The 72,089-nt window shown below is 44.3% G+C and overlaps 1 protein-coding gene across 1 annotated transcript; it reads right to left on the reverse strand.

Moving 5' to 3' along the window:
* Positions 1-4,153: 4,153 nt before the first annotated feature.
* On the reverse strand, positions 4,154-53,513 carry MCM3 (minichromosome maintenance complex component 3). The gene is made up of 17 exons (XM_068130483.2): positions 53,366-53,513; positions 53,087-53,199; positions 49,998-50,206; positions 46,841-46,971; positions 45,464-45,702; positions 40,077-40,185; positions 33,590-33,743; positions 33,357-33,488; positions 31,772-31,980; positions 31,437-31,611; positions 31,149-31,275; positions 27,465-27,615; positions 15,891-16,031; positions 13,503-13,615; positions 12,969-13,054; positions 12,439-12,529; positions 4,154-4,707 (listed from the first exon to the last, which is right to left on the reverse strand). Exons 1-17 carry the CDS (start codon positions 53,432-53,434, stop codon positions 4,509-4,511), a joined length of 2,448 nt encoding a protein of 815 aa, XP_067986584.1. The 5' UTR covers positions 53,435-53,513; the 3' UTR covers positions 4,154-4,508.
* Between the last annotated feature and the right edge of the window lie 18,576 nt (positions 53,514-72,089).

Here is a 72,089-nt window from a genome sequence, read left to right on the forward strand (position 1 = left end):
CTTAGTTTGTCGCTCAGACTAAACATGGCGCAGGAGGCGCGCTAAGTGCACCCGACGGGTGTTTTGACAAGGACAAGCCTCGGCCTTTGTGGACACGGACCCGGGGATGCTCTGATGCCACCACCTTCGTGGAATCTCAAAAAGGCGAGTACACGGGTCATGGCGGAGGGAAAAGGGGATGAAAAACACCTCGAACAGCCCAATAATCCACACACGTCGTGCATGCATCACGTTTGAGGTGGAATGAGGGGTTTGTGGGGTCACATAATGACCGGGAGGGGCACAAAGGTCACACGAGCTGGTGGGAATCACAAGCAGGACACCTGGGGTGGGAATGCACCGTGGACTTGTACATTATGAGTATCATAGCTGGGCTGGCACGATGGCCTGGAATGCTGAAACTATCTAACCTGGGCTGGCACGATGGCCTGGAATGCTGAAACCATCTAGCCTGGGATGGCACGATGGCCTGGAATGCTGGATCATCTAGCGTGCGCTGGCACGATGGCCTGGAATGCTGAAATTATCTAGCCTGGGCTGGCACGATGGCCTGGAATGCTGAACCATCTAGCATGGGCTGGCACGATGGCCTGGAATGCTGAAACCATCTAGCCTGGGCTGGCACGATGGCCTGGAATGCTGAAACCATCAAGCCTGGGCTGGCACGATGGCCTGGAATGCTGAAACCATCTAGCCTGGGCTGGCACGATAGCCTGGAATGCTGAAACCATCTAGCCTGGGCTGGCACGATGGTCTGGAATGCTGAAACCATCTTGCCTGGGGTGGCACGATGGTCTGGAATGCTGAAACCATCTAGCCTGGGCTGGCACGATGGCCTGGAATGACGAAACCATCTAGCCTGGGTTGGCACGATTGCCTGGAATGCTGAACCATCTAGCCTGGGCTGGCACGGTGGCCTGGAATGCTGAAACCATCTTGCCTGGGGTGGCACGATGGTCTGGAATGCTGAAACCATCTAGCCTGGGCTGGCACGATGGCCTGGAATGACGAAACCATCTAGCCTGGGTTGGCACGATTGCCTGGAATGCTGAACCATCTAGCCTGGGCTGGCACGGTGGCCTGGAATGACGAAACCATCTAGCCTGGGCTGGCACGATGGCCTTGAATGCTGAAACCATATAGCCTGGGCTGGCACGGTGGCCTGGAATGCTGAAACCATATAGCCTGGGCTGGCACGGTGGCCTGGAATGCTGAAACCATATAGCCTGGGCTGGCACGGTGGCCTGGAATGCTGAAACCATATAGCCTGGGCTGGCACGGTGGCCTGGAATGCTGAAACCATGTAGCCTGGGCTGGCACGATGGCCTGGAATGCTGAAACCATCTAGCCTGAGCTGGCACGATGGCCTGGAATGCTGAAACCATCTAGCCTGGGCTGGCATGATGGCCTGGAATGCTGAAACCATCGTCTGGGCTGGCATGATGGCCTGGAATGCTGAAACCATCGTCTGGGCTGGCACGATGGCCTGGAATGCGGAAACCATCTAGCCTGGGCTGGCACGGTGGCCTGGAATGCTGAAACCATCTAGCCTGGGCTGGCACGGTGGCCTGGAATGCTGAAACCATCTAGCCTGGGCTGGCACGATGGCCTGGAATGCGGAAACCATCTCGCCTGGGCTGGCACGGTGGCCTGGAATGCTGAAACCATATAGCCTGGGCTGGCACGATGGCCTGGAATGCGGAAACCATCTAGCCTGGGCTGGCACGGTGGCCTGGAATGCTGAAACCATCTAGCCTGGGCTGGCACGGTGGCCTGGAATGCTGAAACCATCTAGCCTGGGCTGGCACGATGGCCTGGAATGCGGAAACCATCTCGCCTGGGCTGGCACGGTGGCCTGGAATGCTGAAACCATCTAGCCTGGGCTGGCACGATGGCCTGGAATGCGGAAACCATCTAGCCTGGGCTGGCACGGTGGCCTGGAATGCTGAAACCATCTAGCCTGGGCTGGCACGGTGGCCTGGAATGCTGAAACCATCTAGCCTGGGCTGGCACGATGGCCTGGAATGCGGAAACCATCTCGCCTGGGCTGGCACGGTGGCCTGGAATGCTGAAACCATCTAGCCTGGGCTGGCATGATGGCCTGGAATGCTGAAACCATCGTCTGGGCTGGCACGATGGCCTGGAATGCGGAAACCATCTAGCCTGGGCTGGCACGGTGGCCTGGAATGCTGAAACCATCTAGCCTGGGCTGGCACGGTGGCCTGGAATGCTGAAACCATCTAGCCTGGGCTGGCACGATGGCCTGGAATGCGGAAACCATCTCGCCTGGGCTGGCACGGTGGCCTGGAATGCTGAACCATCTAGCCTGGGTTCAAATCGCGACCCAGCTATAAACTGTTTCACAGGTGGGGTGTGCCGTCCCTCGAATGGACGTTAAACTGCCTTTGGGTGGCAGACATGAAAGTTCCCACTGTGTTCTTAATTCCCAAAGTGTCGGCGAGCCATCGCCGGCATTCTGAACAAATTATAGATTCTTGCCCAAACCTGCATCCACGGCACAGCTGCAAACTCAGCCAATGATGGTACTGATAATAATAGTCTAACACAAAATGTACTCTTCTTGTCCGTAGGTCAGCTGGGATCCAAGTCTTTCAGAAGCCGGATGGCATGGCAGGCCGTTTGACTGAAGAAGCTTTGGGAAGGAATTTGTAATTTGTTTAGGGAGCCGGCGATAACTCCCCTGCACTTCGTGAAAGACACATATACAGGTCAAATGTCGAGGTGTCGAACATGGAGTCAAACCTACACATGACAGCTCAGCTCGGAGGTAAGTGATCCTCTGCATCATCCCGTCCAATTCAGAACACCAGGGAGAACACGATGCTTCCCTCACCTTTGGGATGGCACCCTTGCCTCAGACCTTCATAATCATTGGAGCTTCCTACGATGAACCTGAATCTCTCAGCCTGTTACTTCCCCAATACAGAGGTCAGTGGCACCTGTCTTATATTGCTTTCACCCTCTGCAGTTTCCTAGCTGTCCCCCTAGGTTTCTGCAGGGTCCACATGGTCTGACAATGACCCACTTGTGGTGAACCTCCCAAAATCCACTGTTAACATCAACTCAATTTTTCATCTTTTCTCACCTGTGGAACCAACTTCCTCAATCCGTTCAATCCCAATCTTCTCCCCAGAGCTTCAAGTTGCATGTTCACCTCCTCAGGTCATTTCCCATCGTTACTCGTGATATTTTCCATCTTCATTAACCCTCCCCAAGCCCATCCCTTCACCTTTCTAAGTTATCATATTTTCTCCCCTTTCTCTCTCTCACCCCTCCCAATGAGGGTCGGAATTCATGACATCGACAGCGACACCACTTTCGGGACAGGTATGAGGCCTGTCAGAAAAGAGAACAACCAGGGTGAGAAACAAAGGAATCGGGGATATCCCATGAGAGCGCAACGTTTCTGTTAAACATGCAGTCTCCAGCAGTGATGTTAATGGAGAAATCAGAGACATTCGAATAAATTATGGTCCTCACTCGTTAGGTGGTGGGAGGAGGAGCAGGAGCAAGGAGGATGAGTGCGGGTGGCCAGGGTTGTGGCTCCGATCCAATACGGGAAGCTTAGCTCTGAGAGCATCTCAAAGAACTGATAAAACCATGACGTGCACTTTTTTTTTCCCTTTTTTTTTATACAAGATCGAGGCTCATGTAAGAGCTAACAATCACAAAAATGGGTGGGGGGTGGGGGTGGGGGAGAGGTATAAAACACATGGACACTGCTAGGGCTTCCAGGAAAGAAGTTGGAATTTCAAAAAAGTGGATTTGGGGTGAAATTAGCGGGGGTAGGAAAGATCAAGGTTTTGGATGGGGTAAGATAAGAGATGGTGGTGAACAGCTGTTTTAAAGACCTGGAGGGAGGAGTGGGAATGAAGAGAGTGAGGGAGTTTGTTCCAGAGGCGGGAGAAAAGAGGAATGAAAGAGTGAAGGTGAGCAGAGAGTCTTGATTTTGGCAGTTTAACCATCAGAGGGTTGGCTGGCAGATCTTGTGCGACCTGTAGGAATATTTGGGGGACAGAGCCCAGAGAGAGCTGGGGGAGCAAGGCCGGAGAGGAGTCGGTAGAAGACAGAAAGACCACCAACCTGCCTGCGGTGAGCGAGTGAAAGGGGACTGAAACTTACAAACAATAAATAAAATTTAAAAGATTTTTATTGCAATGTAGTTTATGACAAATACGTGACATGGAAAACCAATCTTTCAAAAAGATAATCGAAACATTTGAAAAAATATGAAGAATAAGTAATAAATACAGAATTCCCGTGCAACAGTAAAAGAGGTGATCAGAAAACTCCCCAGGAGAACTGTTGGCATTTTTATCTGTATTACGAACGTTTACTCTTGCTGGTGATAAAAAAAAGGAACAAAACATTGCAATGCAGAGATAATACGAGGGAAACGAAAAATAACTGGCGCGGTGGCTGAACGACCAGCAGGCTCAATGGCAGAATGACAACTCTTTAAGAGTAATTTCACAAACGAAGCACACTTAAATGAGTAATACGATGTTGTCGGACACCATGATTTGGTTCGCCTCTTGCATCGTGGCGAGTGCCGAGCTGACTTCTGTTCTGGAGAAGGCCTCTGGAGAGGTGCTGTTGATCGCTTCCCGTAGTGCGGGTACGGGCATAGACTGTGTATGCGAGGCACGGAAAGTCTGCACCACGGCCGCCTTGAATGCCTTCAACCTGTGCATAAAGAAATCGATAAATTTTCAGCTTAAGAGAACCGGTGTGAATATTCCCTACGATCCCTGTAACCGAAGCAAGGAGCGCCGTTGCTCAAATGTAAACAGAAACCAAACTTGATATATCTTTGATCCCAAGACAAACACAGAGTAAGAAACGTGGATGCAGATAAATAGACAAACTTTTATGGGTAGGGTGCTACTGACCCAAGGAATATAAAGTATACAAGAGCATGGGAGCATCAGTTCGGAGATAACACATGTACAAACTAGATGGTATTCATAGAATACTTACCCTGCGCAGTCAACTTGGTGTGAGCCAACTCATGTTTTTGAACGTTTTTTTAGACATAGCCCAAAGGGCAAATCAGTCTAGAACAGTGTTTGCCCGTCCGTATGTACAGTCACCTGAAAAAGTAAGTACACCCCATGTAAAGTTTTGACTTTTTCAACATATTTCAACATACAGCGATTTGATCTTCATTTCAACAATATTGATAGATAAAGGTGATATAATATAACAAATATGATGAAACATTTACATTTTGTAGTCCATTGTATAATTTAAATAAACATAAATGCAAATTTCGCATGTGGAAAAAGTAAGTACACCCCTACATTTATCACTACTTCAAATACCTAAAATTAGAACCAGGTGCACCAGCTCAGGTGAAAATGATGAGAACATCGTTAGAGAGGATCTTGGAGGAACCTGTCTAATTTAAACCTCAGACATTTAGTTTGGTTTGCTCTTTGTTGTTGAAGTGTGTGGCGTCACCATGCCTAGATCAAAATAGCTCTCTGAGGCCTTCAGAAAGAAGGTTATAGATGCCTTCGAGTCTGGGAAGGGATTTAAAAAGATCTCCAAACAATTTGAAATCAATCATTCGACTGTCCGGAAGATCATCTACAAGTGGAGAAGATTCCAAACAACTGCCAACTTGTTCATGCCAGGCCGCCCCAGCAAGTTCAGCCAGAGAGCAGACCGCAAGATGCTGAAAGAAGTCTCTAAGAACCCCAGAATGTCATCACGGGACCTACAGGTAGCTCTTGCCACTGTTGATGTCAAAGTGCACGAGTCTACCATTAGAAAGAGGCTGCACAAATTTGATCTACATGGGAGGTGTGCCAGGAGGAAACCTTTGCTGTCCAGAAAGAACATCAGGGCAAGACTAAAGTTTGCCAATGAACACCGAGGCAAAGACCAGCACTTATGGAACAATGTGCTCTGGACAGATGAGTCAAAGGTAGAGCTATTTGGCCACAGTACCAGAAGACATGTTTGGGGAAAACCAAAGACAGCATTTGACCACAAGAACCTGATACCAACTGTAAAGCATGGTGGTGGAAATATTATGGTTTGGGGCAGCTTTGCTGCATCAGGGCCTGGGCAGCTCACCATCATAGAATCCACTATGAATTCTTCATTGTACCAGAGGGTGCTTGCGGATAATGTGAGGCCATCTGTCGGAAAGTTGAAGCTCAACCCAAGGTGGACCTTGCAACATGACAATGACCCTAAACATACCAGTAAATCCACCAAGGAATGGCTGAAAAGAAAGAAATGGAGGGTTCTGGAATGGCCAAGTCAAAGCCCGGATCTAAATCCCATCGAGATGTTGTGGGGGGATTTGAAACGAGCTGTGCATTTTTTTTTTTTTTTTTTTTTTTCATCGTTCTGTTTGGATATTGTTGGAATATGTTTAAACCGCAGCCGTGATGCTGACGCCTCCCCCCCCCCCCCCCCACCCCCAGAATTTACATGTTTTAAACGTTTCCCAGTGTGTACCCTGGTCAGAATAGGTACACCGTATCCCTGCGTGTCGTAAGAGACGACTAAGAGAGTTGGCGTCAGGAAGGGCATCCGGCCATAAAAACATTGCCTCAAAAAGAGAACCATGACAATCACAAGTACATATGGGCAGGGTGCAGCCCGAAGTGGAGATCGGTTTCTGAGGTTTGGGACATGGAATGTGGGGACAATGACAGGGAGATCAGGAGAAGTGGTGGAAGTATTGGTCAGAAGAAGAGTGGACATATGTTGTGTGCAAGAGACGAGATGGAAGGGAAGTGGTGTGAGAATGGTGAAGGGTAGGCAGGGACAGAAATACAAGTTTATGTGGCAAGGGTGCCCGGAGGGCGTGAATGGTGTTGGTGTCCTGTTTTCTGAGGAGTTTGTAGACAGTGTGGTGAGTGTGACTAGAGTGAGTGATAGGTTGATGATGGTGAAAATGATGATTGGAAAGCTCTTGGTGAACGTCATCTCGGGATATGCTCCGCAGGTTGGTCGAAGCGATGAAGAGAAGGACAAGTTCTGGTGTGCGATAGAGAAGCTGATGGAAAACGTGAAAGATGAGGAAGTTGTTGTGGTGGGAGGAGACCTGAATGGACATGTGGGAAGGAGTATGGATGGTTTTGAGGGAGTTCATGGGGGTTACGGATATGGTGTGAGAAATGGAGAAGGTGAAAGGATTTTGGAGTTTGCTGATGGAGCTGATTTGTTGATTTGTAATACTCAGTTCCAGAAAGAGGACAATAAGCTTGTTACATACACGTCAGGTGGGTCGACGACAACTGTTGACTACCTGATGGTGCGTCGGCGAGATAGGGGGCACCTCCGGGACACAAAGGTGATCCCGGGGGAGGAGGCTGTTTCACAGCACCACTTGGTTGTCTGCGACATAAGGGTGAAAGGTGCGAGGAGAGCTCGGCGGGTGAAGTACCAACCGAGAATGAAGGTGTGGAGGTTGAAAGAGGTGACAGTAAGGGAGGCATTAAAAGAGAGGCTGAGTAGGGTAGAAGATGATGTGGTTGAGCTTGAAAGTGGTTGGATGTCAATGAAAGCTAGTCTGTTGGGAGCCGTTGGTGAGGTATGTGGATGGACAAAAGGACCACCGAGGCACTCGGAAACATGGTGGTGGGATGTTGAGGTTGGAAAGAGGATTGACGAGAAGAGGAAGAAGTTCAAAGAGTGGCAGAAGGCGAAGGGTACGGGAGCAGAAACAGCAGAGCATGAAAGTTATAAGGCAGCCAGGAAGGCTGCAAAGAAAGAGGTAGCAAAGGCGCAGGAGGCATGGAGGAAAATGTTCGGAGAACGCTTGGATTCGGAAGAGGGTCAGAAAGCAGTATTCAGGATTGCAAAGCAGATAACGAAAGAGAGGTGTGATGTGATGGGGGTGAGTTGCTTGAAGGATGAAGTGGGACAAATCGTTGTCGACCCAGATGGAATTAAAGGAAGATGGAAAAGATATATGGAAATGCTGTTGAATACAGAGAATGAATGGGATGGCAACATAGAGAGTAACCCAGTTTTAGGACCGGCAGAGAAGATAACTGAGAAGGAAGTTGAGGAAGCGATAAAAGCAATGAAGAGTGGAAAAGCGGGAGGGCCGACGGGAGTGGTGGGAGATATGTTGAAGGCAGCAGGAAGTTGGGGTGTGAAGAGAATGACAGAGATCTGTAATTTGGTGGTGAAAGAAGGCCGCATTCCAGTGGCTTGGGAACTGAGTACCCTTGTCCCTCTATACAAGGGGAAAGGTGACCCTCTGGAGTGTGGCTCGTACTGAGCGATAAAGTTATTGGAGCATGGAATGAAGGTATTGGAAAGGGTGTTGGAGAGGAGGATAAGGAAGAAAGTGAAGATCGACGAAATGCAGTTTGGATTTATGCCAGGAAGAGGAATGACAGATGCGCTTTTCATTGTGAGGCAGTTGCAGGAGAAGTACATGGATAAGAGGAAGAAGTTGTTTTTTGGGTTTGTTGATCTGGAGAAAGCATTCGATAGGGTTCCACGCAAAGTATTGACATGGGCATTGAGGAAGTTAGGAGTGGAGGAATGGTTGATCAGAGTAGTGATGGCAATGTACAAAAGAGCACGCACAGCTGTAAGGACGAAGGACGGGAACAGTGGTGAGTTTGAGGTGAAGGTGGGAGTGCATCAGGGGTCGGTACTAAGTCCACTACTATTTGTAGCTGTGATGGAGGTGCTGGCTCAGACCGTAAAGGAGGGTTTACCGTGGGAGTTGTTGTATGCAGATGATCTGGTGTTGATTGCGGAAAGTATGGATGGACTGAAGGAAAAGATGAACAAGTGGAAGGAATGTATGGAGACAAAAGGTCTGAAGGTGAATATCAGAAAGACAAAGGTGATGGCAAGTGGTAAAGCATGTGGTGAGGTGGAAAGAACTGGGAAGTGGCCGTGTGCTGTGTGTAGGAAGGGTGTCGGAGTGAACTCCATTCAATGTACAATGTGTGCTGAGTGGGTTCATCAAAAATGTAGTGGTCTGAGAGGGTCATTAACCAGTGTGGCAGCTACATTCAAATGTAAGGTGTGCACAGAGGGAGCTGCAGATGGAGGAAATGTTGAGTTGGATCTTGGAGACGGCGTGAAGCTGGAAGGTGTGAAAACATTTTGCTACCTCGGAGACATGCTGAATGGAGAAGGTGGATCAGACTCGGCAACGGTTGCTCGAGTGAGATGTGCATGGAAGAAGTTTCGGGAACTGAGTGGCGTGCTGATGAGGAGGAGAGTGTCGCTGAAGCTGAAGGGAAAGGTGTATGCTGCATGTGTGAGAAGTGTTATGATTTATGGGAGCGAGACATGGGTAATGAACGTAGAGCAGCAACGAAGGCTGGAAAGGGTGGAAATGCGAATGGTTCGATGGATGTGCGGAGTATCGTTGAGAGAGAGGAAGACAAATGATGAATTGCGAAAGATGATGGGAATATTGCCTGTGATTGATGCTGTGAAGAGGAACAGGTTGAGATGGTTTGGTCATGTATTGAGGAAGGATGAAAGTGACTGGTTGAGAAGAGTGATGGAAGTTAATGTAGAAGGAAGTAGAGGATGGGGAAGACCGAGAAAGACTTGGCTAAAGATGGTGGAAGAAGAAATGCGGGCAAGGGGGTTAACAAGGAGAGATGCAGAAAATAGGGCAAAATGGAGAAGATTGTCATGGGGACCGCAAGGCTAACCGCCGCTCTAGCAGGGAACATGGCCTTAAAATGCATGTTGTTGTTGTTGTGCATGCAAGAAACCCCTCAAACATCGCACAGCTGAAATAATTCTGCATGGAGGAGTGGGCAAAAATTTCTCCCAGTCGATGTCAGAGACTGGTAGAGTGGTAGACAGTTATAAGAAACGCCTACTTGAGGTTGTTTCTGCCAAAGGGGGCAATACCACCTATTAGAGCCAAGGGTGTACTTACTTTTTCCACATGCGAAATTTGCATTTATGTTTATTTAAATTATACAATGGACTACAAAATGTAAATGTTTCATGATATTTGTTATATTATATCACCTTTATCTATCAATATTGTTGAAATGAAGATCAAATAGCTGTATGTTGAAATATGTTGAAAAAGTCAAAACTTTACATGGGGTGTACTTACTTTTTCACATGACTGTATATATGTACAGGGTGTCTCAAAATAGATGGAACCCATTAACATGATAATAATGTATGTATGTCCCCTCAAACGTATACCAATCAGAGCTGAGGATCTGGTCACATGACAGGGTGATGCGATTACGTCTGATGTCATTACGGCGTACAATGGCTGACTCTCCACATTCCGGCATTTTGATTCCAATGTCGTTCAGACCGAACATATCGTCAAACGTGTCATAAATCACAATCACCGAGCTCTACCTTTACGTATTTCATTTAGTGTGAAACACAAACAAACCGAATGTTAAAATGATAATCAAATATCGAAAGCATAGTCATCTTCAATATATTAAAGTCGCGGCAGTTTTGTGAACGGCCGTCACGCTACATCATTACGTCTATGATGTAATTACAACGGCTGACTCCACCGACCGACATTTTAAATTACAAGTACACCCGCTCACCATGGGAGCGGCAAGAAGGGTCATTCCTCTTTGGGGTATATCGATTACAGTCGATCTATGGTCGGGTCTCAAGAACACTGGGTGTGTGTTCATTTACCAAGTTTCTTGTGGAGAGATCGCCAAGTGGTTTAAGCATTCAAGCAAGCATTCCATTCAAAACTGTCAAGGAACGGCTGGCTTGGCAAGCACAAGCTAGCTGCTTGCTAAATGAGCACACCCTGGTCTTCCTCCCTTTCAGTTTCGTGTTAAACAGCAGGAAAAGTGGGTTTCATTGGTGGTTTTCAAAACAAAACCTTAATTGGTGGGGTTCAAAAGGCCGCTACAAAAAACGCCACTTTTGCGGCAGGAAGGGTCATGGTATTTACCCGCCCCTTGTGAGGTATATAGATTACAGCAGATCTTCACAGTTCTGTAAGTAAAGCTTACCTCACGGATGTCTGGATTCCTCCAAATGTCTTTGTTCAATGTTATAAACAGCATTAGCGACTGTTTAAAAAGCTAATCATGTGTGTTTGTGGTTTATAACATTTTACAAGCCCAGCTAGGCGGCTGTTGGACTTCCGGTCTTGTTTTTCTTTGATCCAATATGGCTGCCAAACCACGTGAGTGATGACATCATAAATTTATATTCTTCAATATAATTGTTGCATAGATCATGCTCAATAAATTTAAAACTGATCAGACTAAGCGTTGTCCCTGTCGAATTACAACGTCATAATTATGGCACCAACGACGTCATCGTTAACAACACCTATTCCTCATATGGAGTTCTTTACAATAAGGCACGTTAAATTTGTTTTGTTTTTTCCCTATAGAGTGGTTTCGGAGATATAAAAAAAATTCGACAGGCGGAGGCACTCCTATGGTGTGCAACTGAAGAAAATAAAAAAAAAGAATTTTAAAAATATGTATGCGCGCACGTGCAGACCTGAATGCTTAACCGTGTTTTCGCTTCACAGTGAATTACAATTGGCAGCTTTCGTTTATTAAGTCACGATAAAATAACTTCTGGTTGCCGTGCGACTTTGTCTTCATCATATTGGAAGAGGATGTTTTCAAAGGGTCTTTCAGCAGATAATAATTTGCTAAACAAGATTTGCTCGTCACGACTTTCCTTGCAAAGTACTACGATGAACATTTACATGTGCATGGGTGAGGAGGGAAGGGGATCTTGACATTACAACAAAATGGCTGAAGGAGAAAGCAACAGCAGGCTAAGTTGCACAAAAATCTGATGCTTTTTTATATGGAACTAAATTCCAATCTAAATCTATTTTCTCCTGTGTGCTGTTTGAATGATCAATTTGGACGACTGCTCAATTTTCCTCGTCTTGAACTCGTTTCTTTCATTGGACAGGTGCAGGAAGGAAACGCTTAACCAACTGCTTCACACTGTTGCTGGCGATTATTGGCTTATTAAATTATTTCCCTGAAAGAATATCTAAGAGGACAATTATCCTGCCCAATAGGACAGTTCCGAAATTCCTGCACTGACGAGTTGTACAATGGTGGTGATTTGTGCCAAATCCAGGGCCATTGAAAGAAAGGAAAAGCTTTCGGCATTTCATTTGCAGACAAAAGATGGCAATGACCTTTTTATTTTATTTTATTTTAATTTTTTTTTTCCCGGCCAGGGCTGAGCGAAGTGGGCGCGAGGCAACTTATTCCTGATACGTGAAACACCCTGCAACCCACACCAACAGAAAACAGACTTTTGGGAAAGCTCACTGCTATATATGGAATATATGGCAAACAATGCAGACAGAAATGTATCACAGCTTGATCTTTGAAAAAGCAAACACTGTAAACAATACGCTGGAAATTAGCCATGGTGATAGAACCCCATACAAGTGGTCATGAGGTCATCGCATCTCACCTTTCTTCACTAAGAGTCACAGTTCTGGCAGGCGCCGAGTCGACGTCCATGCTGTCCTGTTCTGTTTCTTGACTCGTCACAGAAAATCTAACTGTAAACGTACAAACAGTAAGATAGCTGCTCATATTTACAAACAGAACAAGTTCTTAAAGTCGCCTTAGAATGTCACCATCTCTCAGATTGCCTCATACACAACCATTCCAAATGTTAATCCCATTGTCCATTTGATCACTTTGGGAAAAGTTCCATTCATCCATAAAATAACCATTATTTTTGTCTTGAAGTGATCTCAGGCTCAAGAAGTTTCGACATACGTACATCACAATGCACGACTAACTTTACGAGACATCAGTGTACCTTTACGCAAATTAGGACATGAGCGTACTACGAACAAAATGACACAGTATACAAGATCTGAACATGGGATACAAATATCATGAGCCATGTGCTCATCTTGGACCACCAAACAGGCCTCTGTGCATGGCTTTAAAATAATACACAAGTATTGGAATGAGAAGAGATGAAATTACCGTCTGGAATTTTATCACCAGCACTAAAATCGTAGGGATCTCCACTTGAGCTTGCCTGGCTCTCGGCAGCGGCTGAAGATAGTTTCCTACAAACATGGGGTAATACATCAGGGCTACGGGACAACACGAGACGGCCACAGGGACCACAATCAGTCGTAATATCAAACTGTTGCATACCAGTGTGATTTGTTTGCATCAGCAGATTTTACACATCAGTTGACTTGCGTGGTGAATACTCCCATTACCGGGCGTAAAAAAAGAAGAAAAAAGCAGTTGCATATTTGTTCATGTATGTCTGAGATTTGTCCACTAAACAGCACAGGAGGATGAGTTGGAACACAGGAGGAGTCTTGAGTTGATAAACATTATTTATCAAAATGCATTTTCCCTGATCCACTAAAAATCCTTTTACAAAACAGAGTTAATTTCACTTTAAACAATACACTTTTATACGAGAAAATCAAGAAGGTTTTCGCACAATCGGAATGGTGAAAAAAACCTTAATTACCATTTTAATAATTACACTTTTATTACCTTTGCTTCCGCGTCTTTTGTTCCTGTGACGGCCCCACTTCGTCATTAGTATAATCATCCATATCATCTTCATCGACATCATTTCTTCGCCGTTTCTTCTCCTTGTCCAAGACCTTCAAAAATATGTATATATGCACCAAAACACACAATAAATTTTTTTTTCTTCAAAAACAAAAATGTAAGAAATTCTGCGAGGGACATCCAAAGTTGATTTTGGGGTTTCAAACAGTTTTTAGGAAAGAAAAAAAAAAGTAAAAAAGGCTTGGGTGGGTCGGTAGCAATGGGTAGTTCAGGAAATAGACAGATGCCTGAATTATATCAATAAAATAATATTCAGCAAAAGAAAACATTCATTTTTAAAGAGCACAAAAACCAAAATGCAATCTAAATTACAATTCACAGAAGTTGCAAGGAAACCTCCACAAGGGAGAGGCCAATAAACATCATTAATGCCTGTGCCACATCCACCAACAACAGCCCCCCCCCCCCCCCAAACTCCAACCCACAATCACAATCACAATCATCCTGCAACACTACATACTCAATCCAACCTGATATTCACTCACTGGGAAAAGGGAAGGCAAACAGCAGGGAGAAGTGGGACAAGGGGTGAGGCCAGGGGTAAAGACCACAAACAGGATATCAATAATCACAGCAAAGAGGGATTTTTGCTTTCTTTGAGGCTGAAGGGGGGTTGCAGGGTGGAGAAGGGGGAGGAAGCAGTAAGGTGAGAGTTACATGATGGTGACATGTCACTTGACATAAACCCACAAGAAAAAAAATTAACTAGAGTTCTTCGAAAACCTTGAGGAAAAAGGACATGGGCAGGATCTACGAGCAAAAAATTTGATTGGTCATGATGATGTAAAATGCTGTAATATGTTGACAAAGTACTGTTAACGGAAAGGGTCTGAAATTGGCAAAAAGGCAATTTGTGTTCTTCAGTGTTCAAGTATAATTGTAATTCAATTTAAATAAAATAAAGATTTTAAAGGTCGTAGCAAAAACCTTTCTCGGAAGTATAACACTTTAAATTAGTTATTCGTGCCTGGTGTTTATGTCCTTTTACAACATTAAAAAAACAAAGTTTCCCATTTGGAATGATTTTCAATTTTGTTTCCCTGCCAAACAGGCAAACTAAAACAATTACTGTACTCCTCTGATCGGGATAAGATTCCGTATAATTTGCCAAATTCAGAGCCAAAGTACTGTTAAGCTGCAGGTTTGTATTCCGATTAGTGTTCAAAATGTAACATTCAATTGAAATGAAGTTGTTCTTCGATCATAAACTGACATTTGTAGACACACAGAGTGAATCAATTGCTTAACCCCGCTTTTCACTTCACGCTCGCGTACACCCTCCTGACTGAAGAAGCTAAAATAAACCTTGGATGGCCCCAAACAATATTTAAAAAAAATAGCCCCATGGTGGACTGACGGATATTTCCCCACGGTTTCTGACAAGACCTTCAAATAAAGTACCTGAATTTGAGGCGAAACACCCTTTTCAGCCTCTTATCGAGGACGGATCCAGATGTGGAGCACAACCCCATGAGACCTTAATGTACTGATGTAACGTATCAAATTTGGTCCAGAATCGGTAATGTAGTTTGTGAGGAAAATAAATTTTAGTGAATACGAGTGATTAGGGGAGGGAACCTGTGGTCCCCTTTCCAGGGGAGATGGTGCCATGGGGAGCACAACTTAAGGTTAGCGTATGGTCACAATGCCGCATGGCCAGTTTGGTCTGGATCCGGTTGGTGGTTTCTGAGAAGACGATTTTTGAATGAAATACCAATATTTGGGGAAAAACTCCTTTAAATGGGCTCCTTTAAATGGGCGGATCCGGATGGGGAGCACAGCCCCATGAGACCTTACTGTCCTCATGCATTGTGCCAAATTTGGTTTGTATCGCTCAGGTAGTTGTGGAGAAGATGTTTCAGTGAAAAAGAGGGATTCAGGGAGGGGGCCCGCAGACCCCTTTCCAGGGGAGATACGACCATGAGGAGCACAACTTAAGGCAAGGGATGGCCCCGATGCCTCTTGGCGAGTTTGGTTTGGATCTGTCTGGCGGTTCCAGAGAAGAAGATTTTTGAATGAAATACCAATATTTGGGGCAGAACCCCCCTTTCACCTCCCTTACAGGGAGCGCATTCGGATGGGGAGCACAACCCCACGAGACCTTCCAGTCCTGAGAAATCGTACCAAATTTGGTACGTATCAGTCAGATATTTTGAGAGGATGTTTTAGTCTTATGTTAACGGACGTACAGAAGGCCGGACACTGGGACTCACTCTATGAGGTTATTTCGGAGAAATAACCTAAGAAAACGTCTCCATTGTCCCATAAGGGTACTATAACCTAGTGAATGCACAAGGATGAACAAACCTTCTTGAAGTATGCATACTGCACAAGCTCCACCGCCAACTCAGCATCCTGCAGCTCAACCACTTTGCTCATACGTGATTTGGCATGTGCGGTTGACAAACGAATCATAGTCTCAAGCGCACGAGCTGTCACGGGCATCGTCTGTTGAAGGAAGATGTGGTGAGATTTAAACCAACTTTCCAATCGTCTATGTTTTTGTGCTCATTTAATTGCCCATCACAAGCTATCCAATGTTATCAAATCCACCACAAGGTATGGATTGTCATTAGAAATTGGCCATGGCAGGGAAAGAGGCACATTAACCACTTCTTGAAGGTCAGTCAGCTAATTGGGTTTCTGTCAACAACCGAGCTGAGATATGGTAATTCTGACAAGGTGATCATTCAAATCAATACTACTTCCTTCAGCTGGGATTCCAGAAGTTTAGAATCCAAATCAATACTACTTCCTTCAGATAGATGAGCATCGACAACATTTGGGATGGATTTCCCTTATCTTTACCATGAATGATATACCTTACCAAACAAATCCACACTATAAAAACCACCTTTAGAGGCCATTTTTCCCCGCAAAGCGGGGGTTGGCCTTTTTCGGGGACCGTGGTTGTTGTTGTTTTTCGGTCCCCTTTTTTGAAGCAATGTTTTACGGCCGGATGCCCTTCCTGACGCCAACCCTTTTTGCCGCCTTTAACGACAAACAGGGAATTACCAGTGTACTGGTACTCAATTAGCCGATCTCGGAAGGATGACAGGCTGAGTCAACCCCCCTGGCGTTAATTCAGCGATCGACTGGGATTCGAACCCAGGATCCTCGGATCCTAAGCCGGCACCCTAGCCGCTAGCCCAACACCACACTGACACTGCGTATCTGCAATCTCCTCAACAAAAATAAATGCAGACAAAACTAGCTTGGCACTCGGTAGAGCGCATACCAACCAACTCATTCACCAAGTTTATTCATAACTCATCCATAACTTTTTTAAATATCGTGTTATATAATCGCTTTTCATCCGATCTCTCAATGGTGAAGAATCACAAAAAATTAAATAATTCTCACATCCAAATCCCTATTCAGATCTTCACCAAAATTGAATCGATTTGTCCGTGTCAAACACCCAACCTGTCCACCAAGTTTTGTCCAATTCCGTCAATATTTTGTTGAGATGCTGTGCTATGTATCAGTTTTAGTCCTGTCACTCAATGGTGAAAAATAACTAAGAAATTCTACTAGTCGGATCTTCACCAAAATCTAATAATTTCGTCCGTGTCACATACACGACCTCTCTGCCAAATTTCGTCGGAATCCATCCACAACTTTTTGAGATATCTTGTTCACAGACAGACAAACAAACAGACAGGGGTGAAAAGATCACCTCCATCCACCTTTGGTGGCGGAGGTAAAGATACCCTTTCCTTTGTGAAACTATACCATCAAAGGTTTTCCCAGAAATTGCATTCCAATAAGTAAACAATACACTCTACTTTGAAAGGATTTTTTTATGAGGTAAGAAGGACCAAACATAAAGAGCACACAAACTCACCGTTATTAAAATACCGAACATCGCAAGTTATATCAGAAAATCTAGAGAAAATTCCCAGCAGTCACCAAAGTTGACAGTAACAGATAGGCAGAAATAAGTTAAGTAGATAAATAAGATAGATAAATAAAATAAATGTTTTAACTAACTCTGCAATGCCGAGCGGACGAGTTCCCTGCAGGATCCTTGCAAGTTATTAATACCGATTCAGATTGCATTTACTTCATTTTGGTTTATTGGAGGTCATTTATGACAAGACAAGAATTAGATATCCGGTTGCATCGTCCTGCAAGACTGAATGAATGACACCACGTTTGTGTGAACATTTGGAAAAACATAAAAATATAAATCTCTTGTTAAGATAGCAACTCAGGCTCTATTACTCGACAATGTAGCCATATTGAGTAACTAATATGTTTAGAACTTTGGCGCACTATCTCGGTGGTGGTGCAACCCGGAGCGTTCGCTGCAAATCTGGGAGGACAGTGGTTTGAACCAGACTTTAAAAATGGTACGTGTCGGTTCCTTGCTTGACACTAACCATTTAAAGGATAGAGCACGGACAACAATAATAATAAAAAAAACATGGTATCCATGGGGAGAAGAAAATTCCTCCTTCAGTGCCGAGCTGAGTGCAGACAGAAAAGCGACGTCAAAGTGATACCCAGTGTGCTACGGGAATTGACGAGGCTTCATCCACTCTGTCAAAGCGCCTTTGGGCTTCTTGAAAAGCGCTATACAAAATAAATGAATTATTATTATTATTATTACTAGGGCATGCCCGTACGTGGGTGCCCGTTCCTTGCCAAAAAAAAAAAAAAACGCTACCCGTACGCTCTACCCCGCCCGTACGCCCGTACGCCCGTAAACAAAAAAAACAACGCTCTTCGCTTCCGCCCTTCGCTCTGGGAGAAATAATGCGCATAAGAAATCGAGAAATTATTATTTTCTCCGGAAGAAATCGAATTACGAACCGTAATGGCGCACGCGCTCGGCTCGGCTCGCAACAACGCGTTCTGTGATTGGCTGCCGGAAGTGAAGTCTTCACTGTCCGGAAGGTCGCAAATCGCAGTTACGATGAATCGCAAATTAGTTTTAATTAGTTTTAAAACATAGTTTAACGGCAACATAGTTTGCAAACGTGAAATAAATGAATACGCTCTCAAATGTGCCGTCCGAGGCAGAGTCTGTTCGCCACGTTCGGCACACGTGATAGCTCGCTGCTCTCTGATTGGTTGAATCGTTTTTTGGACATAGCTCGGTAACTACTTGTCCGATTAATTTCAAACCTTGAAAAGGCACATCCTCGGGTCCCCAGCAATATACCTGGCAAGTTTAAAGTATATCGGACCCGTGGTTGTCGAGAAACAGCGGTCACAGACAAACAAACACACACACAGACACACAGACACACACACACACACAGAGATTGCTGGAATTATAGATAGACTAGGGCATGCCCGTACGTGGGTGCCCGTTCCTTGCCAAAAAAAAAAAAAAACGCTACCCGTACGCTCTACCCCGCCCGTACGCCCGTACGCCCGTAAACAAAAAAAACAACGCTCTTCGCTTCCGCCCTTCACTCTGGGAGAAATAATGCGCATAAGAAATCGAGAAATTATTATTTTCTCCGGAAGAAATCGAATTACGAACCGTAATGGCGCACGCGCTCGGCTCGGCTCGCAACAACGCGTTCTGTGATTGGCTGCCGGAAGTGAAGTCTTCACTGTCCGGAAGGTCGCAAATCGCAGTTACGATGAATCGCAAATTAGTTTTATTTAGTTTTAAAACATAGTTTAACGGCAACATAGTTTTCCAACGTGAAATAAATGAATACGCTCTCAAATGTGCCGTCCGAGGCAGAGTCTGTTCGCCACGTTCGGCACACGTGATAGCTCGCTGCTCTCTGATTGGTTGAATCGTTTTTTGGACATAGCTCGGTAACTACTTGTCCGATTAATATGAAACCTTGAAAAGGCACATCCTCGGGTCCCCAGCAATATACCTGGCAAGTTTAAAGTATATCGGACCCGTGGTTGTCGAGAAACAGCGGTCACAGACATACATACATACATACATACATACATACATACATACATACACACAGAGATTACTGGAATTATAGATAGATTATTCATCCAATCTCAGCAGCTGTGTTTGTGTGAAAGTCAAGTCTGGTGTTGTCTCATGTATCTGTCTGCGTGTGTACGATTTGTGTCACAGCTCTTCCCTGAGCATTAGAACCTGTTTAAAAAAAAAGTCAAATTTCACGTTTTAAGGAGGCTGTTGCAGCAGTTGAATAGATCTGAACAAAAATGGAACAAGTACACATACATTCAAAGTACACCGCCCCCATGCCAAATAATTAAATATCCTACAGCGCGGCATTGCCGGGGCGCCCTTAGCGTCCGACAATACCGCAGTGCAGCTCATAGAGGCTGCATTGGGAGGGAGAGGTGTACACTAATTGATTGATTAATTGTATAATTAAAATCAATAAAAGATTATCACAAAATATTTTCTTAATCAATTGGCTAATGGCATAACTAAACCACTAGTGCTTCATCCGAAGATGTATCTTCTAGAAATTTAATTAAATAAGTCATTAATAAAAAATTAAATATTTAATTGATTAATCAATAAATAATTAATCGATTAACCAATCAATCAATAAATCAAAAATATCCTTGATAGCCACATCACTTGGTCACTGTCATGTCCAAATATTAGCTTCCCAGCTCAAAAGGTTCCTGAGATATTGGCCAAATGAGAAAGAAAATAAATAAATGATTAATAATGAAAATAAATAAATAATAATCATTAAAAAATTAAATTATTAATCAATTCGGTCACAGAACACATAAACCACCACCATTTCATCAGAATCTGTAACTGAAAAAAAATATTTTTTTTTTTAGTAATTAATCGAATAATTAAATAATTAATCGATTAATTGATTAATTGATTGATCAATAAATCAAAAATTTCCTTGATAGCCACATCACTTGGTCACTCATGTCCAAATATTAGCTTCCGAGCTCAAAAGGTGCTTGAGATATTGGCCAAATGAGAAAGAAAATAAATAAATGATTAATAATGAAAATAAATAAATAATAATCATAAAAAAATGAAATTATTAATCAATTCGGTCAGAGAACACATAAACCACCATTTCATCAGAATCTGTAACTTCAAAAAAAAAAAAATTTTAGTCATTAATCGAATAATTAAACAATTAATGGATTAATTGATTAATTGATTAATTAATAAATCAAAAATAGCCTTTGCAGCCAAATCACCTGGTCATTGTCATGTCCAAATATCAGCTTCCTAACAAAAGTTGCCTGAGTTAATGGTCAGAAGAGAAAGGAAATTTGATTAATTAAATAAGTACTTAATTAATCGCTAATAATTAAATAACTCCTTAATTAATTGATTATTCAAAAAACAAAAAATACCGTTTTTGACAAAGGACTTGCTCACTACTGTGCCGAAATTTCAGCTTCCTAGCTCAAAGGATGGCTGAGATATCGTCCGGACAAGCAAACAAGAAAACAAACAAGAAAACAAGAAAGAAAACAAACAAGTACAGATACATTCAAAGTACACCGCCCCATGCCAAATAATTAAATATGCTGCAGCGCGGCATTGCCGGGGCGCCTCCGGCGCCCGGCAATACCGCAGTGCAGCTCATTGAGGCTGCATTGGGAGGGAGAGGTGTACACTAATTGATTGATTAATTGTATAATTAAAATCAATAAAAGATTATCACAAAATATTTTCATAATCAATTGGCTAATCGCATAACTAAACCAGTAGTGCTTCATCCGAAGATGTATCTTTTAGAAATTTAATTAAATAAGTCATTTATAAAAAAATTAATAATTAATTGATTACTCAATAAATAATTAATCGATTAATCAATAAATACTTAATAGATGAAATGATTAATCAATAAATCAAAAATATCCTTGATAGCCACATCACTTGGTCACTCATGTCCAAATATTAGCTTCCCAGCTCAAAAGGTGCCTGAGATATTAGCCAAATGAGAAAGAAAATAAATAAATGATTAATAATGAAAATAAATAAATAATAATCATAAAAAAATTAAATTATTAATCAATTTGGTCAGAGAACACATAAACTACCACTATTTCATCAGAATCTGTAACTTAAAAAAAAAAAATTTTTTTGTCATTAATCGAATAATTAAATAATTAATCGATTAATTGATTAATTAATAAATCAAAAATATCCTTTGCAGCCAAATCACCTGGTCATTGGCATGTCCAAATATCAGCTTCCTAACTGAAAAGGTGCCTGAGTTAATAATGGTCAGAAGAGAAATGAAATTTAATTAATTAAATAAGTACTTAATTAAACGCTAATAATTAAATAACTCCTCAATTAATTGATTATTCAAAAAACAAAAAATACCGTATTTGACAAAGGACTTGCTCACTACTGTGCCGAAATTTCAGCTTCCTAGCTCAAAGGATGGCTGAGATATCGTCCGGACAACCAAGAAAGAAAACAAACAAGTACAAATACATTCAAAGTACACCGCCCCATGCCAAATAATTAAATATGCTGCAGCGCGGCATTGCCGGGGCGCCTCAGGCGCCCGGCAATACCGCAGTGCAGCTCATTGAGGCTGCATTGGGAGGGAGAGGTGTACACTAATTGATTGATTAATTGTATAATTAAAATCAATAAAAGATTATCACAAAATATTTTCATAATCAATTGGCTAATCGCATAACTAAACCACTAGTGCTTCATCCGAAGATGTATCTTTTAGAAATGTAATTAAATAAGTCATTTATAAAAAATTAAATAATTAATTGATTACTCAATAAATAATTAATCGATTAATAAATAAATAATTAATAGATGAAATGATTAATCAATAAATCAAAAATATCCTTGATAGCCACATCACTTGGTCACTCATGTCCAAATATTAGCTTCCCAGCTCAAAAGGTGCCTGAGATATTGGCCAAATGAGAAAGAAAATAAATAAATGATTAATAATGAAAATAAATAAATAATAATCATAAAAAAATTAAATTATTAATCAATTTGGTCAGAGAACACATAAACTACCACTATTTCATCAGAATCTGTAACTTTAAAAAAAAAAAATTTTTTGTCATTAATCGAATAATTAAATAATTAATCGATTAATTGATTAATTAATAAATCAAAAATATCCTTTGCAGCCAAATCACCTGGTCATTGGCATGTCCAAATATCAGCTTCCTAACTCAAAAGGTGCCTGAGTTAATAATGGTCAGAAGAGAAATGAAATTTAATTAATTAAATAAGTACTTAATTAAACGCTAATAATTAAATAACTCCTCAATTAATTGATTAATCAAAAAACAAAAAATACCGTTTTTGACAAAGGACTTGCTCACTATTGTGCCGAAATTTCAGCTTCCTAGCTCAAAGGATGGCTGAGATATCGTCCGGACAACCAAGGAAACAAGAAAACAAACAAACAAGAAACCAGAGTGAAAACTGAGTACTCTCTTTCAGCGTGCGTCACTGCCAAGCCCCCTTCGGTGCCCGGCAATGACGATTTGCAATGCCTGGAGGTGGCATAGGAAAGGAGCGGTGTACAACAAGAAACCAGAGTGAAAACTGAGTACTCTCTTTCAGCGTGCGTCACTGCCGAGCCCCCTTTGGTGCCCGGCAATGACGATTTGCAATGCCTGGAGATGGCATAGGAAAGGAGCGGTGTACAACAAGTACACATACATTCAAAGTACACCGCCCCATGCCAAATAATTAAATATGCTGCAGCGCGGCATTGCCGGGGCGCCTCCGGCGCCCGGCAATACCGCAGTGCAGCTCATTGAGGCTGCATTGGGAGGGAGAGGTGTACACTAATTGATTGATTAATTGTATAATTAAAATCAATAAAAGATTATCACAAAATATTTTCATAATCAATTGGCTAATCGCATAACTAAACCACTGGTGCTTCATCCGAAGATGTATCTTTTAGAAATTTAATTAAATAAGTCATTTATAAAAAATTCATTGATTACTCAATAAATAATTAATCGATTAATCAATAAATAATTAATAGATGAAATGATTAATCAATAAATCAAAAATATCCTTGATAGCCACATCACTTGGTCACTCATGTCCAAATATTAGCTTCCCAGCTCAAAAGGTGCCTGAGATATTGGCCAAATGAGAAAGAAAATAAATAAATGATTAATAATGAATATAAATAAATAATAATCATAAAAAAATTAAATTATTAATCAATTTGGTCAGAGAACACATAAACTACCACTATTTCATCAGAATCTGTAACTTTAAAAAAAAAAAAATTTTTTGTCATTAATCGAATAATTAAATAATTAATCGATTAATTGATTAATTAATAAATCAAAAATATCATTTGCAGCCAAATCACCTGGTCATTGGCATGTCCAAATATCAGCTTCCTAACTCAAAAGGTGCCTGAGTTAATGGTCAGAAGAGAAAGGAAATTTAATTAATTAAATAAGAACTTAATTAATCGCTAATAATTAAATAACTCCTTAATTTATTGATTAATCAAAAAAAAATAAATACCGTATTTGACAAAGGACTTGCTCACTACTGTGCCGAAATTTCAGCTTCCTAGCTCAAAGGATGGCTGAGATATCGTCCGGACAACCAAGAAAGAAAACAAACAAACAAGAAAGAAAGCAAGAAAACAAACAAGAAACCAGAGTGAAAACTGAGTACTCTCTTTCAGCGTGCGTCACTGCCGAGCCCCCTTCGGTGCCCAGCAATGACGATTTGCAATGCCTGGAGATGGCATAGGAAAGGAGCGGTGTACAACAAGTACACATACATTCAAAGTACACCGCCCCATGCCAAATAATTAAATATGCTGCAGCGCGGCATTGCCGGGGCGCCTCCGGCGCCCGGCAATACCGCAGTGCAGCTCATTGAGGCTGCATTGGGAGGGAGAGGTGTACACTAATTGATTGATTAATTGTACAATTAAAATCAATAAAAGATTATCACAAAATATTTTCATAATCAATTGGCTAATCGCATAACTAAACCACTAGTGCTTCATCCGAAGATGTATCTTTCAGAAATTTAATTAAATAAGTCATTTATAAAAAATTAAATAATTAATTGATTACTCAATAAATAATTAATCGATTAATCAATAAATAATTAATAGATGAAATGATTAATCAATAAATCAAAAATATCCTTGATAGCCACATCACTTGGTCACTCATGTCCAAATATTAGCTTCCCAGCTCAAAAGGTGCCTGAGATATTGGCCAAATGAGAAAGAAAATAAATAAATGATTAATAATGAAAATAAATAAATAATAATCATAAAAAATTAAATTATTAATCAATTCGTTCAGAGAACACATAAACCACCACCATTTCATCAGAATCTGTAACTGAAATATTTTTAAATTTTTTTTTAGTAATTAATCGAATAATTAAATAATTAATCCATTAATTGATTGATCAATAAATCAAAAATATCCTTGATAGCCACATCACTTGGTCACTCATGTCCAAATATTAGCTTCCGAGCTCAAAAGGTGCCTGAGATATTGGCCAAATGAGAAAGAAAATAAATAAATGATTAATAATGAAAATAAATAAATAATCATAAAAAAATTAAATTATTAATCAATTCGGTCAGAGAACACATAAGCCACCACTATTTCATCAGAATCTGTAACTAAAAAAAAAAAAATTTTTTTAGTCATTAATCGAATAATTAAATAATTAATCGATTAATTGATTGATTAATTAATTAATCAAAAATAGCCTTTGCAGCCAAATCACCTGGTCATTGGCATGTCCAAATATCAGCTTCCTACCTCAAAGGGTGCCTGCGTTAATGGTCAGAAGAGAAAGGAAATTTGATTATTAATTAAATAAGTACTTAATTAATCGCTCATAATTAAATAACTCCTCAATTAATTGATTATTCAAAAAACAAAAAATAAAGTTTTTGACAAAGGACTTGCTCACTACTGTGCCGAAATTTCAGCTTCCTCACTCAAAGGATGGCTGAGATATTGGCCAAATGAGAAAGAAAATAAATAAATGATTAATAATGAAAATAAATAAATAATAATCATAAAAAAATTAAATTATTAATCATTTCGGTCACAGAACACATGCACCACCACCATTTCATCAGAATCTGTAACTGTTTTTTTTAGTTTTTTTTTAGTAATTAATTGAATAATTAAATAATTAATCGATTAATTTATTAATTGATTAATTAATAAATCAAAAATAGCCTTTGCAGCCAAATCACCTGGTCACTCATGTCCAAATATTAGCTTCCGAGCTCAAAAGGTGCCTGAGTTAATGGTCAGAAGAGAAAGCAAATTTGATTAATTAAATAAGTACTTAATTAATCGCTCATAATTAAATAACTCCTCAATTAATTGATTATTCAAAAAACAAAAAATATCGTTTTTGACAAAGGACTTGCTCACTACTGTGCCGAAATTTCAGCTTCCTAGCTCAAAGGATGGCTGAGATATCGCCCGGACAACCAAGAAAACAAACAACCAGAGTGAAAACTGAGTACTCCCTTTCAGCATGCGTCACTGCCGAGCACCCTTCGGTGCCCGGCAATGACGATTTGCAATGCCTGGAGATGGCATAGGAAAGGTGCGGTGTACAATAAATAAAAAGAGACAAATCCACATAGGAGCTGCAAATAATGGCCAACTTGCCTCAAAAAGTATCCCGTGTACGATAGACATTTCATAAATTGCCTGAATAAAATTTTTTTTTTTTAAACGAGTAATGAAAACTTAATGCAACACCACACCAAGCACATCTACCTCAACGCTTTCCACCGGTCTCTTAAGGCGTCAAAGTGCTGGACGCTGGGTGAGTGGAGTAAAAGTCCTGAAGGCTCTGTGAGACATCGGGCCGGAGACCGGAAGACTGCTTGGATATGGTCCAAACTGTGGCATATGAGCTTTGACAATGGAATCAGTGGGTTGGTTGTGTTGACTCACAGTGGGATTGAGCGATTGACTACCTGTATGATCTGCCCAAGGATACGTACAACAAGTAGAATTAGATCCTGGTCTGAATGGACAGCATGAGAAAGAAAGACTTTCACATCTATCTAGAGGCACATGTCAGTGGTCCACAGCGAATCTAATTTATTGATAATTTGTTGCATCACTTGGCATGATGCTTCCATGGTAAGTAAAGTGATTAAAGTCCTTCACCTAGATTCCATCTGCAAAGATACATGCAGATGGTGGCGATGTCAAAGTGCAGACTGCTGATTAATTGAAAGAGCTTGGTTGCACAAGAAGAGTGATCCACGATGATTTTCAAAACGAGTTTGGTTTTTTTCAAAAAAACTAGTTTCAAAACTAGTCAAAATTCAGTCGTGAAAACTAATTTCCCAACAGTCATATTATAAACACCTCAATGCCTCTTTGCTGTAAGGTGTTCGACAATCAAATCCTGCCGCTTGTCCTCATCAAGTACACTTTCTTCATGGTCTTTTGTGACATGCTGAAAAACCACGTGCAAAACAGGCCAAACTAGAACGGCACTTTGTAGAGTGCATACCTCTGCCAGGCTGAATAGTTTACGTTTTGTATCTATCTGTAGGTGGTGTTTGTACACCTCGGGAGCTTTGACAATGAAATCAATGGGGTGGTTGTGTTTCACAAAAATTGAGTTGCTGACAGTTGATGAGATGGTGAGGAGGGTGGTATGGGGAGATGAAAATGAGGTCAAAAGACACGTTATCAAATGTATGTGTGTGCGCACAAGCATTTAACTGTTACAAATTAAATATGAAGGGGGATTTGGGCAATCCACGTTGCTTGACGCAATGGGGACTGTAGCTACTGTGGTTCACCATGCGATATAGTGTTGCTATTTGATGCAAGGCAGATCCTGGCTTAGAATTCCACTTTTCTGTAGGGTTGAATTGATTCAAATAGTGAAAGAATTCAAACCAACGTATCAAAACAGCAGGTACGAGCACATACCCGTGCTATGTCTGCGCCCATCTCCTCCTGGTTACGGAGCTTTGCATACTCCTCTGCAACGAACTCCGCAGCTTGGGATGACAATACAGGCTTCAGGGCCTTGGCCACATGGATGTATTTTCGCATGAACTCCAAACTCACCATCTTCCCTCTGCTCTCGTCACAGATGTGGGCATTTTAGTTATCAATCAGGGAGTTACGGACTTTCTATACATTATATATATCCTTCGACGTGTTGTTTCCCCCACTTACAAAAAAGATACGTCACATTATTCTGGACAATCTCAATCCTGTTCAATGTACTCCATTCCAATAGTCAAAAGACATTTTCCTACCCGTACTGAAACCTTCCTTCTGAAGCATCCTTAACAAAGCAGACATGGTTGTGTTGGGCCACCTCAAAGGATGCAAAAAACATCCACCCCAAACCACAAAGCTGGATTTTCTTTGTTTGTGATTTTGCATTTTTTCAAAACTGCAGCGCATCGATTCTTTTTACTAATACGTCAGAAGCTCAATCAAAAATCACATTACTGTGAAACAGTCAGTCGTTGCTCGAATGTTTACATTATACAACAAATAAACTTTTAAAATTTTCTTATGCATGAGGGTGACATGACTTTTCATGATAAAGACAGCAATTAATGCTCAGGCTCCTAGGATAGTTGTGTACTCAATTTTGTACTATATTGGCTGGGTTTGATTCGTAACCTTCACCATAAGCAGTCCAATTGATGCTTTGCATGCAGGATGTTGCATCAGTGAGTGTGCTGTCCATAACATGGATGGTACGTGTCCACTCTTGAGTCTGGGAAGTCAGCGGTTTGTTTGTCTAACTTTTTATTTAAAAATGATTTTAAATCATTGTTATTTTAAAATTAAACAAGCATTACGCCTAGGTCCCCCGTCGGGGAAGTGATGTGAGTTGACAAAGAGGAAGACGCAGAAAACATGCTATGATATGATATTTCGCTCACAAGGTTCAGACATACATGGAGGCGGCCATCTTGGAGTTTGACGTGGTGATCCAATTTTCAATAGCGTTCTTCCTTATGCCTAGATACACCCACAAACCAGATTAGAAGTTGGTACTTTGCTTATTTTTCAAGATATTTCATTCACAGGGTTCAGACATATATATGGTGGCGGCCATCTTGTATTTTGACGTGGCGACCCAATTTTCAATAGCGTTCGTCCTTATGCCTGGATACACCCACACACCAGATTAGAAGTTGGTACTTCGCTTATTTTTCAAGATATTCCGCTCACAAGGTTCAGACATACATGGCATCAGACATACATGGTGGCGGCCATCTTGGATTTTGACGTGGGTTGCACCCACACACCAAATTCAAATGCGGTCCTTTGCTTACGCACGCACGCACGGACGCACGGACGGAGGGGAAAACCATAGTCCCCCTTTCACTCCGCGGTGCGACGGGGGACAAAAATATATATTTTAAAAAGATTTTAAAATGGATTGCATAGTTCCTTGCTTAAACCTCAGCATTTGAAGCAAAGAGCACAGACAAACCGCATACGGAGGAATAAATTTCGTCAATTTTTCTGCTGAGGGGTGAGTGCGGAGAGAAAAAAGTGACGTCATAAAGATGGCATTGCCAGTACCCAAAGTGCCCAGATGGCATTGCATCACGACCCTCAAGTTTTGTATATATGTTTGTCTGAAGTCAAGTCGGTGCTCTCTCATGTGTTTGTATGCATGTACATTGTACATGCATGATTTGTATTGCAGTTAAGCTACTCTATGAACCTTGAACCCTGTTAAAATAATAATAACAAGCGTTACGCCCCGGTCCCCCATCGGTGAAGTGATGCGAGTTGACAAAAGTGGGAGACGCAAGGCGGCCATCTTGGATTTTGACGTGGCGACACAATTTTCAATAGCGTTCTTCCTTATGCCTAGATACACCCACACACCAGATTAGAAGTTGGTACTTCGCTTATTTTTCAAGATATTCCGCTCACAATGTTCAGACATACATGGCGGTGGCCATCATGGATTTTGACGTGGCAACCCAATTTTCAATAGCGTTCTTCCTTATGCGTAGATACACCCACACACCAGATTAGAAGTTAGTAGTTCGTTTATTTTTCAAGATATTTCACTCACAAGGTTCAGACATATATATGGTGGCGGCCATCTTGGATTTTGACGTGGCGACCCAATTTTCAATAGCGTTCTTCCTTATGCGTAGACACACCCACACACCGGATTAGAAGTTAGTAGTTCATTTATTTTTCAAGATATTCCGCTCACAAGGTTCAACGCACGCCCGCACGCACGGACGCACACACGGACGGAGGGGAAAACCATAGTCCCCCTTTCGCTCCGCGGTGCGACGGGGGACAATAATAGGAATAAACATAGGGGCAATACCCTGGTGGTCACCTGGTAGAATAAACAGTATACTGCACTGACTAAGGGTATTTTAAAGCAATTTCAATGTTTGCTTGAAGACAGGGCAGCATGTAGAATCATACTAACTTAATCATAAGACTGTAAACAAACAAACAAAAAACCTATTTTGGGGGCAACCCTCCCCCCTCCCCCAACCCCATATACCTCCTCAGACCCCAATTTTTCTAATGCCTTGAACAAACTGGTACATCATGAGTGATCGAGGTTGTGGTGAAGTTTCATCAAAATTGCGTGTGTAGTTTCTGGGAATGAGGCAAATACTTATGTTGGGGCATAGGTAAATAGGGCAACCCACCCCACCTACTCCCGTAGACTCCCAAAGGGGCAGATTTTTTTTTAATGCTGTGAACAAACTTTGGTACAGCACGGGTGGTGAAGGTTGTGGTTAAGTTTCATCGGAATTGCTTGTGTAGTTTCAGAGAAGAAAGCAAATACCTATTTTGGGGGAGGTCAAACCTCGACCCACTTTGACCCCGTTGGATCCTGATTATTTTTTTATGCCGTGAACAAACTTCAGTCAAAACACAACAAATATCATTTGTACCAAGTTTCGTCACAATCCCTTCAGCGGTTTCGGAGAAGAAGTTGCAAGTGTTTACAGACGGACGGACTGATGGACGGACAATGTGCCATCGCATGAGCTCCCCTGAACTCCGTTCCAGGTGAGCTAATAAAAAGCACAATCTGCTCGAGGAAGTTAAAAATCCAAATGTACCTTTCAAAAATTCTGTCATTGTGTGTTGGCACCAGACAAAAAAAAATCAAAATTATTGCTTTTAACAAAACTTAAGAGTAATGGAAAACCACCCAGTATATTTCCTGCCGAATGATTGCCATGACCATGAAAAATATTTATGTGCATACATGGAACGGATTTAGTTAGAGGCGATCTCAAGTTGTCCTCAGGGCCGTTAAGAATTAACCACAAATTATGGATTGACATCACCCATAAGCATAGTTACATCAAAGCTACAGTTTGTAGTGGTGATAAACCGCACACTACTCAAATACAACATTTGCTTTCATACATCAATTTCACTACCTGTCAGGATCAGATCTTATCCATGCAAACCTTCATGACTTACAAACACTCCAATGCTCTGTCAAGAGTATTGATTTCCACCTCCACAGCAAAGTATTGAGGAAATCATGGAGGAAAAGTTCACAATTGAAATGGCAAGAAAGGAGATACAATCTGGTAAAAACTTGAGCAATCGTACTGGAAGCCATGATTCCAAACCCACCGGCGACGTCGGGATCCATGAAGCAAGTTGTCATGCTTGTCATAAATCCGAGTTTCTTGTTCTGACTGGTCAGATGCATTTGGGTCATCGGTTGCAAAGATTTCAACACAGCTTCCCAGAGGCAATGCTGTACAAAAAAAGGCAAACAAAGGAGGATGACTTCTTGTTCCTTCTTTTCATTACACTTTGGAGAAAAAAAAATGCACCTTCACCTGCTCTTAAATATCTAAATACAGCTTTATATACCTGCTGAACATTGTACACAATGACTATCACAACATAACTCACCATCTCCATCCTGCTCTCCTGGTGCACGGTATCGATGCATCCTCAGGACATGGTCGGAGATTTCGCGGTCATGCTCAGGGTCCATTTGGTCCAGCACGATGAAAAGCAAGTCAAATCGGGAAAGCAGAGAGTCCTGAAGTCCAATGTTGTCCATGGGGGACTTGTACTGGTCATACTGCAGTTTTGAGGATTGAGTGTGTGAAAGGAGGAAAATAGTTTTTCTATTATTTAAAAAAAAAAAACTGACGTTCGTTCAAATTAATACCAAACATCATCATGAGGTAACGGCACAGCATTAGCAGACATGACGAGGCGGCCTCTCAGTGCGATCTCACCCTGCCGTAGACAGGGTTGGCCGCAGCGAGAACGCTGCAGCGTGCGTTGAGACGAGCGTGGATGCCAGCTTTGGCGATTGTGACCCGACCTTGCTCCATAACCTCGTGAATGGCTGTGCGGTCAATATCTGACATCTTGTCAAACTCGTCAATGCACACAATGCCACGGTCTGCCAGAACCATGGCTCCGGCCTCCAATCGCCGCTCACCTGAAAGATGCATTGGTGGCAGCAAATAGCAAGCAAAGGAGAGTGTCATATTAGGTAATAGTCAGTCAGTCACAATAAGGCCTAGTAAAGTTGTTTTCTAGATGGGAAAAAGTTTATTTTGAAAACACTTGTAGAAAAGTTGTTTTGAAGCTTGGAAATGGAAAAAAAATAGTCAAATACATCAATCATTATTGTAGAAGTAAAAAACCAAAAAATAGAAATTAGTCTAGGTTAGTCCAATGCCACTCTTCCCTCTAGTTCTCCATAGCAGAAGCTCGCTCAAAAGAGGATGCATCTTCACCAATACAACATAACTAAATCAACATTCATGATCATGTTCTCACCAAGCAAGCTAAAGCTAAAGCCCCATAAAACTTTGTCATGTCCCTGATACACTGAATTCTGACTGTGGTACACAGGGAAACCAAATCCAACGTAAGTATCAAGGAGGCCACACTCGCAAGGAGGCCACGTAAGTATCAAGGAGGCATACAGATATTTTTCTCTGTGACATGTTGCTCACACCATCCGTTTCAATAGCAATATTGAGACGCTCAGCCAGCAGACTCTTTGCTCAAAGATCCGAGCACACGTCTATCACCTTCGCAATCATATTCTCACCAAGCTACCTATAATGGTTGGCCCTGTCACTGTAATTGGTACAATGTGGTCCCGAAACTTCATGGGTTACAACAGCAAGTTTCCTTCACTTTGATCTCTTTAATATTTTGCATGACCAACTAACAATGGTCATTCAAGTGCTTTCCCTGAACTGTCATCCAAGTGCCAGGCCAGCTTAAATCAGACATTAATACTTTGATTAATAATCCAAAAATTGGCTGGCAGGATGGCCTAGAGGTATGCACATTTGCCTCTAAACTGTCTATCCTGAGTTTGAGTCTTGTTTCAGCTATAAATTGTCATCCCAGTGTTTCACAGGCAGGGCGATTCATCAACGCGTGCATCAACGCATCAAGAATAACTTACTCCCTCCGATGGCCATCAAACTGGGTGCCCTGTCTGCCGGCATTAGTTGGTGGACGTTAAAGATCACACAGTGTTCTTCATGAAGAGTACGCGAGCCATTGCCAGCACCATGAACAAAATTCCAAATTTCTGCCCTATCCTCTATTGTGCCTAATCCTTTTTAGCTACATGTTAGGTAATATTAAATGTTCGCTGACCCCACTCCTTGGTGGGTGCAGGGAAGTATTTTAGGCTCACACAAAAAATAAACCAGGCAACACCTGGTACCACTGCCAGTATAAAACAAAACGAGCATTTTGGACGTCTCGGCAATATCTTATTTACATGTATGAACATCCCTCTTCAAGTCAATAAAAGTGAACTTTCCCTGAACCCAACACCACAAGTACCCAATTCCTGATCGGTGGTGACAGCAGCTGTCAGCCCAACACCAGAGGAACCACGTCCAGTCGTCGGGATTGCCCGAGGGGCCACGTGCAGCACATAACGCAGTATCTGAGACTTCGCCACCGATGGATCTCCTAGATTGCACCGCAGATGTGCAAGAAAAACACCAATTAAAACAGACGTCATGTGTAAGACTCACAATGGCAAACAACAACACACAAACAATCAAACACACCGATAAGAAGAACATTGATGTCTCCACGGATTCTCGTGCCATTCTCCAACACCTTCTCGTTGCCACCGAGCAGCAGGCAAAGGATGGCCCTTTTTATATACTCATGTCCGTGAATGCTCGGGGCCAGTGAGTGTGCAAGCACATCAAAAACGTTCTGTCCATGACACACGGAAGTCACATCGGTTAACCCCATGAATAACAACCCAGTTCAGTTCTAAAAGAAAAACCTCAATCCAGAATATTGTACTGCCTGGAAAGAATGTGGGCAGCATATACTGTAGAAACTGAGAAATCAAGATTTCACGAGGTTGAGTAGAATAACTTACTTTTTTTGCATTTATGTTTGCAATAAGTACTTACTTTTTCCACGTGCGAAATTTGCATTTATGTTTATTTAAATTATACAATGGACTACAAAATGTAAATGTTTCATGATATTTGTTGTATTATATCACCTTTATCTATCAATATTGTTGAAATGAAGATCAAATAGCTGTATGTTGAAATATGTTGAAAAAGTCAAAACTTTACATGGGGTGTACTTACTTTTTCACGTGACTGAAACACTGGGATCACGTGGCCCGTATGGTTTTCATATATATATACACGAGGGCGTCAATAAGTAACCTTAAAATGGTGATATAAATTCGAGAATGTAATGTGTGTAGTTGCAGCCGACATATGTTATATCAATGGGTAAGAATCATGTTTTGCCTGTTTTAGATCTGGCAACATTGAGCGTATGACGTAAGTAGAGCAGTTCCAAGATGGTGGCTCCCTTAAAACCATGCACCAGGAAGGAGCAACGTTCTGTCATCCGTTTCTTTGGAAGTGAGGGTGTGAATCCCAGCGAAATCCATCGCAGAACGAAGATGTAATATGGTGACGCATGTTTATCGCTGCAGCAGGTGTACGACTGGGACAGGAAGTTTAAAAGTGGAGTGTCCAGTGTGACAGTCGCTGCTCGCTCGGGCCGGCCTCACACAGCCGACATGCCAGAAATGGTTGCAGGATTTGAGCGCATGCTAAGGGAAAACCGTCGCATTACGCTGGATGAAGTGAGGGGAGAGGGAGGGGAAAGATATACTACATCTTGGGTGAAATACCAGGGGCAAAGAAAAGGCCCCTTTATATAAACAATTATAACGTGCTGGCTCAATGGCCTAATAGATAAAGCATCAGGAGCCCAAGCTGGGGATTGTGGGTTCAAATCCCATCTGGGATGAATATTTTTTTCCTCTTACTTTTTCCAAGTCTTTTATATCGTCTTGAATAAAGTCTTGTGCAATGAACAAATGCATTTTGTTCGTATGTAAAATGTATCTCGTGAAAAATGCTAAGGTCATAGAAAAGGCCCCTTTGTATAAGGTTATGTGCCATGTGGCAAAGTATAGAAGAGAAGGGACATTCCATAGCTTACAGAAAATGTCGAACAATAGAAAAGAAGGGACATTCAAAAAAATCTCGTGTGCATGCTTTACTACCCGAATCCGTCCACACCTTTGAGATATCCTGCACACAAACAAAAATACAAAAGGATTGAAGATTTGAAGTGACCTTGACCCTTTGACCTCAAAGGCAATAGGCTTCAGTGACCCAATACGCAAACCCTGCTAAAATTTCAAGTCAATCAAATGAAAATTGACGATTTTGTGACCTTGACCTTTTGACAGAACATGTCACATTCAATAAATTGGATCATATTGGGTCACTGACATTTATATTTTATGTACCCTTGATCTTTTGATCTGAAAAAAAAAAAAATATATATATATATATATATATATATGGAGGCTTGCTTCGATCTCTCCACAACATCAAAGTTTGAGTATTTTCCCATTCGTGTCTTTGTCAAATTTCCACTGGTTATTGTATTGTTATTTTATTGTGTATGTGTTATTGTGTGTTTCTATTTAGTTTTGGTTTTGTAATTATTGCAAATTTGTGTGTAATTAGTCGTTGTTTTTTCGCACCTCATGCGCGGCCTGTCAGTATTTTTCCCTCCCCCCCATCAGTATTTTGTGAATACAAGTTCTTTCCTTCATAGTATTTGCTTGTTTCTTTGATTTTCTTTTCTCCCCCCTACCTCTCACGAACATCTTACTTTTTGTCCAACGTTTTAAAAACAAAACAAACAAATAAACAAAAAAAAAAAAATTCTTTATTAATTCTTTCACTCCTCCTGGACACGTGCTTGTTCGCTCTCCTCCTTGTCTCGACTTGCGCCCCGCGCCCCCTATATCTCGTTTTTCTTCCACCTCTGCTCCTTTCTCAAATCCACGTCGTCACTTAGAGACTTTTCCCAGATTATTTTTCATGGTTTTGTTTAAATATTATTTTAATATGTTTAAACCGCAGCCGTGATGCTGACGCCGCCCTCACCCCCCCCCCCTCCCCCCCCCCCCCCCCCCCCAGAATTTCCATGTTTTAAACGTTTCCCAGTGTGTACCCTGGATTAGAATAGGTACACCGTATCCCTGCGTGTCGTAAGAGACGACTAAGAAGGGTGGCGTCAGGAAGGGCATCCGGCCATAAAAACATTGCCTCAAAAAGAGAACCACGACAATTACAACTACATATGGGCAGGGTACAGCCCAAAGTGGAGATCGGTTTCTGAGGTTTGGGGCATGGAATGTAGGGACAATGACAGGGAGGTCAGGAGAAGTGGTGGAAGTATTGGTCAGAAGAAGAGTGCACATATGTTGTGTGCAAGAGACGAGATGGAAGGGAAGTGGTGTGAGAATGGTGGGACAGAAATGGTAGGAAGGGACAGAAATACAAGTTTGTGTGGCAAGGGAGCCCAAGGGCATGAATGGTGTTGGTGTCCTGTTTTCTGGGGAGTTTGTAGACAGTGTGGTGAGTGTGACGAGAGTGAGTGATAGGTTGATGGTGAAAATGATGATTGGAAAGCTTTTGGTGAACGTCATCTCGGGATATGCTCCGCAGGTTGGTCGGAGCGATGAAGAGAAGGACAAGTTCTGGTGTGCGATAGAGAAGCTGATGGAAAACGTGAAAGATGAGGAAGTTGTTGTGGTAGGAGGAGACCGAAATGGACATGTGGGAAGGAGTATGGATGGTTTTGAGGGAGTTCATGGGGGTTATGGATATGGTGTGAGAAATGGAGAAGGTGAAAGGATTTTGGAGTTTGCTGATGTAGCTGATTTGTAATACTCAGTTCCAGAAAGAGGATAATAAGCTTGTTACATACACGTCAGGTGGGTCGACGACAACAGTTGACTACCTGATGGTGCGTAGGCGAGATAGGGGGAACCTCCGGGACACAAAGGTGGTCCCGGGGGAGGAGGCTGTTTCACAGCACCACTTGGTTGTCTGCGACATAAGGGTGAATGAAAGGTGCGAGGAGAGCTCGGCGGGTGAAGTACCAACCGAGAATGAATGTGTGGAGGTTGAAAGAGGTGACAGTAAGGGAGGCATTAAAAGAGAGGCTGAGTAGGGTAGAGGATGATGTGGTTGAGCTTGAAAGTGGTTGGATGTCAATGAAAGCTAGTCTGTTGGGAGCCGTTGGTGAGGTATGTGGATGGACAAAAGGACCACCGAGGCACTCGGAAACATGGTGGTGGGATGATGAAGTTGGAAAGAGGATTGACCAGAAGAGGAAGAAGTTCAAGCAGTGGCAGAAGGCGAAGGGTACGGGAGCAGAAACAGCAGAGCATGAAAGTTATAAGGCAGCCAAGAAGGCTGCAAAGAAAGAGGTAGCAAAGGCGCAGGAGGCATGTAGGAAAATGGTCGGAGAACGCTTGGATTCGGAAGAGGGTCAGAGAGCGGTATTCAGGATTGCAAAGCAGATAGCGAAAGAGAGGTGTGATGTGATGGGGGTGAGTTGCTTGAAGGATGAAGTGGGACAAATCGTTGTGGACCCAGATATGGAATTAAAGGAAGATGGAAAAGATATATGGAAATGCTGTTGAATACAGAGAATGAATGGGATGGCAACATAGAGAGTAACCCAGTTTTAGGACTGGCAGAGAAGATAACTGAGAAGGAAGTTGAGGAAGCGATAAAAGCAATGAAGAGTAGAAAAGCGGGAGGGCCGACGGGAGTTGTGGGAGATATGTTGAAGGCAGCAGGAAGTTGGGGTGTGAAGAGAATGACAGAGATCAGTAATCTGGTGGTGAAAGAAGGCCGCATTCCAGTGGATTGGGACCTGAGTACCCTCGTCCCTCTATACAAGGGGAAAGGTGACCCTCTGGAGTGTGGCTCGTACCGAGCGATAAAGTTATTGGAGCATGGAATGAAGGTATTGGAAAGGGTGTTGGAGAGGAGGATAAGGAAGAAAGTGAAGTTCGACGAAATGCAGTTTGGATTTATGCCAGGAAGAGGAACGACAGACGTGCTTTTCATTGTGAGGCAGTTGCAGGAGAAGTACATGAAGAAGAGGAAGAAGTTGTTTCTTGGGTTTGTTGATCTGGAGAAAGCATTCGATAGGGTTCCACACAAAGTATTGACATGGGCATTGAGGAAGTTAGGAGTGGAGGAATGGTTGATCAGAGTAGTGATGGCAATGTACAAAAGAGCACGCACAGCTGTAAGGACGAAGGACGGGAACAGTGGTGAGTTTGAGGTGAAGGTGGGAGTGCATCAGGGGTCGGTACTAAGTCCACTACTATTTGTAGCTGTGATGGAGGTGCTGGCTCAGAACGTAAAGGAGGGTTTACCGTGGGAGTAGTTGTATGCAGATGATCTGGTGTTGATTGCGGAAAGTATGGATGGACTGAAGGAAAAGATGAACATGTGGAAGGAATGTATGGAGACAAAAGGTCTGAAGGTGAATATCGGAAAGACTAAGGTGATGGCAAGTGGTAAAGCATGTGGTGAGGTGGAAAGAACTGGGAAGTGGCCGTGTGCTGTGTGCAGGAAGGGTGTCGGAGTGAACTCCATTCAATGTACAATGTGCGCTGAGTGGGTTCATCAAAAATGTAGTGGTCTGAGAGGGTCATTAACCAGTGTGGCAGCTACATTCAAATGTAAGGTGTGCACAGAGGGAGCTGCAGATGGAGGAAATGTTGAGTTGGATCTTGGAGACGGCGTGAAGCTGGAAGGTGCGAAAACATTTTGCTACCTTGGAGACATGCTGAATGGAGAAGGTGGATCAGACTCAGCAACGGTTGCTCGAGTGAGATGTGCATGGAAGAAGTTTCGGGAACTGAGTGGCGTGCTTATGAGGAGGGGAGTGTCGTTGAAGCTGAAGGGAAAGGTGTATGCTGCATGTGTGAGAAGTGTTATGATTTATGTGAGCGAGACATGGGTAATGAACGTAGAGCCGCAACGAAGGTTGGAAAGGGTGGAAATGCGAATGGTTCGATGGATGTGCGGAGTATCGTTGAGAGAGAGGAAGACAAATGATGAATTGCGAAAGATGATGGGAATAGAGCCTGTGATTGATGCTGTGAAGAGGAAGAGGTTGAGATGGTTTGGTCATGTGTTGAGGAAGGATGAAAGTGACTGGTTGAGAAGAGTGATGGAAATAAATGTAGAAGGAAGTAGAGGATGGGGAAGACCGAGAAAGACTTGGCTAAAGATGGTGGAAGAAGAAATGCGGGCAAGTGGGTTAACAAGGAGACAACAACATGCATTTTAAACAAGGAGAGATGGGTTAACAAGGAGAGATGCAGAAAATAGGGCAAAATGGAGAAGATTGTCATGGGGACCGCAAGGCTAACCCCCGCTCTAGCAGGGAAAATGGCCTTTAAAATGCATGTTGTTGTTTGTTGTTGTGTATATATATATATCAGCTTCTATATTTTGATTGGTGTACCAATTCAGTGACCCAATATGAAAATTATTTACATTTCAGGTCAATTGGATGAAAATTTATGACTTTATGTGACATTTACCTTTTGACCAAATTATGATTTGTCTTCTCCATATTCTCACAACGCTTTGTTGAAAATTTGATATCAAAAGCTCAAATGGCAAAAACGTTACGGCCCTGACAGACACATCGACGTGATTGCAAAACCCCGTCTCCTGCTGCGCAGGGTATGGGCTACCAAGGACCTTAGAAAAGGGTAGGCCACACACACTCAGCGAGTTGCATAAAGTAAAAAAAGGAGTTTGGATATCATGCTGACAAGCACCTCATACCTCACACTGATGCTACGCCGTACACAATTACAACCACATCTTAGATCTTCCGATTGCTGCACAGATAATCCAAAACAACATGACACATAGGCCTGTTTTTAGACATTCAAGTTCCATGAAGCCGAACTGAAGTTACACAAACAAAATGTAACAATGTTACATATGAAGATCTCATTGCGATTCATTTAGTATGCACACTTGTTTGCACAAGTTTCGGAAGATGACTCAGACATTCAGAAAAGGTGAAAATATACGGACACGGAAATTTTTCATGCGCAATTTGTCTCAAGGATAGTCTGTTGTATTTGCAACTAAAAAAACAATTTTAAGAACGTTATCCACAACAGTCGTACGGTTCAAAGGTTGCAGTCACTTAACTAACCTTAGAGTTGGATGAGCAAAACCTCTTGATCTTGGTCACATCACTGGCACCAAACTGCAACGCCACTTCCTTGCTCATCAATTTGACATTGTTTGCGATCAGGATGGTCCTAAGAGATAAGAAAATTGGGACGATGGCATTCGAGTGATTATGTGTAAGCATTCACAAGAACAAGGACTCAAATAAATTGATGCAACTCAGGAGGAAAGAAACGCTGCAGAAACTAGAACGGCACTCACTAGAGAGCATACCTCGGCCTGGTTGGCCATATGACTCAATGGTAAAGAATCACTTAAAAAATTAAATAATTCTCATATCCGAATCCATATTCAGAGCTTCACCAAAATCGAATCGATTCTTCCTTGTCACACACACAACTTGTCCACTAAGTTTCGTCCAAATCCATCCATAACTTTTTGAGAGATCCCGCAATGTATAGTTTTTGGCCCTATCTCCCAATGGGGAAGAATCACTTAAAAAAAAAAAAAATTATCATATCCGAATCCATATTCAGATCTTCACCAAAATATAATCATTTCGTCCTTGTGACATCCGCTATATCTCTGCCAAATTTCGTCCAAATCCGTCCACCACTTTGAGATATTTTGTTCACAAACAAACAAACGGACAGACAAACAGACAGGGGTGAAAACATAACCTCCATCCACCTTTGGTGGCAGAGGTAATAAAACGGGGGGTGACGTTATTGAGACAAAGGTGAAATTGTAGCTGTAGTTGTAGTATTACTTGTGAATGTGAAAGCGCAAGTTGTTGGAAGAGACGGAAATCCCAACAGGGCATTACAATGGACTACCACCCAAAAGGGGCAGTATGCAATGCCAACCCTCCCTTGCAATCGGAACACTCCACCCTCCGAGGCGTTCATAACTGCCACCCTCTCTCCTTTCCTTGGCAGAAGCCCCATGATCTGCCTCGCTCTCCAATCTCAACAAAGCTGGCATTCCTTTCAACCTCACCCGGGGTATTAAAACAGGCTTTACACACATTTGTTTAACATTCAACTCGAGCTATTTAATACAACGTACCACCCTCCGCATGGTGCACATTCAAACAGACAATCTTTAAGCAGACATGTCCCTGCTTATTACATCGAGATTGGCTAACTACTTGTACATGGAGCATACCACAATATACATTTGTACCAAGGTAATCTCGACTTCTTCTTGTCACTTACCGAACTCAATCACCAAGTTTTGTCATAAGACATCCACATAGCCTGGTGTTGGCTTAGCGGTTAGGGCGCTGGCTTGGGATCCTAGGATCCTGAGTTTGAATCCCGGTCGATCACTGAATTAACACCAGGGGGTTGACTCAGCCTGTCATCCTTCCGAGGTCGGCAAATTGAGTACCAGCTTGCTGGGATGAATGATCCGGTGTGTACCCTGATTTAGAATAGGTACACCGTATCCCTGCGCATCGTAAGAGGCGACTAAGGGTTGGCGTCAGGAAGGGCATCCGGCCATAAAAACATCGCCTCAAACAGGGCCCCATGATGTCATGGGGCCCACAAGGCCAACCCCCACTCTAGCAGGGAAAAATGGCCTTGAAACGATCATTCATTTTCACATCCACAACCTTTTGAAATATCATGCTATATATCGTTTTTGCCATCTCACTCAATGGTGAAGAATCACTCATAAAATTAAAAAATTCTCGTATCAGGATCCAGATCTTCACCAAAATCTATTGAATTCTTCCTCGTCACATACCCAACCTGTCCACCAAGTTTCATCTGAACCCGTCCACAACCTTTTGAGATATCCTGCTCACAGACAAACTAACAAGAAATATTTCGTGCATAGCAGTGAATTGGTGTGCAAATCATCTTAAAATTTTAAGTCAATCAAATAAAAATTGAGGATTTTAGAAATTTGACAAGTTGGTGACCTTTGGCCTATGTTGAACTCAAAAATAGTTGGTGGTTGAATGTAGTGACCAGATATGCAAATCCTCTTCAAATTTCAAGTTAATCAGATAAAAATTGAAGATTTTAGAAGTTTGGCCTATGTTGACCTCAAAAAGGTTGGTGGTTGAATTCAGTGACCAGGTATGCAAAATCCTCTTAAAATCTCAAGTCAATCAGATGAAAATTGAGGATTTTAGAAATTTGACAAAGTTTGTGACCTTTGGCCTATGTTGACCTATTGAACTTTTGACCCAAAAAACAATAGGCTTCTTGCTTATGACCAACTCGACCATTCAGTTAAGTTTCATGAAGATAGATTGAAAATTGTGACCTGTAGGCGATTGACATACAGACAGACAAACAAACAGAATAGCGCACAAGACCAACCAATATACTTGAAAAATCTTCGATTTTCGCCAAGTAACAAAGAGAAAAGGGTGAAAACACAACCTCAATCCACCTACGGTGGCGGAGGTAATCAACATGTAACATAACCATAAATTGGCTTTACGATGAAGATTCCTGCTGCATTGAAGCAGATCAAACGTTCAGAAGCAATTCAACTTTCCCCCTCACACCTACCATTCCTCCCCTATAAATCTCTTAAATTGTTTTCCTTTGTAATCTGTCGACGAGTTTCTTTTATAAATAGTTCTACAGCACCATAAACCAACAGTTAAATGAAATTAACAGAATCACTTTTGATTCAATTCCTCTTCAGCGTTCTGCAATAAATTTCTCTTTAGCGCAATTCCATTATTTAGGTGAGAAAGCCTCTCGATACAAGATAACCATCACAATTCAGCTCAAAAACCATGATTGGTAGAAATTAAACCCTGCGATAACTAAATCTGTACATCGAGGTTGCTGCGATTGGTCAAAACCCGTGATATTTAAGGGTTTACTGTAATGTCGTACCTCGACATTCGCTGTCCCAACATTCGCGGCCCCACGTATTTGCAGTTCAGAACATGTGACCTGATTCTACATTCTACATTCATGCTTCTCATATTCACAGTTCAAAAAAAAGCTGTAACTTTTTTTTTTAACACATCACGACTGGTCTCCGATATCCACTGCCGCCGATATCAATTCAGCCTGGGAATTCTTCCACAGAAACCTGCTCTCTCTTCATCCCATGCATAGTTTCATCCCATCTTGTCTTAAGTTATCTTTCTCACTCTTCCGCTCTTGGTACTCTGAATCCTGTGGTGAGGCAGTCGATTTAGAACAACTTGTATTCTCCTCCTGGAAGGCAAATCCAAATAGAGACAACCTGAGATCGATCATTCCACAAAACTCGCAACAAGTGTGTCTATTCTCTGGAGAGCCAGAAAACAACATCTGTCCAATCTCAAGAATGAGCTTTCAAACTCGTCTCCCTCCTCTAAAACCCGGTGGTGCCTTATCAAGACTTGCATACTCTATCCTCTCCATGCTTTGTCCCCCTCAGATATTTGCAGGACACACGCGGTCCAGCATCAACGCCCTCCTAGTGAAACTGCCTAAATCCAGAACCACTGCTCACCTCCACTCATTTATTCCTCTTTTTTTCCGCCTGTGAACCGACTTCCATACTCTCTTCAATCTCATTCTTCCCTCCAGGTCTTCAAGATAGCTGTTCACCACCATCTCAAGACTCCATCTCCCCCATCCAAAATCATGATCTTTTCGACACCTGTTAAACCACCCCGAATCCTACCAAACATTTTGCTTGTGTCTCCATCTGGTCCACCCTTTGCGTTCTCCCTTACCCCTCATCATTACCTGCATCCCTTGTATGTCTGTCTCCGTCCATTTTATACCTCTGCCATGCTGTTGGCATTTATCCTTTCTCCTGCTGTTCCCTTTGTTATGTTGTGTCATGATTTGTTCTGAGTCATACATTTTCCACGAGCCTAAACCATGTAGTTAACGCCCCCGTCCCCCCATTCAAACAATGCCCCCACATTCACGGATTCGACATTCATGGTATTTTCCAGGAACCGACTGTGTATATACAACTGTGTATATACAACTGTGTATATACAATTTGTCCGACTGTGTATATACAATTTTGGTGCTCCTTTGGTGTCCTTCTAAAGGGTTCCTGTTTTGGTGGAATAATAAATGTTGCCATTTGAACCGCTGCATGAAAAAAACATTAGCAGTTCTTCTTCTTCTTCAAACTCGGAAAGAGACTTTTAAAACAAGCAAATTTGTGATTAAACCAACAAATTTTTGTTTGAAGCAAATTGATTAATAGCTGTCCATCCAAGTAAATAGATTTACTTTGAATAAAATTTGTTAGCTGTATTGCAAGTTACCTGTCAACACAATTTAGATTGAGGCCATGCTTCCCCCATGCGATTGATTTGCATACGCTCGATTATAGCTCTTCCACCAGCCTAAATCATGTAAAAAAAATATTAAAATACCGGCACTGTTCGACGTCAACCGATCTGCCTCCGCCCACATTATTACATCATCATACATACTTGTACCAAGTTTGATTTAAATCCCTTCACTTCAGCTGTTCTCAAGTATCACAGTTTTACCTGACATGACCTCTGACCATGTAGCTGAAAGCAAATCTGTTCATCTTTGCATCATAATATATACTTATATAAAGTTTGGTTAAAATCCCATCACTGATTCACAAGTTAGTGCAGTAACATAATTCTTACCAAACGGGACCTCTGACATTTGACCCGAAAATCTAATTAGTTCATCTTGACGTCATTACACATTTAAAAAAAAAAAAAACCACCTTTAGAGGCCATTTTTCCCCGCAAAGCAGGGGTTGGCCTTTTTCGGGAACCGTGGTTGTTGTTGTTTTTCGGTCCCCTATTTGAAGCAATGTTTTACGGCCGGATGCCCTTCCTGACGCCAACCCTTTTTGCCGCCTTTAACGACAAACAGGGAATTACCAGTGAACTGGTACTCAATTAGCCGACCTCGGAAGGTATGACAGGCTGAGTCAACCCCCCTGGCGTTAATTCAGCGATCGACTGGGTTTCGAACCCAGGATCCTTGGTAATCCTAAGCCGGCACCCTAGCCACTAGCCCAACACTAGGGATACCTAGGGAACACATACCTGCACCAAATTTGATTTAGATCCCTTCAGCCGTTCTAAAGTTATCGTGGCAGACAGAAATATCACAAAGAGAAGTATCTAAAGTATCACAAACGCACGGACAGATAGCTGCACGAACAACCTGAAAACATAATGACCCGGACAACTTCGTCAGTGGAGGCATAAAAAGTAATTACTGAAAGTAAATTTAGCAAATTTATCCGAGTTGCGAGCCAATCCAGGACCCAGCAAATTTTTGCCAAAACTACCGAGCCGGATCCAAACAGAGTTTTTGTTACCGAGTCCCAGAACGAGGTGTGGAGCAGAAAGAAAGGCCTGCGAATATATATTGTATTTTACAACCCCTGTATACAATTAACATAATGAGTGGATAAAGTCAGCACCGAAACGTCCCCGTCGTATAGCCGCTCTTTTTGGAGGGCAGGCAGCGATACGTCCCGATGACCTGCGCACGATCACCAGGTTTGCTGCTGTCCACCAGGTCTCCATCCAATATCACATCGACTGAGCGAGGAAGCTGGCCCGCTGGAGCCTTTTCGGGCATTTCCTGGATACTTATTATCTGGTGGTCCTTGTAGGAGGACAAGCCATACTCTGTCTCGAGAGGATTGTTGTCTTCATCCTGCCGAAGGTCAAACACAAATAAAAAGTTCACAAACAGTTTTTCCCCAGGGTATTCTAGTAATTTCACCACCTGTGAAGTTACCTAGTTATGAGCAGAACACAGCTGAACGGTCAAGGTGGTCAGAAAATGTGGTTGAGTGAGTATTGTTTTTAATCCAGGTGATATTTTCATCAAAACTGATGTTAAACAATACACCAGCCCCAAGTGGATGAAATCTATAAAAGAGGTACATAATTGTTTTTTTTCCACAATATATTATCAATTGTTGATGTTTATTTTCTGGATTGCAACAGATTCATCGATGTGCTGGCTCGTACCGAAGGAAAGGAACCGAGCCAATAGGATGCAACTAAACAAGAATAAAGCAAAGTACCGAATAAATAATAATCTATCTATAATTCCAGCAATCTCTGTGTGTCTGTGTGTCTGTGTGTCTGTGTGTCTGTGTGTCTGTGTGTCTGTGTGTCTGTGTGTTTGTCTGTGACCGCTGTTTCTCGACAACCACGGGTCCGATATACTTGAAACTTGCCAGGTATATTGCTGGGGACCCGAGGATGTGCCTTTTCAAGGTTTCATATTAATCGGACAATTACTTACCGAGCTATGTCCAAAAAACGCTTCAACCAATCAGAGAGCAGCGAGCTATCACGTGTGCCGAACGTGGCGATCAGACTCTGCCTCGGACGGCACATTTGACAGCGTATTCATTTATTTCACGTTGGAAAACTATGTTGCCGTTAAACTATGTTTTAAAACGAATTCAAACTGCGATTAAATTAAAACGATTCATCCTAACTGCGATTTGCGAACTTCCGGACAGTGACGACTTATCTTCCGGCAGCCAATCACAGAACGCTCTGTTGCGTAGGCGTGGCCGATGTGAGACGAGCGGAGCTGAGCGCGTTACGAGCTGACCGCCATTACGGTACGTAATTCGATTTCTTATGCGCATTATTTCTCCCAATTCAGTCAGAGCGAAGGGCGGAAGCGAAGAGCGTTGCTTTTTTTGTTTACGGGCGTACGGGCGGGGTAGAGCGTACGGGTAGCGTTTTTTTTTTTTTTTGGCCACGGAACGGGCACCCACGTACGGGCAATGCCCTAGTAATAACAATAATAATAGAGAAAAGTTCAGTACCTTCGTTGGGTACGCTGTGCTGGTAGGAAAAGGTTCCAAAGAGGTCAGGTCACTATACTTGCGCTCGATTGTCTTACGTGTGATGGGGCAGTAATGGACACTTCGAACAACCTTCGGACGAACCAGGGAACCTGTGAAGGAATTGAGTCAGGAAAGGAGAGCTTTGTAAATTATCGTTTTTGGCCTTATCACTCAATGATGAAGAATCACTCAAAAAATAAATACTATTCAGATCCAGATCCGGATCTTCAACAAAATCTAATCAATTCGTCCTTGTCGGATACCCAACCTGTGCACCAAGTATCGTCCGAATCCATCCATAACTTTGAGATATCCTCCTCACAAACAGGACAATGAAACACAGACAGACAGACAAACAAATAAACAAACAACCTTCTGTGACGGACGTTATATTAAAAGTGAGTTTTTTATGCAAGTAAACAGTTTACCAAATACAGCAATACCCCGGCCTACATCATTAATTGGTTCCATAAGCCGTGACGTAACTCGGTTTTTGACGTAAACCGGGCGTAATATCTTTAAAATGCCTTAAAATGAAGACAAACACCGTAAAACTAGAGTAAATAACTGGAGGAGGCTGCGGCTTCACCCTGAATCTTTGCCGCTCCTCGTCGGGAGTCCCTCCGTTGTTTTATATCGGTCGAGTCTTCGCCTCGAACGGGGTGACCGGCACGGATGTGCCGACGGTGAGCAGGCTTGTGTGCCGAGTGGCTCCGCAGCCCGCTTCACCACGGCTTGCTTTACCCAACGTGTCCGAGCAGTTTCACCGGTGGTCGTGTCGTCGTCTGTGACGAACGAACGAGCTCAGGGTTCCGTGAACCCGGCCGCCCCGGGGATCGACGCTCGCCTCCGATTCGTAGGCGTGCCCTGTCTTTCCTCGAGCGGCCGAAGTTGCTTGCTTATTTTTTTTTGGACGATGCGATATACGCAGAAACGATGACGTACAGGCAGGCATTTGCAAATCCATGCACATGTGCACATGAACACGTCGATCGGTTCGTCGACGCCGGATGCCGGCGAGGTGCCCGACGAGGCACCCCGGCTCGAGGCATGACACGGTCGTTCTAGTCCGTGGGCTGAGTAGGGTTTACATGCACCCCCCCCCCCCCCCCCACAACTTAACTTCCCGGGTATGTCCATGTACCCCCCACCCTAGGGGTTAGGAAAAACCATGTTAACAGAAAAAAAACTCATTCCCAAGGTACCTCCCATGCATATTTTGATGTTACCCCCCCCCCTGTGTCAGTGATTTCCGAAAATTAGGGGTAGGCGAAATTCAAATGGCCATAACTTTTTACGTCATCATCCTATGGTTGCATACGACCCCTCAAAATGTTTGTCCTGGGACACTCTTTACAATGATATGTGTTATATGCAAATGAGGTCACTAATGAGGTCACCAGAGGTCAAACTATGAGGGAATGAGTTTTTTTTCTGTTAACATGGTTTTTCCTAACCCCTAGGGTGGGGGGTACATGGACATACCCGGGAAGTTAAGTTGTGGGGGGGGGGGGGTGCATGTAAACCCTACTCAGCCCACGGACTATTCGTTTCACATGGGCCATGAGCCATGGGGCCTGACCTCATCGCGGACACTGCACACTCTGCACGGTGACGTGACGTGACGTCTGCCATGGACGGTCGTCCGAGCCGGCATCGTCGTCATGTTTCGCCGTTGCCATGTTACGTTGGTTGTTTTACACAGTAAAGGAACCTTTACACAGTAAAGGAATAATCACAAAAATACCAGCGAAAGGCAAAGCAAGCACGCGACCGCAGCACAGGACAAAATGCATATGGCGTCGCCTTTGTTTTGAATGAGAACCAGCAGCTACGCGTACGTACAGTATACTGTACGTACATTTTTTAATGTGCTTTTTATTGTATTTTAAATTGTTTTTTAGCTTCTTTTCTTGTTAATTTATGTACTATTTTATTTATTTTAAATATATTTTTAAGGAAAAATTAATTTTTTGCACGTCCTCCTATTATGATGTAGGAGTGACGTAAAGTCGCACATAATGACGTTCGCTGAACTGAAATTTACTCTAGAAGAGTGGCGTAAAGTCAGATTTGACGTAGGTCGAAATGGCGTAAAACGGGGTATTGCTGTACTGCAAAAGTAAAACCAAATATCTTTGCAAAGCTGTCGGTCACCCGACAAGGGCATGTGCCATGGAGCCATTCATCCGACAAGGGCATGCACCACGGGGATCGCAACCGACAAGGGCATGCGCCACGGGGATCGCAACCGACAAGGGCATGCACCACGGGGATCGCAACTGACAAGGGCATGCGCCACGGGGATCGCAACCGACAAGGGCATGCGCCACGGGGATCGCAACCGACAAGGGCATGCACCACGGGGATCGCAACCGACAAGGGCATTCGCCACGGGGATCGCAACCGACAAGGGCATGCGCCACGGGGATCGCAACCGACAAGGGCATGCGCCACGGGGATCGCAACCGACAAGGGCATGCGCCACGGGGATCGCAACTGACAAGGGCATGCACCACGGGGACTGTCAACTGACAAGAGCATGCACCACGGGGACTGTCAACCGACAAGTCCATGCGCCACATGCCACCGCGACGGTCAACTGACAAGGCCATGCACCACAGGGACTGTCAGCCGACAAGGCCATGCGCCACGGGGACGGTCAACTGACAGGGCCATGCGCCACGGGGACTGTCAACCGACAAGGCCATGCGCCACGGGGACAGTCAACCGACAAGGCCAAGCGCCATGGGGACTGTCAATCGACAAGGCCATGCGCCACGGGGATCGCAATCGACAAGGGCATGCGCCACGGGGATCACAACTGACAAGGCCATGCGCCATGGGGTCTGTCAACTGACAAGTCCATGCACCACGTGCCACGGGGACGGTCAACTGACAAGGCCATCCGCGGGGCGGTCAACCGACAAGGCCATGCGCCACGGGGACTATCAACAGACAAGGCCATGCGCCACGGGGATGGTCAATCAAAAAGGACATGCATGACAGAGCCGGTAAACCAACAAAGGCATGAGTCACAAAGCATGCAAGAAACCTTCAGATAATAAGAGTATAACTAAAATAAAATTCCCAAACAAAGCCCATGTGAGTTCACACACGAGCGTCTCAGCCTCACATTTAGTAACGATTCCTTCCACGCACACCATATTTCCAAGCAATCTTGAGGTGAGTGTCCGTGGAGACGCATGCTTTGACCCAAAGCTGCCTTCAAAACCAACGCAGAATTCCTCAAACTGCTTGCTGTACGTGACATCGAGCGTGGCCACAAACTCTTTCAGGGCATTTTGGAATGCCAGCAGTTCCTCAAAGCAATTAGTAAGCAGCCTGGATCCAAGAGAAGAGAGGGGAGAAGAGAATAAAATAGAAAAGACAAATAATTATCACATGTCTAAAGGTTATTGGATGATCTCATAATTGCATCACATGTAGGACAAGGACATTTGAGACTGTCGCATATCCAATCTATCTATAATTCCAGTAATCTCTGTGTGTTTGTTTGTACGTTTGTACGTTTGTACGTTTGTACGTTTGTACGTTTGTTTGTCTGTGACCGCTGTTTCTCGACAACCACGGGTCCGATATACTTTTAACTTGCCAGGTATATTGCTGGGGACCCGAGGATGTGCCTTTTCAAGGTTTCATATTAATCGGACAATTACTTACCGAGCTATGTCCAAAAAACGATTCAACCAATCAGAGAGCAGCGAACTATCGCGTGTGCCGAACGTGGCGGACACACTCTGCCTCGGATGGCACATTTGAGAGCGTATTCATTTATTTCACGTTTGCAAACTATGTTGGCGCTATGTTGGCGTTAAACTATGTTTTAAAACTAATAAAAACCATTTCATGTAAATAGAGGGGGGGGGGGAATGGGGGGATTGTCACTGTACTCGCACGAGCAGATGGCGGAAGTGCCTGACCGCCAAGTGAAGTCCGAGCAACTCGCGGTCGAAGGTACTGTAACGGCGTTCGGGCGGGCGAAGCTGCCGGCTAAAGAACGCCAGCGGTTGCCAAGCTCCGTTTTAAAACTAATAAAAACCCCGGGGGGATTGTCACTGTACTCGCAAGCCGTTCGCCGTTCGCTTTGGCGTTGCGAATGAACCAAAACATTTCATGGACGAAACCATTTCATGTAAAGCGTTCGCCGTTCGCTTTGGCGTTGCGAATGGACCAAAACATTTCATGGACCAAACCATTTCATGTAAACAGAGGGGGGGATATAATTTTAGATATAGATATAGTACGGGCATGCCCTAGTATCCATAATTGTGCGAAGAGGGAGGACATTAGTACAGAGAAATTTACTGGGTGTTAGATACAATAGACCACTCGATTGGAAACACTTAAAAAAAAAAGTAGAGATTATTTTTCCCCGCATCGAAACTCTTTCTTGAAACTTCATTTTCCACACTTCTTCTTGCATCAGAACCGTATGTTTATTCACATTCTGTACCATTATTTACCTACGTTATTGCAGCATCTGTTGCAGAATAACATCATTTATATTAGGTTACATGTATTATAATATCGTTAAAAAAAAAACAATGAAATTACATTTATGGAACAGGTAAACGTATGGAACCGAACCCTGTGATTCACATTAGTTTTAATACGTCTGCATCGAGTTCCAGCCGATGACACGGGCCAGTGGCATACAATCGCACGGTCGAGTGGTGTTCCACTACAAATCAGCAAATTATGCTTTTTCTTCTGGAATTCACAATGTTCTTTCACATGCATGACAAGGACATCATTGCACATCAATGTACTTTCACATGAATGACAAGGACATTATTGCACATCAATGTACTTTTACATGAATGATAATAACATTATACATCAATGTACTTTCACATGCATGACAAGGACATTATTATACATCAACGCACTTTCACATGCATGACAAGGACATTATTATACATCAATGCACTTTCACATGCATGACAAGGACATTATTATACATCAATGCACTTTCACATGCATGACAAGGACATTATTATACATTAATGCACTTTTCCATGAATGATAAGGACATTATTATACATCAATGCACTTTCACATGCATGACAAGGACATTATTATACATTAATGCACTTTTCCATGCATGACAAGGACATTATTATACATCAATGCACTTTCACACGAAAGACAAGCACATTATTATACATCAATGCACTTTCACACGAAAGACAAGCACATTATTATACATTAATGCACTTTTCCATGAATGATAAGGACATTATTATACATCAATGCACTTTCACATGCATGACAAGGACATTGTTTTTTTTTTTCAAGACTCAAGAACATGTTCTTCTGGAAATTCTCCAGGATACACACAGTATATGCACACACACAGTATAGACATACACACAGTATAGACATACACACAGTATAGACACACACACAGTATAGACATACACACAGTATAGACACACACACAGTATAGACACACACAGTATAGACATACACACAGTATAGACATACACACAGTATAGACATACACACAGTATAGACATACACACAGTATAGACATACACACAGTATAGACATACACACAGTATAGACATACACACAGTATAGACATACACACAGTATAGACATACACACAGTATAGACATACACACAGTATAGACATACACACAGTATAGACATACACACAGTATAGACATACACACAGTATAGACACACACACAGTATAGACACACACACACAGTATATGCACACACACAGTATAGACATACACACAGTATAGACATACACACAGTATAGACACACACACACAGTATATGCACACACACAGTATAGACATACACACAGTATAGACACACACACAGTATAGACACACACACAGTATAGACATACACACAGTATAGACATATACACAGTATAGACACACACAGTATAGACAAACACACACAGTATAGACACACACACAGTATAGACACACAGTATATATACACACACACACACACAGTATACACACACACACACACACACACACACACACACACACACACACACACACACACACACACACACACACACACACACACACACACAGTACGCACGCACACAGTACACACAATGCTGCACTGTGATACTGATAGTAACATAGTTTATCATGAATAAGAACGTCGAACGACATCAAAGTACACAGGAACGTTAGAGAATATCAAATATACATTGACATTGACTCACCTGTTTGCTCGGGTCGCGTTCGCGCGTCTCAGGTCGTTCAAATTGACAATTAGACGAGATCGATTATCAGTTATCATGTCCCGAACCTTTCCTGCGTACAAACCCTGTTGGTCCTGAAAATACAAGGTGAGTGGTGAGGACATGTCCACATAATTTCATAAATAATCATCGATATCATTATATTTATAATACAACATAAAAGCTTACCGATCACCTCATCACAAAACAAAGTTTATTCACTACTCTTACGATCGTACATTAACAAACTCCAGCACTTACAGTATCATCCAAAAACATAAGGTAATCTCTTTTGGCTTCTCTGAGCTCGACATTGTCCAGATCAGCCATGGCGGACACGTCCGGTTAAACTAAAGTGGGCAGCGGCGGCAAAGTACCACAATTCCCGCCAAATAAGATCACGTGCTACGAAATAACCATTCAGCGTCAGTGTTCATTCTTATGATTATAAAGCCACTGTAATTATAAAGTGTAAACACGTTAAACGTTTAAGAATGACTTCAAAATGAATGAAGAGTTTAATACTGACAGCAGAACCCTGTAAATCAGATATATCACTGTCAGGCTTAGTTAAAGTAATGGCATTCAAATACTAACTACACCGCCATGGATTATATCGACGAATGATTTGTTCGCATTACAATGAATCAGAAAAGGCCCGCACCTAGTGTTTTGCGATGATAAAAGAGTGAACATTGCTAAAACTTTTCATGGAGACTAGCGACTGGGAGGACGAACATTAAAATCAAATAAAAACAGAAAATAAGTAACATTGACAATACGGTAACGTTGTGGCTGGCACAATACGGTAACGTCGAGCCCGTTCAGTGCTGCAGTTCGAGCTTTCGAAATAAAGACTTTTGTTTTAACAAACGCGTTGTGGCCTACCTCTTTGGCAAGCAAGTTGTGTGTGCGCAGCACCACACTTCACTGGTGACCCCGATTGGTTCAGCCGTTGCTGACCACCGAACGCGCCATGGCCACCAACGCCGTCGCAGTCAAACTCCCAGAGTTTTGGGAAGCACAGGCCGACGTGTGGTTCGTGCAGGCCGAAGCGCAATTTCAGCTTCAAGGCATAACGGCGGACGAGACCCGTTACTACCACGTGGTCGCCGCCCTCGGGCCCGGCACTGCCGCCCGAGTCGTGTCCATCCTGCGGCACCCGCCGGTCGACCACAAGTACGAGGCGCTCAAACGTCTCCTCATCGCCACGTTCAGCCTCACGGAGATCGAACGGGCCGACCGCCTCCTGGACCTTCCCGAACTCGGCGACACACGACCATCCGTGCGGATGGATTTTATGCTGTCGCTGCTGGGTGACCAAGCCCCGGATTTCTTATTCCGGGCGCTTTTCCTACGCCAGCTACCTCTACAGGTACGCCTCGCGCTGGCCGGTTCCAAAATAAGGGAACCCCGCGCCCTGGCCGCAGAGGCCGACAAGTTTTTCGCGGCTTGCGACACGCGGTCGAGTTACGGTGCTGCCGTCGTGGATCCCGGGGCAGAGGCTACAGCGTCCCTCGTGGCCACTGCCGCGCCCCACCCACCACCACCGCCGCCGAGAACACCGCGGCCGCCGCCGCCCCCGCCGCCGCAAGCCTGGTGCTATTTCCATACCAGGTTCGGCCACAAGGCTAGGACGTGTCGCCCGCCATGCTCGTTTGACAAGTCGGGAAACGGCCGGGCCAGCGCTCATTAGCGGCCCTGAGCGTCGGCCATTCCGGCAGCCTCCTGTTCATTACGGACACCTTGTCTGGGCGCCGTTTCCTCTGCGATACAGGAGCGCAGGTAAGCGTCATCCCCGCCTCCACGTCCGACAAGCGAACCGCGGGCCGGGGCCCCGCGTTGCTTGCCGCCAACGGTACACCCATCCGCACATTCGGGAAGCGCTGCCTCTCCCTGCGGTTCGGAGGTCAGCGCTTTCAATGGTCGTTCGTGACCGCCAGCGTGCCAATGGCATTGCTTGGTGCGGACTTCCTATGTGCGAATGGGTTGTTGGTCGACGTGAAGCGCAGACGGCTCGTCCAGGCCGAAACCTTTAGCTCGCTCGCTTGTTTGCTAAGCGGCTCGTTGAGCGGCTCAGTGAGCGGCTCACCGAGCGGCTTGCCAAGCGGCTTGCTGGAAGGTTCCGTCCCGGCGAGTTTAGTTTGCACGCTTCCGGCAGCGGACGACTTTACCCGCCTCCTCGCCAGTTTACCGGCCCTCACGTGGCCCACCTTCTCAGCGGTGGCCGTTAAACACGGGGTGGAGCACCACATCCCCACGGTCGGGCCGCCGGTCTATGCCCGGGCACGCCGACTCGAGCCCACGAAGCTCACCGTGGCGAAAGCGGAGTTCGCCACGCTGGAGCGGCTGGGGATGATCGTACGGCGCTCCAACAGCGCTTGGGCTTCTCCGCTGCACATTGTGCCGAAGTCCGGCGGGGGATGGCGGGCGTGCGGGGACTACCGCCGGCTCAATGATGCCACCACCCCCGACTGCTACCCGGTCCCACACATTCAGGACTTTTCCGCCCGGTTGGCCAACACGACCGTGTTTTCTAAGGTGGACCTCATCCGGGGCTACCATCAGGTCCCCGTCCAACCGGACGACGTCCCGAAGACGGCCGTCATCACCCCTTTCGGCCTCTTCAAATTCCTAAGGATGCCCTGCGGGTTGAAGAATGTGGCCGAGGCGTTCCAGCGGCTTATGGATAGCGTCTTGCGCGACTTACCTTTCCTGTTTGTCTACCACTCTACCTGGGCGACATCCTAGTCGCGAGCGTGTCCCGGGAGGAGCACCTGCTCCACCTCCGCACGCTTTTCGAATGCCTGGGCCAGCATGGCCTAATCATCAACCCCGCCAAGTGCCGTTTCGGCGTCGCCACCATCGACTTCTTGGGGCACCGCATCACCGAGCACGGGGCCGTCCCTTTACCGGCCAAGGTGGAGGCGGTCAGGGATTTCCCGCGGCCCCGCATGATCAAGGGGCTCCAGGAGTTCCTGGGCATGGTAAACTTTTACCACCGCTTCGTGCCCCACGTCGCCCGGCTCCTTCGCCCCTTGCACGAGGCCCTTCGGGGCAAGCCGGGCAAAGGTGACCGCATGGTCGGAGCCGATGGCTGCGGCGTTCGCGGGCGCAAAGCTGGCTCTGGCCGACGCCACCATGCTGGCGCACCCGGCGCCCGATGCACCGATCGCCCTCACCACCGACGCGTCGGACTACGCGGTGGGCGCGGTGCACGAGCAATGGGTGCGTGGTGCTTGGCAACCGCTGGCGTTTTTCAGCCGGCAGCTTCGCCTGCACGAACGCCGCTATAGCACCTTCGACCACGAGTTGCTCGGGCTCCACCTGGCGGTCCGACACTTCCGCCATCTGCTGGAGGGCCGCCCGTTCACGGCCTTCGTTGACCACAAGCCCCTTGTGTTCGCGATGGCCAAGGTCGCCGAGCCATGGTCGGCACGGCAGCAGCGCCACCTCTCAAACGTGTCCGAGTACACGATGGACAGCCGTCACGTGGCGGGTAAGGACGACCCGGTGGCGGATTGCCTTTCCCGGTCCGTCGTGCACACGGTCCACCTCGGGGTCGACTATGCCCGGATGGCAGAGGCCCAGACCGCCGACCCCGGCGTCCAGGCCTTGCGGACCACCGTCACGGGCCTCCGCGTCACCGAGGTGCCGTTCGACGCCGCGGGCACGGCCCTCCTATGCGACGTCTCCCTCGGCCGGCCTCGCCCCATCGTGCCCGCTGGCTGGCAGCACCCAGTGTTCGACGCCATCCACGGCCTGTCCCACCCTGGCGCGAAGGCGTCCCAGAAACCCGTCGGGGCGAAGTTCGTCTGGCATGACCTCAGGAAGGACGTCCGCGACTGGGCCAGGACGTGCCTCGCGTGTCAGCGCGCAAAGGTCCACTGCCACACACAGGCACCGTTGGCCCCGTTTACGGTGCCCGAGCAGCGGTTCGACCACGTGCACGTCGACTTGGTGGGACCTCTGCCCCCCTCGCAAGGGTTCACCCACCTCCTCACCATGGTCGACCGCACCACACGGTGGCCGGAGTCTATCCCATTGGCGGCGACGTCTGCGGCTGAGGTGGCGCAAGCCTTTATCGCCACTTGGGTTGCCCGGTTCGTTGCCCCCTCGGACATCTCGTCCGACCGCGGCCCCCAGTTCACCTCGGAGCTCTGGGCCACAGTGGCGCAAGGGCTCCGGGTGAAACTACACCACACCACGGCCTACCACCCCCAGGCCAATGGCCTGTGCGAGCGCTTTCATCGCTCCATGAAGGCCGCGCTCCGGGCCAGCCTCCGCGACAGCGGCTGGGTCGACAGGCTCCCCTGGGTCCTGCTGGGCCTCAGGACGGCGCCCAAGGATGACCTGCGCGCGTCCTCCACGGAGCTGGTCTTCGGGCAACCACTGCGGGTACCGGGTGAATTTATCCCCGACTCCATGGCTCCTTGGTCCGCGGCGCAACAGCACTCCGCCCTTCAGGAGACCGCCCGGAGGTTCGCCCCGGTGCCAATGGCACACCACGGTTGCCCGCCTTCCCACGTCGCCCGGAGCTTCGCACGGCAAAGTACGTGTTCATCCGGCACGACGCCCACCGGCACCGCTACGGCCCCCGTACGACGGGCCCTTCCGCGTGCTGGAGACCGGGGACAAGTTTTTCACGGTCGACATCGGCGGTGCCCCGGATCGCATTTCCGTGGACCGCCTCAAGCCGGCCCACCTCGATCCGGACCACCCCCCGCCAGCAGCGCTGCCTCCGCGTCGAGGCCGCCCACCGGCCTCGGACCCCCGGCACCCCCGCCAGCAGCTCTGCCTCCGCGTCAAGGCCGCCCCCCGGCGGTCGGACCCCCGGCACCCTTCAGCCACGCCGGCCCGCTACCCCCCAGCCCTGCACCCATCACCAGGGGGCGTTTCGGCCGGGTCATCCGGCTTCCCCGCAAACTCACCCTTCAGGTGCGCGGGAATTCTGGGGAGGCGCGTGTGGCGGGCACAAGGGGCAATAATTCCGCGCACCAGTGGGTGGCGTGAGCGCCCAGGCGGGGACCGATGGCACATGCCCCGCCCTTCGACCGATCGGCCACGCCCGGGGACTAGGCGTGGCCTCGGCACATATATGCGGGCTCTAAGCTCGAGCCCGCTCAGTGCTGCAGTTCGAGCTTTCGAAATAAAGACTCTTTTGTTTTAACAAACGCATTGTGGCCTACCTCTTTGGCAAGCAAGTTGTGTGTGCGCAGCACCACACTTCAACGTATTGATTGATTGATCATATATATTGTTGCGGATATGAGGACTGTATTTTTTTTATTGTGATGTATTGTGGTAAATTGCTGTGTAACATTGTTTGATTCTGGCCCCTCCTGCCTCCAGTGTTGTGTAAAGGTTAAAAGGGCGTCCCGGTAGTTAATTCCATAAAGCATCCATTGAAGGACACTATAATACCCTTGTTCAGTAGTTTATATCCTTATTATGTGTTTTAGGGTAAGGCCTTGTCTTCCATTAGAATGACACTCCATTGCACCAAGTGAAAGAGATAGATTCCCTTCATCCTTCATTCCCATTCCCAAAACCTCCATTTCCCCTTTCGTCAATTGCCATTCGCATTGCCAACTACAATTGCCGCCATTGGCCACGAGGCAGGGTTGGGGAAGAAAGGCGTGCCCGCCCGTCGTCATCAAGGGCGGAGCCAGGGGGTCGCGCGACCAACCAGGGCCGAGGTGAGCACACCGATGGGCGTGTCCTGAAGGCCGGCGGCTTAATCGCCGGAGGCGCTATAAGAGCGCGCGCGCAAGAGTGACCAGGGCTGAGCTGAGCTGCGTGGTGAGGTGCAAAGCAAAGAGCTGGGTCGTCAGAGGAGAGCTGGGTTGTGAGGTCCGAGAAAGAGAAGAGATCATCCAGCAGCGATTCAGGTCCAAGAGAGAGAAAGGAGATCATCCAGGGAAGCACAAAGCCTGCTATTCGTCGCCTTGCTCGCCAGCAGCAGCGTCCACAGCAGCAACAACACTCGACAGCCGCTTGGGGCCTGGACGGCAGTTTGGAGCAGGGCCGAAAAGGAACGGCGGCTGCCCAACGAGCCGATCGTGCTGCAGGACCAGTTGGACCTCCCTATCCCACCAGCTATCCACCTGCCATCCCTATCATCATCATTCCCCGTGTAAGTGTGGTCGTAGTCTGTCTTTTGTCTTGTCCCTGGGAATAAGTTAAGCCTGTTAGATAAGCTAGTAATTTTCACTGTGTCACCTGCTTTTTCATGTCCCCTGTAAATAACCGTGACTGCTCCTTTTGCTTGTGTGTGTAAATAATAAATCCCGTTACTCTTCTGTACGCCTTCTTCTTCCTCTTTGCATTCGGTCGCTTTAGAGTTTTCCACATTGAATATCTGTGGCGCGATACGGCCAACGTTTGGGTGAATCGGGGAAACTGTTAGGTCGCGGTGCCTCCGCTCGGCAAACAACATCCTTAACCGCGATCCGTAACAATATATTTATGGTCCAGAAACCCTGAGCACATTTTGAAGAACGATACCTGCAACAAACAACTAAGTTTATTATTGTTCTTTGGTGCAAAACAAAACATGATTACTCGTAAATGGATGTGACCACTTCAACACGCACAGCACACGTGATACGCAACAGTGTGAGGCGCATCATCACGTGGTATGGATCGGGGTGAGCTTTGCTCACTGTGCGTTTGTCTTTGCATTAGTTCAGTTCATTGTGAATTAGACGCCCTAATATGACGAAGGATATCGTGAGACAGAAAATTTGCGCTGTGCGCTTGTATTCTGTATCTGTAAATTTGGCTGAAGTTCACAGACAACCTGTCAAAGAATGTGGCACCGACGCAATTGACAGAAGAACCATCGGTAGAATAAACAAGCAGTTTGATGAAACCGCCAGCATTCTTCCAAAACAGGCACCAGGTGGGCCTCGTACTGTTCAAACTGAAGAAAGCAGAGCGGTCATTCAACAACAACTTGACAGTAACACACCATTATCAACTCGTCATTTATCAAACGTCACCAACATAAGCCGATCATCGATTCGAGGAATACAAAAAGACCTTAATGTGAAACCATACATAACCAGATTAATTCACCAACGATCTGAGGATGATGTTGACAGGTGCGTTGAGGCATGTGAGACATTGCTTGGGTTAATGGATATGGACATTGATGTGCAGAACAGGATCTTGTGGTCAGATGAATCCAAGTTTACTTTGTCTGGTTCTGTGAATCATCATAACAGCATGATATGGGCAGTAGACAACCCACGATTTACTGTTGAGCACAACGTCCAGTATCAAGCTAGAGTGTCCGTCTGGGCAGGCATTTCTTCTGGAGGCATTGTTGGACCAATATTTTTTGAAGAAAATCTGAATGCTGTAAATTGCCTTCTAATGTTGGAGCAGCATGTATTTCCACTCAATGATGGCCAAATGTAGTTCATGCATGATGGTGCGCCTGCTCATTATGCTGCCAGTGTACGCCAGGACCTTGATTTGAACTTTACAGGCAAATGGATTGGCCATCATGGTCCGGTTGAATGGCCTCCGCGGTCTTGTGATTTAACACCGTCTGATTTCTTTCTTTGGGGTTTCCTCAAACACAAAAGTGTATACACAAATCCTATGACCCTTAGAGACTTGAAACAATTCATCCGTAATGAGACTGCTGCCTTAACGACTGAAACATGCAGAACTGTTTGTCAGAGTGTTTCATCACCGCTACAGCTGTACATAGACAATGAAGGAAAGCAGTTTGAACATTTGAACTGATCTGTTTCATGTATATTAGACTGTTCTTACCTTCGAGTAGAGGAGAGTGTGAGATGTCTGTGCTTTCAGGATGTAGTGATGTTCAACATTATATCATGACTCTACCATTGGATAGATAGGTTTTGACTGCTTTTAGTGAGATGGTCCAATCTGTAGACTTAGCACTAGCCGTTCCTTATCAACGGTTTAGAATGGAGTGCTTGCTTAAGTGGTTAAGCCACTCTGCAAGCACTCCGCAAGAAACTTGGATGCCTGCAAAACTGGATGCTTTTGGAAGTATGATGAAGGCAATTTGTATTATACAATGCTCAATTATATAATTCAATTTAAACAACAAAGAGCAATCAGAGATTGCAGACCCTCGCCAGGACGTGCATTTCGTGGTTTTTAAGACTTTTGTGTTAAAACAAATTTGGTGACCGAACCACGTGACCGATGACGTCATCATAATTTTTTTTGTCCACCAATTTATCCCTCGATGATGCTCAAGAAATTTCATCTTGATCGGATGAAGTTTTGTACTTGTCGATTATGACGTCATGATGGAGGAACCTATGACATCATCATTAACATATTTTATTCCCCATGAAGAGTTCATTACAATGAGCCATGTCTCAATTTTTTCTATGCATCGCTTTCGGAGAGAGGTGCAAAGTGTTTCGGTTTTTCCAAGATGGCGCTCGTACTGCGTGACCTTTGACGTCATAATTATCATAAAAAAGTTAAACAGGTGGAGGTGCGCCTATGGTGAAAATTTCCTGTCAATCGGACCAATAGTTGCAGAGAAAATCATATTTATTCTGTGCGGCCAAATAAACAAACAAACAGACAGACAGACAGAAGACAGACAAACGGACTCAAATGCAATACCCTCTCCTCTGGCGAGGGTAATAAGGGTTTAAAGAGGTTTAAAGGCGTATAAATTAAAATATATACGGGTTATACCGCCATTTTATTCACCGTTATTACATCACCCTATCTATCACATTACATTTGTATTTCGTGCCTGTTGTATGTGTTCTTTATGATGTCCTTAAAATAGTATGCTTCATGTTTGGACAGACTGAAAAAATATGTTGCTTCTTTTTGCGCTTGTGCGGTCAGGGAGACTTTGGAGACAAAGTACGGTAAAACTACAGACTTGTCTTCCTATTCATGTTCCGATTCATGTTCACAATAGAACATTCAATTTAAAGAAGTTGTTCCTCGATCATAAACTGATGATCATAAATTGATAAGACAGACGGACGGATATGATTCAATTGCTTAACTCCGCTTTTCGCTTCACGTGTGTGGGGTACCTCGAACGGCACTTGGTAGCGAGCATACCTCCATCAGGCTGAACAGTTTACATTTTGTATCCCACTGATAGGTCGGATCTGCATCCGGACCTGAACCAAAATTTAATCAGCCTGTTCATCTCACCTAACCAACTCATCCACCTAGTTTTGTCATAACTCGTACTCAACTTTTTAAATTATCATGCTATATATCGTTTTTGCCACAAAACCTGTCCACCAAATGTCATCCAAATCCATCCATAACTTTTTGAGTTATCCTGCTCACAGACAGACAGACAGACAGACAGACAGACAGGGGTAAAACATAACCTCCGTCCAACTTCGGTGGCAGAGGTAAAAAAAAAATTACCTAAAAGAAGAGTAAATTCTGTTGAATGTAACAATTTATTCATGTTCACTTTGTGGGTCCTTCGAATGTGCTCCACTGTATTTTGCTGTGCATATACAAGTTCGTTTCTCACTCAAGGGGGCACCATTGATCGGTTAGAGTGTTAGACCTTTATGATCTACAACTCAAACTTTTTCTTTTCGGCACAGGATGTACAAAAGCCACACAAACAACCTGTACGTCACAATACTCCATCGACAGTATTAACTGAAATCATAATTGGCAATATTGCTTGCTACTCAACTATACTGTGGAAATCTAAAGGACAATTAGCAGGTAAAAATAGTTCAAATGAAGATTGAATGATGGTTATTTAACAAATAATTGTTTTGTCCGGTTACTGGATTGCACCTTGTTCACCACCGATGTGGAAATAATCGACTCAATACAATAAATACCCTTTAGCTTTGACCCCGTCCACTTTCAATGACCCCATCCACTTTCAATGCAAACATGACCTCCACGGGTCGACAACAGGATTACATCTAATATATAACGCTCTTTCTAATAGTTAACTGACTGACTGGTATTAATGTTCGGTACCTTCCGGGTGTGGTGGAAAGCTGAAATTTAGCCTGCCGGCGGACATCGAAGCCGGTACACCAGGAAAAATCACAGAACCGTCAGAAAGCGTCCGTAAATGAAAATGTACATTAAAAAACAACGTAAACGCATGTGTTAAAAAAACCTCAATCAATATCTAGCATTTTAAAATTATAATTTCTGTAACTGAAGACTGTAAAATAAACATGACAATAATGTCCAAAAACGAAAAAAAGGAGAAGGATCCGTAAATGGAAATTTACAATTTGGGCGTTTTTTATAAACAAAAAATTTAGAAAATTGAGGATTTTAGAAATTTGGTCTATGTTGACCTTTTGGCCTATGTTGACCTCAAAAATACTTGGGGGTTGAATTTATTGACCAGATATGCAAATCCTCTTAAAATTTCAAGTCAATCGGATGAAAATTGAGGATTTTAGAAATCTGGCCTATGTTGACCTTTTGGCCTATGTTGACCTCAAAAATAGTTGGGGGTTGAATTCAGTGACCAGATATGCAAATCCTCTTCACATTTCAATACATTCGGATGAAAATTGAGGATTTTAGAAAATTGACAAAGTTGGTGACCTTTGGCCTATGTTGACCTATTGACCTTTTGACGCCCAAAACAATCTGCTTCTTGATTATAACAAACTCCACCATTTGGTGAAGTTTCATGAAGAATGGTTGAAAATTGTGACCTGTAGGCGACTGACATACACACAGACAGACAGACAGACAGACAGACAGACAAACAGACAGAATAACGCACAAGACCAACCAATATACTTTTAAAATCTTCGATTTTCACAAGTAACAAAACACTGATTAAAAAAAAAAGATGCCCAGTGAAAATTGTGGTGTAAGAGAGAAAATACAAAAGGAGCCTTAAAAGAGAGAGAGAGAGAGAGAGAGAGAGAGAGAGAGAGAGAGAAAGAAAGAAAGAAAGAAAGAAAGAAAGAAAGAAAGAAAGAAAGAAAGAAAGAAGGAAATAATAAATAAATAAACAAGAGGACGTCATGCGGAGCACGATACTTGCAAAATCCGCCGCACCCCCCCCCCCCCCCCCCCAACCCCCAAGAAAAAAATTCCATTGATACAGCAAATTGTCCATTTCATCAAGATTAAAATTGACAATCTTGATCAAAGCTCGGGTCAACAGGCAGAAAAGTGACGATTTTTCAGATGAAAAATGATGATTTTGGAAGGTTGCCCTTGAGTTGACCTTTGACCTTTTGACCTCAAAAATAGTTAGTTTCCCTATTTAGTGACAATGTGCAAATGCTGTTCAATTTTCAAGTCAATCGGATGAAAATTGAGGATTTAAAAAACTTGGCCTATGTTGACCATTGGCCTATGTTGACCTCAAAAATTGTTTGTGGTTGAATTCAGTGACCATATATATAAATCCTCTTAGAATTTCAAGTCAATCAAATGAAAATTGGTGATTTTAGAAATTCGGCCAATGTTGACCTTTTGGCCTATGTTCACCTAAAATATAATTTGTGGTTGAATTCAGTGACCAGATATGCAAGTCATCTTCAAATTTCAAGTCAATTGGATGAAAATTGAGGATTTTAGAAATTTGGCAAAGTTGGTGACCTTTGGCCTATGTTGACCTTTTGACCTTTTGATCCCCAAAAACAATAGGCTTCTCAATTGGGACGACCTATACAAATTGGTGAAGTTTCGTGACGATCAGTTTAGAATTGTGACCTGAAGGCCGGTGACAAACAAACAGACAAAGAGACGGACAGACAGAACCACAAACGCAACCGACCAATATACTTGAAAAATCTTCAATTTTGCAAGTAATAAATAAAGCAAGAAAGAAAGAAAGAGAAAGAGAGAGAGAGAAAGAGAGAAAGAGAGAGAGAGCACAAGGTGTATGCCTTCATTGCAGAGGGTTTTGTTACTGGTTCAAAATGTGTTTTGGTGCCATATGCATTCCATGCTGGGAGGTCGATTATGCCACATGGAAATGGAGGTTGAAGGAGTTTGACGAATGTGGTGCGTCGGGGTGGGGTTTGGGGGGGTGGAGATGACGAGGGGTTGGTGTGGGATTGTGGAGGAGTCTGTGTGCTGTAGTTTGAGGCCTGGGTTACGTTGCATGTTGTCCGGCATTGACACTCGGGAAGGGTTGAGGAGGAAAGCATGAAAGGAGAGAGAGAAAGAAAAGTGGAGAAAACAGATGGATCTCATCCAGGATTTATATTGCTGGCCCATCAAGAATGCCGTACACTGTACCAGCAGATGCAGTGCAGACAAGGCCATTTGCTTTCGCCATTCTGCAATGGCAGGAAGCAACATACACAAGTAGACTGACGTTTTGTTGGTTGGGGTACTGGTGTAGGGTGGGAGGTTTCATTGAAGGTCTAGCTCAGCTGAACGTGTTTGGAATGCTTCTAATATTGTGCTCTGGATAGACTTCCCGCTTATCTTGACTGTCTTGCAGAAACAGTATCTCATATGTCAACCTGGACGAAGTGTCACTGCTTGTACGTGGGCAGCAGCCAATGCCATCCGCTCTCAGCCCTCCACCCCCACCGCGTCGACTGCAAGGCGGTGTGTTTGGCCTGAGGCCAGAATGTAGAGGGCCATCAATAATGCTGACATAAAGGGCCTCTGTTTCCTCACGCCATTGCCGAGGAGTCCGTCACATGCACCAAATTAGGCCTGCGGATATATATCTCCACGTTAGCGAAGATGTTTCGTGAAAAATGGCGATGTTCTCTGATCCTTCAAAGGAAAGGGTTTTCCATGAAAATTTCACCCGTTTCAAGACGACAGGTGAAAATTACATGTGCCTGGCCTTGTGTTTTTCCACACAAATAATGACTTCGGTCATCACGTGCTAGTCCGAGGAATGCTGAAGACTTTTTCAAAATGGCCTGAATGGACAATAAGGTTGCAATCTCAGAGAATGTGGTGTCATTATTTGCTTCTCCCAACAAGAGATTTTTTTTTGTTTGTATACAAGGCCGAGGCTCGTGTAAGAGCTAACATTGATCACAAAAAGACAAACTGACACATAAAACATAAAACATATGATAAAGGGAGCGGACGAACAAGATGGAGAGCAGGGACATCGGGAGATCTGTGGGATGGAGCAGGCTTGAGGGGAGGAGGCATGGGAAGGCGATGGGAGGTGGGGGGGGGGGGGGTGGGAGAGGTAAAAAAAACACATGGACACTGCAAGGACTTCCAGGAAAGAAGTCGGTATTTCAAAAAAGTGGATCTGGGGTGAATTCATGGGGGTAGAAAAGATCAGGGTTTTGGATGGGGGAAGATAAGAAATGGTGGTGAACAGCTGTTTTAAAGACCTGGAGGGAGGAGTGGGATTGAAAAGAGTGAGGGAATTTGTTCCAGAGGCGGGAGAAAAGAGGAATGAAGGAGTGAACGTGAGCAGAGTCTTGATTTTGGCAATTTCACCAGAAGAGGGTTGCAGGCAGATCTTGTGCGACCTGTAGGAATATTTGGGAGGCAGAGCACAGAGAGAGCTGGGGGGGCAAGGCCAGAGAGGAGTCAGTCGAGGACAGAAAGACCTCCAACCTGCCTGCGGTGAGTAAGTGAAAGGCCCTCGGAGTTAGCTTCATCGCGGGAGATTCCAATGATTCTGAAAGCTTTGGTTTCAACAGCATGAAGACGAGCTAGGTGTGAGGCAGGAGCACCGGCCCAGAGGGGAGAGCAGTATTTCATTGAGCTGTAGATGAAAGCCTTGTATGTGGTGAGGAGCTCAGGTGTGCCAAGGAAAGACTTCGCACTACGGAGGATGCCCAGTCGGCGTCTGGCTTTAGAGGCCAGCTTGGAAATGTGGTTTTCCCAGGAAAGGTCATGGCAGATAGTGAGACCCAAAAGCTTGAGCTACAGAACTTCTTGGAGAGGATAGTTGAGAAAGTAGTTGGGAGGGTTGTCCAGTCTTTTCGGAGAGACATAGTGAGAGTGTGAAATTTGTCAGGATTGAAAGACATGTTCCACTTGTTTGACCAGTCTGTGATTTTGTCAAGGTCTGCAGAGAGTGAGGAGGCTGCAGACTGCCGATCTGAGGGATGAGGAATGGAGCGGCAGATAGTGGAGTAAAAAGCGGCAGAGAGATCACCTTCAGTAAAGCTTGGCTCTGCATCCTTTGCCATTTTGAGCCAGGTATTCTCAGATTTTTGTACTACTGTAGTATGTCCATCACCTTTTGCGCAACAGTCTGACCTGTCATACGATCAGTGTGCAATGGAAGATGATGTTTTGTGACTCCGTTATCGTCAAAAGCCACCACTGGATGTTTATCAAATGGAGGCTTATGGAAACAGCTGTGCCTATTCCCGTCCTGCTGGCACAGCACCCTTATGGCAGATGCACAATAAGTTAGATTGAACAATCTAGCTTCTTGGTGTGAAACAGACATTTGCAAGGTTCTTTTCCTTTCACGAAGCCGTAGTAAATAACACAAAATGGCGGCGGCGGCTGTTCAGAATTGGCATGCGGGACATCTTCGTCGCAGTTCAGACCCCGACTCCCCATCCAGCGTATCTTCTCAACATGATAACTGATGATCCAGGAGAGATCTTGAAAATGACCTACAGTAGCTGAAGATGTGGATGTTATAACATTTCTTCATGAACAGCAAAGGGAGATGTAAAGCTAGCAAAGGATTTTGAACAGCTATACAAATATTGAGGGACCTCTTCACTAACGCGTATCTTACTATAGTCATGAAGAAACGCTAAAAGAAAACAAATATATGCCGAATAGTACCTCTTCACTGGAATGGTGACCATGAACCATTCTGTCGCACGAGCATTTGCTATAAGCGTTCTGACCAATAGGGGGCGCCTGCCACAAACACACACCATTATTATACAGTTTGCGAGCATTTTACAGCCGAGAAAGAATATATTAGAGTTGAAATAGCTATTTGAGGCTTTTATCTGCAGTTTGTGAAAGACTGCCCACTGCAACCAAGTAGTGCGCTAGCTGCTACAATGCCACCCACAGATGAGTTCGTCAATCTTTTTACCTCCACCAGCGAAGGTGGACGGAGGCTGTGTCTTCACCCCTGTCTGTTTGTCTGTGGGCAGGATGTTTTAAAAGGTTATGGACGGATTCGGACGCGATCTGGTGGCCAGGATGGGTGTGTGATAAGCGGAGAGGCCCGAGCCGGGGCAGGGGGGAACTGCTGCTCCTGCTTTTTGCCAGTAGGGGTGGGGATGGGGGCAGAAAGTGCGTTATCATGAGAACGCCCAGAAAAGTCTGACGACATTGCTGAACTGGCAGAGTGTAAGAGGCTTCTATAATGCATCATATCCTTTGACTGCCGATAATTTTTGTCACCACAAGTCTTTCGGGGCTTTTATGAGGCAGACCCCTATGAATAAGGCAGACCCCTATGTAATGAGGCAGACCCCTATGTATGAGGCAGACCCCTATGTATGAGGCAGATCCCTATGTATGAGGCAGACCCCTATGTAGGAGGCAGACCCCTATGTATGAGGCAGACCCCTATGTATGAGGCAGACCCCTATGTATGAGGCACACCCCTATGTATGAGGCAGACCCCTATGTATGAGGCAGACCCCTATCTATGAGGCAGCCCCTTATGTATGAGGCAGCCCCTTATGTATGAGGCAGACCCTATCTATGAGGCAGACCCCTATGTATGAGGCACACCCCTATGTATGAGGCAGACCCCTATGTATGAGGCAGACCCCTAAGTATGAGGCAGACCCTTATGTATGAGGCAGACCCCTATCTATGAGGCAGACCCCTATGTATGAGGCACACCCCTATGTATGAGGCAGACCCCTATGTATGAGTCAGACCCTAAGTATGAGGCAGACCCTTATATATGAGGCAGACCCCTATGTATAAGGCAGACCCCTATGTAGGAGGCAGACCCCTATGTATGAGGCAGACCCCTATCTATGAGGCACACCCCTATATATGAGGCATACCCCTATGTGTGAGGAAGACCCCTATATATGAGGCAGACCCCTATGTATGAGGCAGACCCCTATGTATGAGTCAGACCCCTAAGTATGAGGCAGACCCTTATGTAGGAGGCAGACCCCTATGTATGAGGCAGACCCCTATCTATGAGGCACACCCCTATATATGAGGCATACCCCTATGTGTGAGGAAGACCCCTATATATGAGGCAGACCCCTATGTATGAGGCAGACCCCTATGTATGAGGCAGACCCCTATGTATGAGGCAGACCCCTAAGTATGAGGCAGACCCTTATGTATGAGGCACAATGTCACAACCTAACTAGAACGGGCACTCGGTAGAGCGCATACCTTCGCCGCAGCTACTGTTCTGTACTTGGCATGGGAGTGTAGGGAACAGAACAACAAAAATACGATTTTGACCTTTTCGTGACCTTGACCTTGACCTTTGACCCGATTGCTCCCAAAATCTAATCAAATGTGTCCCGTATAATAACCAATCATCCCACCAAATTTCATGCAATTCGGTTGAATACTTTTTGAGTTATGCGAATAACATACACACACACACACAGACATACAAATAAATACACAGCGATCAAAACATAACCTTCCGCTTTTGCGAAGGTAACAAGCCTACACCTGTTTTGGTTCGATTTGAGGCCTCAATTTGTTCTTCAATTTGCAACTTGCTGTTTATCACATTGAGCATTTGACATCACCCTGCACTCGCGAAGTGAAAAACGGGGTTAAGTGATCGGTTAAGGTGGGTTTTCACGGGACACGCGAACGGTTCGCGAAGGCTGCGAATGTCGAAAAAATGGCAAAGTCCAACATTCGTATTTTAGGCTCCAAAAGTTCGCCAAACATGCGCGGGGGGGGGGGGGGGGGTTCGGAAGCGTCGTCAATTGTTCGCATCCTGTTTCAAACATTTTTGAAATACCCGCCGAACAAAAAACGACTCCTGCGAACAATTGACGATGCTTCCGAACCCCCCCCCCCCCCCCCCCCCCCCCCCCGCGCATGTTTGGCGAACTTTTGGAGCCTAAAATACGAATGTTGGACTTTGCCATTTTTTCGACATTCGCAGCCTTCGCGAACCGTTCGCGTGTCCCGTGAAAACCCACCTTTAAGTCCGTAGTACGTGCGTACTTCATTCGTGTCTGAACGTGAAAATGTTCCATGTGTATGTCATCCGTACATGTTTGGATTTTAAAAATACGTTTTCTAGGCAACTGTCGGTCCGATTAACGCAAAATTTTCACCATAGGAGCACCTCCTCCTGTGGAAGGTTTTAGTAATGACGTCATAGGTCACATAGTACGGGTGCCATCTTGGAAAAACATTGCACCTCTATATCTCTGAAAGCACTCCATTGAAAAAAATTGAAACATAGCTCATTGTCAAGTACTCCCGATGGGGGATAAGATATGTTAATTATTATGTCATTGGTGCCTTCATTATTTCATTATGACGTCATAATTCGACAAGTACAATGCTTGATCCGATCAGTATGAATTTTTTTCTCTCTGCAACTGTCAATCTGATGGACACGAAATTTTCACCATAGGAGCGCCTCTGCCTGTAGAATGTGTTAAATGATAATTATGATATGTCATAGGTCACGTGGTACAGGCGCCATCTAGGAAAAACCGAAAATATTTGCACCTTTATATCTCTGAAACCTCTCCATGGAAAAAATTGAAACATGGCTTATTTTCAAGTGCTGCACTTGGGGAATAACATAGGTTAATGATGATGTCATCGGTGTGTTCATTATGACATCATAATTCGACAAGTACAACGCTTAATCTGATGAGTATGGAAATTTTTATGGGTCACCTAGCGAGAATTTGGTAGACAGAAGTAAATTGATGACATCATAGGTCACGTGGTTTGGTAGCCATGTTGGATTGAACATTTAAAAAAATTAAGCTTCTCCTCCAGAACGGCTGGACAGATCGAGGGGAACTTTCACACATACATGCTCCTCAAGCCTTGGGGATACCATGGTGTTAATGAATAAATCATAGGTTACATGGTCTGGAAGCCATGTTGGATCGAAGGGAAAAAAAAAATTACTCTGAAACAGCTGAATCTATCAAAGTGAAACGTTCCAAATATCATCTAACACCATTGCTGCAAATAGTGTGAAGATGATGATGTCATAGGCCATGTGGTTTGGCAGCCATCTTGGATAGAAAAATGAACCTTATCCAATCAACACAAAACTCAGACACCTTATCCTCCCCTATCCAATTGGAGCCAAAGTTTTAACTGATGATGTCATTTGTCATGTGGGTTGGGCAGCCATATTGGATCGAAGTGAAAATCTTTCAAAATCTCTTCTCTGAAACCGCTCAACTGATCAATGCGAAACTTTAACTAATTAGCTCAACTACCCATGGGAAATATAGTTTGATAAAAGTGACATCAACGGTCATTGGTCTGGCAGCCATATTGGATCAAAGAAAAAAAACCTTTAAAAAAACCAGAAGAGGTGGCTTGCACCATGTCCTTCTCAAGACTGTGCAGGGTAAGTATTCTATGAATACCATCGGGTTAATAATGTCATTGAGGGTCTGGTGGATGAGATATTTTGCTTTCAAAGAGGACCTTGAAAGTTCTGTGCCAGCCTTGTCCAAAAAGCAAGTCAATGCCTCGGTAAATCTGATTAAACAGGGAAGGAAGACACTCTGTTCTTTCAAATGTGGAAGATGTCCAGTGACAATTGAGTAGGGAGGATCTATAGTTGTGAAATGTCGAGTGCACACTGGGATAACAGAAGATACTGGCACCATTATGTTTATTCCATATTTGAATACATCTTGGCCTGAGGGATTGGAAATGTGAAAAACCTAAGTACAGACTCAAAATTGATCTTCTTATAGTGTAAACATTAGGACAGAGGGGGATGGGAGGTTATTTCCCCACTTTTTTTGAAGATTTTAAAATACTATCGCGCGAATGCCCTCGGTTAAGACCGTGGGATCACGGATAGCCTGAACGAGCTTTAACTCCGAGGCGATGATCAATTGCGGATTTGACTATGTAA

Source organism: Myxine glutinosa, chromosome 11, assembly GCF_964187855.1.
Source record: "Myxine glutinosa chromosome 11, kmMyxGlut1.1, whole genome shotgun sequence".
NCBI classification, from domain to species: Eukaryota; Metazoa; Chordata; class Myxini; order Myxiniformes; family Myxinidae; genus Myxine; species Myxine glutinosa.

Bases quoted from the DNA above. Each gene is read 5' to 3' on its own strand.
- MCM3 (XM_068130483.2), bottom strand. From the start codon at position 53,434: ATGGCTGATCTGGACAATGTCGAGCTCAGAGAAGCCAAAAGAGATTAC. The intron at 31,612-31,771 runs GTGAGATCGCAC...TCAAAACTGCAG, and splicing joins CCAACCCTGTCTACGGCAGG to TATGACCAGTACAAGTCCCC. The intron at 12,530-12,968 runs GTAATTTCATCT...GTACGTTTACAG, and splicing joins TGGTGATAAAATTCCAGACG to TTAGATTTTCTGTGACGAGT.